General features: G+C 44.6%; 3 protein-coding genes, 1 long non-coding RNA gene and 1 pseudogene across 4 annotated transcripts in view; 3 read left to right on the top strand and 2 right to left on the bottom strand.

Moving 5' to 3' along the window:
• LOC139543113 (NLR family CARD domain-containing protein 3-like) overlaps window positions 1-10,632 on the top strand; it is a 14,850-nt gene extending 4,218 nt beyond the window's left edge. The window contains exons 2-11 of the mRNA XM_071349539.1: window positions 1,612-1,710; window positions 3,819-3,935; window positions 4,197-4,281; window positions 4,411-4,639; window positions 5,015-5,978; window positions 6,289-6,462; window positions 7,862-8,035; window positions 8,501-8,547; window positions 8,862-8,998; window positions 10,036-10,632. Coding sequence (XP_071205640.1) covers window positions 1,612-1,710; window positions 3,819-3,935; window positions 4,197-4,281; window positions 4,411-4,639; window positions 5,015-5,978; window positions 6,289-6,462; window positions 7,862-8,035; window positions 8,501-8,547; window positions 8,862-8,998; window positions 10,036-10,050 — 2,041 coding nt within the window. The 3' untranslated portion in view covers window positions 10,051-10,632. The remainder of the gene's footprint in view (window positions 1-1,611; window positions 1,711-3,818; window positions 3,936-4,196; window positions 4,282-4,410; window positions 4,640-5,014; window positions 5,979-6,288; window positions 6,463-7,861; window positions 8,036-8,500; window positions 8,548-8,861; window positions 8,999-10,035) is intronic.
• Window positions 10,633-39,642: 29,010 nt separating this feature from the next.
• Window positions 39,643-42,646, top strand: LOC139557707 (protein starmaker-like). The gene has a single exon (XM_071373245.1). The coding sequence runs from the start codon at window positions 40,997-40,999 to the stop codon at window positions 41,672-41,674; it is 678 nt and encodes a 225-aa protein (XP_071229346.1). The 5' UTR covers window positions 39,643-40,996; the 3' UTR covers window positions 41,675-42,646.
• LOC139536901 (piggyBac transposable element-derived protein 4-like) lies at window positions 41,685-46,723 on the top strand (annotated as a pseudogene).
• A 1,471-nt stretch (window positions 46,724-48,194) lies between these two features.
• On the bottom strand, window positions 48,195-49,600 carry LOC139570165 (uncharacterized). Its single transcript, XR_011674026.1, has 2 exons — window positions 48,620-49,600; window positions 48,195-48,400 (listed from the first exon to the last, which is right to left on the bottom strand). It is a non-coding gene; the product is annotated as an uncharacterized lncRNA (long non-coding RNA).
• A 13,725-nt stretch (window positions 49,601-63,325) lies between these two features.
• LOC139530042 (ribonuclease inhibitor-like) lies at window positions 63,326-71,380 on the bottom strand. The gene is made up of 6 exons (XM_071329846.1): window positions 71,361-71,380; window positions 70,672-70,866; window positions 69,473-69,646; window positions 65,647-65,820; window positions 65,119-65,165; window positions 63,326-64,637 (listed from the first exon to the last, which is right to left on the bottom strand). The coding sequence occupies exons 1-6, from the start codon at window positions 71,378-71,380 to the stop codon at window positions 64,111-64,113; spliced, it is 1,137 nt and encodes a 378-aa protein (XP_071185947.1). The 3' UTR covers window positions 63,326-64,110.
• Window positions 71,381-72,089: the final 709 nt, after the last annotated feature.

Below are 72,089 nucleotides of genomic sequence, written 5' to 3'. Positions count from 1 at the left end.
TGTTAACCACAACCAACATGCTGGATCTCTGTTTAGTTGTCACTGTGTTAACCACAACCAACATGTTGGATCTCTGTTAAGTTGTCACTGTGTTAACCACAACCAACATGCTGGATCTCTGTTTAGTTGTCACTGTGTTAACCACAACCAACATGCTGGATCTCTGTTTAGTTGTCACTGTGTTAACCACAACCAACATGCTGGATCTCTGTTTAGTTGTCACTGTGTTAACCACAACCAACATGTTGGATCTCTGTTTAGTTGTCACTGTGTTAACCATAACCAACATGTTGGATCTCTGTTTAGTTGTCACTGTGTTAACCACAACCAACATGTTGGATCTCTGTTTAGTTGTCACTGTGTTAACCACAACCAACATGTTGGATCTCTGTTTAGTTGTCACTGTGTTAACCACAACCAACATGTTGGATCTCTGTTTAGTTGTCACTGTGTTAACCACAACCAACATGTTGGATCTCTGTTTAGTTGTCACTGTGTTAACCACAACCAACATGCTGGATCTCTGTTTAGTTGTCACTGTGTTAACCACAACCAACATGTTGGATCTCTGTTTAGTTGTCACTGTGTTAACCACAACCAACATGTTGGATCTCTGTTTAGTTGTCACTGTGTTAACCACAACCAACATGTTGGATCTCTGTTTAGTTGTAACTGTGTTAACCACAACCAACATGTTGGATCTCTGTTTAGTTGTCACTGTGTTAACCACAACCAACATGCTGGATCTCTGTTTAGTTGTCACTGTGTTAACCACAGCCAACATGCTGGATCTCTGTTTAGTTGTCACTGTGTTAACCACAACCAACATGTTGGATCTCTGTTTAGTTGTCACTGTGTTAACCACAACCAACATGCTGGATCTCTGTTTAGTTGTCACTGTGTTAACCACAACCAACATGTTGGATCTCTGTTTAGTTGTCACTGTGTTAACCACAACCAACATGTTGGATCTCTGTTTAGTTGTCACTGTGTTAACCACAACCAACATGCTGGATCTCTGTTTAGTTGTCACTGTGTTAACCACAACCAACATGCTGGATCTCTGTTTAGTTGTCACTGTGTTAACCACAACCAACATGTTGGATCTCTGTTTAGTTGTCACTGTGTTAACCACAACCAACATGTTGGATCTCTGTTTAGTTGTCACTGTGTTAACCACAACCAACATGCTGGATCTCTGTTTAGTTGTCACTGTGTTAACCACAACCAACATGCTGGATCTCTGTTTAGTTGTCACTGTGTTAACCACAACCAACATGTTGGATCTCTGTTTAGTTGTCACTGTGTTAACCACAACCAACATGCTGGATCTCTGTTTAGTTGTCACTGTGTTAACCACAACCAACATGTTGGATCTCTGTTTAGTTGTCACTGTGTTAACCACAACCAACATGTTGGATCTCTGTTTAGTTGTCACTGTGTTAACCACAACCAACATGTTGGATCTCTGTTTAGTTGTCACTGTGTTAACCACAACCAACATGTTGGATCTCTGTTTAGTTGTCACTGTGTTAACCACAACCAACATGCTGGATCTCTGTTTAGTTGTCACTGTGTTAACCACAACCAACATGCTGGATCTCTGTTTAGGGGTCAGTGCTCTAAAATGAGTCTCTCTGGGGAGAGAGAGGAGGGGGGCCCTGCCTCTAAAATGCATCTCTCTGGGGGACATGACACCAAAGCTAAGAGGTAAGATGACAATTTTATGAAGATTTGATTAAGTTTATTTCCAAAATAATTAGTTTTTTTAAGATGAATGCACTTACTGTAAATCTCTCTGGATAAGAGCATCTGCTAAATCAGGGGTTCTCAATCCGGGGTCTGTGGAGGTACTGCAGGGGTTCTCAATCCGGGGTCTGTGGAGGTACTGCAGGGGTTCTCAATCCGGGGTCTGTGGAGGTACTGCAGGGGTTCTCAATCCGGGGTCAGTGGAGGTACTGCAGGGGTTCTCAATCCGGGGTCTGTGGAGGTACTGCAGGGGTTCTCAATCCGGGGTCTGTGGAGGTACTGCAGGGGTTCTCAATCCGGGGTCTGTGGAGGTACTGCAGGGGTTCTCAATCCGGGGTCTGTGGAGGTACTGCAGGGGTTCTCAGTCCGGGGTCTGTGGAGGTACTGCAGGGGTTCTCAGTCCGGGGTCTGTGGAGGTACTGCAGGGGTTCTCAATCCGGGGTCTGTGGAGGTACTGCAGGGGTTCTCAATCCGGGGTCTGTGGAGGTACTGCAGGGGTTCTCAATCCGGGGTCTGTGGAGGTACTGCAGGGGTTCTCAATCCGGGGTCTGTGGAGGTACTGCAGGGGTTCTCAATCCGGGGTCAGTGGAGGTACTGCAGGGGTTCCACGGCACCCTGACTACTCGTTGCAATGTAAGACAGTTGATAGAATTTTCACACGACACGACCACTTTGCCTACTCTTAATTATTGACTAATATAATGGAATGCATATTGTTTTAACCAATTCTGATCGTTGTTACAGCAGAATTTTACCGTTATATCAACACACTCTTCACACCCGTAACAACTCTAAATAGCTTTGGCATAGTAGCATCAAGTCCCTCGCCAATAATGTTGCCTACAACGTTGCAACAATGTTCATTTTCATCTAACACATATTACGCCCAGATGCATATTACACCCCAGATACCTTCAATTGCCCATTTTATAGCCACGCCCAATTTAGGATTGTTTTTTAACAATGTGATGTTGCGCTCCAAAGGGACAACTTGAAATAACATGATGTAGATAATTAAATCATCAAAAGAAAAACATGTTTATTATACACTCCTAGAAAAGAAGGTTCCTTATTGAACCAAAAAGGCTTCTATCACTTCCTTAATATATGGAACCACTAAAAGTTAAATATATATTTTTGGGTTCAGTGAAGAAGAACCTCTAGAGTTCTGATCAACGAAAGGTTCACGTTTTGAAAGGTGAATGTTTTGAGGATGTGAACCCAGCAGCCCTCCAGTGGTCAGATCAATTCCACCTGTTTTCCTCAACTGTAGTGTATGATATACCAGAGTCTATACTTTTATCATTTGACTGTATAAAACCTAGCAGTGCTTCTGATTTCTCTGAGAGTGAGGCAGGTATATATTATTACTGTATAAAACCTAGCAGTACTACTGATTTCTCTGAGAGTGAGGCAGATATATATTATTACTGTATAAAACCTAGCAGTACTACTGATTTCTCTGAGAGTGAGGCAGATATATATTATTACTGTGTAAAACCTAGCAGTACTACTGATTTCACTGAGAGTGAGGCAGATATATATTATTACTGTGTAAAACCTAGCAGTACTACTGATTTCTCTGAGAGTGAGGCAGATATATATTATTACTGTGTAAAACCTAGCAGTACTACTGATTTCTCTGAGAGTGAGGCAGATATAGATTATTTATGTGTAAAACCTAGCAGTACTACTGATTTCTCTGAGAGTGAGGCAGATATATATTATTTATGTGTAAAACCTAGCAGTACTACTGATTTCTATGAGAGTGAGGCAGATATGTAGCATTTTGCAAAAAAAACATGATTATTTGTCTCTCTGAAATGAAACCATCAAGTGATAGATTTTAAACAAATACATGTCTGTCATTGAACAACCCCATGCCATGATTAGATAGTGAAAAAACACACCAATCTCTTTCAGAAATGAAATGCTTTAAACATTAAAAGCTAATTTACTAACATTTCTATAAATGGATATAAAGCGTTTTGGATTTAACTCTTTTTATGTTTCCCCATCTGAGCTCAGAGTAGATGAGAGATGTAATGTCTGTCTCTGTTGTGTTGAAGCCCAATCAAGCAGGAGAGACCAGCCTCCCCTGTACCCAGCTGTGTGTCCATGAAGAGTGACCGGTCTATGCGTCTACCTATATACTTTGGAGAGGGAGACTTTTCTACTGATCAAAGGTAAGAAGAACTCATGGGTCATGGTCAGTGAGTTAAACAACACTGTCTCTAGTCATTTCTCCTCTCCCATTTTCACATTTATTTTGGTTGTTTTCATAATCCATAGGCTAATCCTTTTTCCCATTTTCATAGTCCTAAAACAATATTAAACAAACACAACGTTCCCTCCGTGTGTGTGTGTGTGTGTGTGTGTGTGTGTGTGTGTGTGTGTGTGTGTGTACTCCCTGGATGAGGAGATGTAATCTCATGTTTTGTCCACAGAAACCGACAGGAGAGATCAGAGTCAGAGATTCTCAGTGGTCAGTCTTCCCAGAGTCATCAAACAGACCTGGACTCCATATTCAGTGTATGTGGTCCTGTTATGTACATTTGTTTTTGTTTACCTCAAGTAAAGTTGATCTGTCAATCATTCATTAATGTGTTAATGAGAAAGCATTTCTTCTCTTGCTTAATTTATTTACTTGATTTATTTCAGTTGCTCGAAGAGAATATTTTGACATTTGTGAAGAACGAGCTGAAGATGTTCAAGAGGATTCTTAGTCCAGAACTCCCAGAAGGCTTTGAGAGTCAGAAGCAGGATAAGGAAGTGGTGGATGCTGAAGATGAGAAGCAGGAGAGCAGTGCCAGAGAGGGGGCTCTGAAGATCACACTGCACGTCCTGAGGAAAATGAACCAGAAGGAGCTTGCTGACACACTGGAGAAATGTAAGATCTGTCTGCCTCATGATGAATGCTGTTTTATAACATTTAAAAGCTGTAGCTAAAGTACAGCTAAAGTAGCTATGTAACTCAATCATATTGTAGCAGCCTTAACACAACACCTAGTGACCTCATCAAGTAGCAGCAGAGATGTGTTGTGGTGATTAATTTAGAGAGAGAGAGACAACATTAATGATACCATCAATAATACCAATAATAATATAATCAGTCACACCAGTCTGTAATGCATTATGAAAACATTACACATGTATACAGTCAGTTAATAGAATAAATAATTATAATGTAAAACGTTATAACCGTCTTACAATACTGTAGTCATTAAAACAGACGTAATATTAATATCCTCTGTGTTATTTCTAGATTCAGATGATCCTGCTGTGATTTGCCAACGTGAACTCAAATCTAATCTAAAGAAGAAGTTTCAATGTGTATTTGAGGGGATCGCTAAACAAGGAAACCCAACACTTCTCAATAAGATCTACACAGAGCTCTACATCATGCTGACAAAGGGAGTCGGGAAAGAAGAGACAGGTCCACACTGGAATAAAGAGAGCATTCTGTCACTGGGAAAACTGGCTTTTCAACAGCTTGTGAATGGCAATCTGATTTTCTATGAAGAAGACCTGAAAGAGGCTGGCATTGATGTCAATGAAGCCTCAGTGTACTCAGGATTGTGCACACAGATCTTTAAAGAGGAATGTGGGCTGTACCAGGACAAGGTGTACTGCTTTGTTCATCTGAGCATTCAGGAGTTTCTGGCTGCTGTATATGTGTTCCTCTCATTCATCAACAACAATGAGAATCTAATGGATGAACCGCAATCAACGTCCAGGAACTTTTCTGTGAGTTTTAGACAAAGGCGTAAAGTTACTGTCTACAAGAGTGCTGTGGATAAAGCCTTACAAAGTGAGACGGGAAACCTGGACCTTTTCCTCCGCTTCCTTCTGGGCCTCTCACTGGAGTCCAATCAGAAGCACTTACAAGGTCTACTGACAAAGACAAGAAGCAGCTCACAGAGCCATGAAGAAACAGTCAAGTACATCAAGGAGAAGATCAGGGAGAATCCCTCTCCAGAGAGGTGCATCAATCTGTTCCACTGTCTGAATGAACTGAATGACCATTCTCTAGTGGAGGAGATCCAAAGATACCTGAGATTAGGAAGTCTCTCAGAAGAAGAACTGTCACCTGCACAGTGGTCAGCTCTGGTCTTTGTGTTGCTGACTTCAGAAAAGGAGCTGGATGTGTTTGACCTGAAGAAATACTCCAGATCAGAGGAAGGTCTTCTGAGGCTGCTGCCAGTGGTCAAAGCCTCCAGAGTTGTTCTGTGAGTAAATAAAATGACATTTATGAACTAATCATCAGGGAGAAATATTTAGTTTAGATACAAATATGTATTATAATATATATATATATATAATATTATATTGAAAAACACGTTGAATTTTTAAACACATATTGAATCAGTGCATTGATTTTCACATTGGTATAACATTATGACCATACAATTCTAGGAGACGGAAGATGAATCTATATGTTGTTTATTAAGAGAATAAACTAAATGCATCTGCCATTGTCCTTCTACACTACTCGTTAAATTAACAGTGTGTTTGAAGTCATGATGATCTCTTTGTCAGGCTGTCAGGCTGTGGAGTCACAGAGGAAGGCTGTGCTTCTCTGGTCTCAGCTCTGAGGTCAAACCCCTCACACCTGAGAGAGCTGGATCTGAGTAACAATGACCTGAAGGATTCAGGAGTGAAGCTGCTCTCTGCTGGACTGGGGAATCCCCACTGTAAACTGGAGACTCTGAGGTCAGTATTCCTGTAATTGGTCAACATGTGATAACTGTTCACCAGATCCATATGTGTTTACCAGACACACATAGTCCACACCATATGTGTTTGGACAGTGAAGCTTACAGTTTTAAAGTTGGTGCTATGCTCCAGCATTTTGGATTTGAGATATAATGTTTCATATTAGGTGACAGTACAGAACGTCACCTTTTATTTGAGGGAATTCATACATATATATTACCGTTTAGATATGAATAGTGAATAATGATGAATAACAAAGTTATAGAGGCACAAATATCAGTATAAATGCTCATCAGATATGAAAGCACTGTCTTGTAGTTGTCATAAGTTTAGTATTTGGTCCCATATTCATGCCTGCAGTGATTATATCAATCTTGTGACTCTACAGACTTGTTGAATTCATTTGCAGTTTTGTCTTGGTTGTGTTTTGGATGTTTTTCCTAATAGAAACTGAATGGTGAATAATGTCCTGTCATTTTGGAGTCACTTCACTGGTATTGTCAGTAAGAATAGAAGATGTTTCTGAACAATTCTACATTCATGTGGATGCTACCAAGGTCATGAATAAACATGAATGAATCGAGAATGATGATGAATGAGAAAGTTAGAGAGGAACAAAGATCATACCCCCTCTGTTATTGGTAATGGTGAGAGGTTAGCATGTTTTGTTGTAGACTCTGTTATTGGTAATGGTGAGAGGTTAGCATGTTTTGTTGTAGCCTCTGTTATTGGTAATGGTGAGAGGTTAGTATGTTTTGTTGTAGTCTCTGTTATTGGTAATGGTGAGAGGTTAGCATGTTTTGTTGTAACCTCTGTTATTGGTAATGGTGAGAGGTTCTTTAACTTTTTCAAATACTAAACTTTTGACTACTTTAATACACTATGAGTGAATTGGTCAGAATACTTATGACTTCAAATAGGGGGACTAGATACATAAAGGGCTTTCATTTCTAAATGGTGAAACAGATATGTATTTAAATATCCTCAAATAAAAGGTGACATTATATACTGTCACCTCATATGAAACATTTGATCTGAAATCCAAAATGTTGGAGTATAGAGCCACTTTTAAAATGTTACCTTCACTGTCAAAATAGATATGGTGTGGACTGTATACTCAATACAATCTAAATCTGATACCTCACTGTCTGTCTTCTGACTGATACTGGTTTTTAAACTGGTCTGGTCAGTCTACTCAAATATTTGTACTATACATTTTTCTCTCTACCAGTAATATTATGATCATTTATAATAATGTTACATTCATTCATTTATGAATAGATATGGCAAGTTTCAGGACACTGATATATCTGAATATTAGAAAAAATATATACTGCCACTATTTTCACCACCAATGAATAGCAGTGTGATTTTAATATGATTTGACTCTTTGCAGGCTGTCACGCTGTCTAGTCACAGAGGAAGGCTGTGCTTCTCTGGTCTCAGCTCTGAGGTCAAACCCCTCACACCTGAGAGAGCTGGACCTGAGCTACAATCACCCAGGAGACTCAGGAGTCAGACTACTCTCTGCTGGACTGGAGGATCCACACTGCAGACTGGAGAAACTCAAGTATGTAGAGGGTTTATGTCAATGTTCATATCAGACATGTTTGACTTATCAGGCTAGTTAAGACAAACATTCTTACCACCACTTGGACAAAGATATATGCTGACTGTGTGTGTGTCCTGTGTGTGTGTGTGTCCTGTGTGTGTGTGTGTGTGTGTGTGTGTGTGTGTGTGTGTGTGTGTGTGTGTGTGTGTGTGTGTGTGTGTGTGTGTGTGTGTGTGTGTGTGTGTGTGTGTGTGTGTGTGTGTGTGTGTGTGTGTGTGTGTGTGTGTGTGTGTGTGTGTGTGTCTGTCCAGTATGTGTGTCTGTCAGACATGTTCGACTTATCAGGCTAGTTAAGACAAACATTCTCACCACCACCAGGACAAAGGTATATGCTGACTGTGTGTGTGTGTGTCCAGTATGTGTGTGTGAGAGAGTTCAGGTGTATCCCTCAATGACTGTCTGTTCTTCTGCTTCCCGCTACAGTGTGGAACATGGTGGAGAGCACACAATGAAACCTGGGCTAAGGAAATGTGAGTGTTGACTGCTGTGAAGAATATGACTAAGAATAAGTCTTAATTCAAGTTAAGTCAAAGTCAAATACCACCATCATTACTTACTTGGTCATATTAAATATCAGCTGTAGTTCTACAGAAGCAGAAATCTGAAAGTGTGTTTTATATTACCAGACAGTATAACATATGATCATTCAACAAGTCTCAAGTTACCTTAACTTCTCCTTTTGATACCTAGAAACATCTACTTTAAATGAATTAGTGAAAAGTGAGTTAACATTCTAATGTGAATGATGATGATTTCTAATATTGTGTCTGGTTTCATCCATCAGATGTCTGTGATCTCACACTGGACCTAAACACAGTAGACAGACTCCTCTCTCTGTCTGAGGAGAACAGAAAGGTGACATGTAGGACAGAGAAGCAGCCGTATCCTGATCACCCAGAGAGATTTGAGGACTGTGGACAGGTGCTGTGTAGAGAGGGTCTGACTGGGCGTTGTTATTGGGAGGTAGAGTGTAGTGGGAGAGGGGCTGATATAGGAGTGACATATAAAGGAATCAGCAGGAGAGGAAGAGGAGGGGTTAAGGACTGTTGTCTTGGATACAATGACAAGTCCTGGAGTCTGTTCTGCTATGACAACCGTTACATTGCCTGTCACAATTATAATCTCATTACCATAGACGTGCCCTCCTCCAGCTCCCACAGAGTAGGAGTGTATCTGGACTGGCCAGCCGGCACTCTGTCCTTCTATAGAGCCTCCTCTGACACACTGACCCACCTGATCACATTCACCTCCACATTCACTGAGCCCCTCTATCCAGGGTTTAGGGTTTGGGATGACGGCGACATAGTGTCCCTCTGTCAGTGATCACCAGTACCCACACACACACACACACACACTGGACACAAACACACACACATTGGGGACACACACACACACACACACACTGGACACAAACACACACACACATTGGACACACACATGTCATGACGTTGGGTTGGGGGTAGGTTTACGACAGTCATAAATACCTCTTTCCCCCTTTTTCTCTCTCCCCACTATAACTGATGTGACATAAGGAAACCCATGGGTTAACATAGAGATTCTGGGTAACATCAGAAGTTGGGGGGAAATGAACTATATTCTGGCAATCCAACCAACTGAACATATGCGGTGGCACTTAAGGTATATTATGTCAGTTCGGTTGCCCTCTGACACATTCTCATCAATGATAGAATGACAAACTCTACTGTGAAAAGTCTAAACGTCAGAGGTATCGGATTCACATGGAATTGTTGTTTAATTGAAATGTTTGAATATGACATTATTTGTGAAGAGGTGAAATGTAATTTTAACTTCCAAATGAGAGATCTGTGCTTTCATAAGTTTTCCTCTGCTCACAGTGGCCCGCCCCTGTGAAGAGGCATGGGTTATAAACTTTTCAGACACACCCCTCTACCTCCACTATATAAAGCCAGTGACAAAAATGTAACATCCTGTTCCAGGTACATTTTGGATGACGATCCGATGTCAAGATGGTTCAGACAATAACTACAGAACTAGGCCAACATCAGCATGGACTTTGATTGTGAATGGTATGAACTTTGAACTCGTGCTCACTACAGAAGTGATATCTCCTAGCCGTTGAGTTGGCAACAGCTGCTACAAACGCAGGTTAGGAAGGACAGTCCGAGTATCCCGTCTTCCACACACAACGTTACTACAAAGTATCCCGTGACTACCAGAGACCAGAGACATTCTCCAAAGGACAGAGGACTCGGGTTGGCGATACGGTCTTCCATCTACCACCAACCTACTGAAGCGCAGCTCAGAGTAAATATGTATTGTATTTTCTTTCTTAAATGGGCGGTAATTTAGAATGCACCACCTGATTTACGAGAGCACAGCTCGCCTATGTTCCCGTCTCCCGCTCTTTCACTAAGACTCAGCCCCTTTTCTTTGTGTAACAAGCTGTCATATCTATTCCGCCCGCTAGGGACGTTTTCTGTATGACGTAATTTGTGATCAAGTTATGATTTAATTGTATATGTGTGATTCTGTGTGATTAGTTAGGTATTTAGTAAATAAATAATTAAACCCAATTTTGTATTGCTGATTCAACTTGTTAGCTAGGATTCTTGCAGATAATCAAGGACTTACAGCTTTCAGATGAGACTGAATATAATGACGATTAATGTGACGGCTATTTAGTAAAATATTACAAAATCTTTAAGAGTTTATTCGAAAGATAACAGCTCTATAAATATTCTTTCGTGGTGTCCCTCTCTAGTTAATTAATATTTACATGATTAGTTCAATCAGGTAATATTAATACCGGAAAAATGATTTTATAGAATAGCATGTCATAGCAATCAATCTGGCATAGTCAAAGACACGACACACACACACACACACACACACACACATTGGAAACACACACATATTGGACACACAAACCCTGGACACACACACACACACATATTGGAAACACACACACACACACACACACATTGGACACACACACACACGTTGGACACACACACACATTGGACACACACACACACACACGTTGGACACACACACATTGGACACACACACACACACACACACATTGGACACACACATTGGACACACACACACAATTTGGACACACACATTGGATGGGGATTGGGGATGAATCAGAATGAGTTGGGTAACATAGATAAGATGTTTTATTTTCATCATATGCTTGATGAATATAGAGATGTGAGATACTTGTAAAAGTCTTTCTTTGTGAAGCAGTTCCTATCTGTGGTTTGTCATGTCGACTAGGGGGTGGATCTTTGCTATAAAAGATCTCAGTTGCCATTATGTTAGGCACTCTCAACTATTCATTAGAGATACTGAAATGTTGAAAGTCAAATGCTATTGCAAAATCTTAATTATTATTAAAGGTGAAGTTTAAGTATAACTCTGACTGGTGTGTGGTTTGCTCTCTCATCATTTGGTAATACAGGAAACTGCCACGACAACACACACACACTCGCACACACATTGGACACATAAACACACACATACACACATTGGACACACACTCAGACATGCACACACACACATTGGACACACACACACACACACAAACACATTGGACATATACACAAACACGCTGGACACTCACACATACACAGACACACACATTGGACACACACACAAACACACACATTGGACACGGGACACACACACACAAACCCTGACCATAGACACACACACACACACTGGATACACATACACATTGGACACTCTGGAAACAGACACTGGACACACACACACACACACACACACACACACAGACTCTGGAAACAGACACTGGACACACACACACACACACACACACACACACACACACACTGGACAAATACACACACTGGATTGGACACACACACACACATTGGACACACACACACACGTTGGACACACACACACACACACACACACAGACATTGGACACTCACACACACATATTGGATACACACACACACACACCCACTCGTACACACGTTGGACACATACACACACGCACACACACATTGGCCACACACACACACATTGGACATATACACAAACACGCTGGACACTTACACACACACAAAGACACACAAATACACACACCATGGATACTAGACACACACACACACACACACACACACTGGACACACACACAAACACACAGACATACACATTGGACACATAGATGATAATGGTGATGCCATGTATCACCCTCCATTACATATCACCAGTCCCCTTTAGTAACGGTAGCTTGTACAGTGTTCTCCATGCTGGCTTTACCTTGTCATCAACACCCTCCATTACATATCACCAGTCCCCTTTAGTAACGGTGGTTACCTTGTCATCATCACCCTCCATTACATATCACCAGTCCCCTTTAGTAACGGTGGTTACCTTGTCATCAACACCCCCCATTACATATCACCAGTCCCCTTTAGTAACGGTGGTTACCTTGTCATCAACACCCTCCATTACATATCACCAGTCCCCTTTAGTAACGGTGGTTACCTTGTCATCAACACCCTCCATTACATATCACCAGTCCCCTTTAGTAACGGTGGCTTGTACAGTGTTCTCCATGCTGGCTTTACCTTGTCATCAACACCCTCCATTACATATCACCAGTCCCCTTTAGTAACGGTGGTTACCTTGTCATCATCACCCTCCATTACATATCACCAGTCCCCTTTAGTAACGGTGGTTACATTGTCATCATCACCCTCCATTACATATCACCAGTCCCCTTTAGTAACGGTGGTTACCTTGTCATCATCACCCTCCATTACATATCACCAGTCCCCTTTAGTAACTCTGGCTTGTACAGTGCTCTCCATGCTGGCTTCACCTTGTCATCAAGGCCCAGTTTTACCCTCCAAGGAGGGTCTTTTCTATTTTTAAATGTATCTTTATTTAAAACCTTGACACACCCCTCTATATAACTCCTTCCCATTCACCTCATCCAAACCCACCTCTTCCAACCCTCTATATAACTCCTCCCATTCACCTCATCCAAACCCACCTCTTCTAACCCTCTATATCACTGCTCACATTCACCTCATCCAAACCCACCTCTTCCAACCCTCTATATTTATATAGAGGGTTGGAAGAGGTGGGTTTGGATGAGGTGAATGGGGAGGAGTTATATAGAGGGTTGGAAGAGGGTGGGTTTGGATGAGGTGAATGGAAGGAGTTATATAGAGGGTTGGAAGAGGTGGGTTTGGATGAGGTGAATGGCGAGGAGTTATATAGAGGGTTGGAAGAGGTGGGTCTGGATGAGGTGAATGGGGAGGAGTTAAATAGAGGGTTGGAAGAGGTGGGTTTGGATGAGGTGAATGGGAGGAGTTATATAGAGGGTTGGGAGTTATATAGAGGGTTGGAAGAGGTGGGTTTGGATGAGGTGAATGGGGAGGAGTTATATAGAGGGTTGGAAGAGGTGGGTTTGGATGAGGTGAATGGGAAGGAGTTATATAGAGGGTTGGAAGAGGTGGGTTTGGATGAGGTGAATGGGAAGGAGTTATATAGAGGGTTGGAAGAGGTGGGTTTGGATGAGGTGAATGGGAAGGAGTTATATAGAGGGTTGGAAGAGGTGGGTTTGGATGAGGTGAATGGGAAGGAGTTATATAGAGGGTTGGAAGAGGTGGGTTTGGATGAGGTGAATGGGAAGGAGTTACAGTGGGGAGAACAAGTATTTGATACACTGCCGATTTTGCAGGTTTTCCTACTTACAAAGCATGTAGAGGTCTGTAATTTTTATCATAGGTACACTTCAACTGTGAGAGACGGAATCTAAAACAAAAATCCAGAAAATCACATTGTATGATTTTTAAGTAATTCATTTGCATTTTATTGCATGACATAAGTATTTGATCACCTACCAACCAGTAAGAATTCCGGCTCTCACAGACCTGTTAGTTTTTCTTTAAGAAGCCCTCCTGTTCTCCACTCATTACCTGTATTAACTGCACCTGTTTGAACTCGTTACCTGTATAAAAGACACCTGTCCACACACTCAATCAAACAGACTCCAACCTCTCCACAATGGCCAAGACCAGAGAGCTGTGTAAGGACATCAGGGATAAAATTGTAGACCTGCACAAGGCTGGGATGGGCTACAGGACAATAGGCAAGCAGCTTGGTGAGAAGGCAACAACTGTTGGCGCAATTATTAGAAAATAGAAGAAAATAGAAGAAGTTCAAGATGATGGTCAATCACCCTCGGTCTGGGGCTCCATGCAAGATCTCACCTCGTGGGGCATCAATGATCATGAGGAAGGTGAGGGATCAGCCCAGAACTACACGGCAGGACCTGGTCAATGACCTGAAGAGAGCTGGGACCACAGTCTCAAAGAAAACCATTAGTAACACACTACGCCGTCATGGATTAAAATCCTGCAGCGCACACAAGGTCCCCCTGCTCAAGCAGGCGCATGTCCAGGCCCGTCTGAAGTTTGCCAATGACCATCTGGATGATCCAGAGGAGGAATGGGAGAAGGTCATGTGGTCTGATGATTCAAAAATAGAGCTTTTTGGTCTAAACTCCACTCGCCGTGTTTGGAGGAAGAAGAAGGATGAGTACAACCCCAAGAACACCATCCCAACCGTGAAGCATGGAGGTGGAAACATCATTCTTTGGGGATGCTTTTCTGCAAAGGGGACAGGACGACTGAACCGTATTGAGGGGAGGATGGATGGGGCCATGTATTGCGAGATCTTAGCCAACAACCTCCTTCCCTCAGTAAGAGCATTGATGATGGGTCGTGGCTGGGTCTTCCAGCATGACAACGACCCGAAACACATAGCCAGGGCAACTAAGGAGTGGCTCCGTAAGAAGTATCTCAAGGTCCTGGAGTGGCCTAGCCAGTCTCCAGACCTGAACCCAATAGAAAATCTTTGGAGGGAGCTGAAAGTCCGTATTGCCCAGCGACAGCCCCGAAACCTGAAGGATCTGGAGAAGGTCTGTATGGAGGAGTGGGCCAAAATCCCTGCTGCAGTGTGTGCAAACCTGGTCAAGAACTACAGGAAACGTATGATCTCTGTAATTGCAAACAAAGGATTTTGTACCAAATATTAAGTTCTGCTTTTCTGATGTATCAAATACTTATGTCATGCAATAAAATGCTAATTAATTACTTAAAAATCATACAATGTGATTTTCGGGATTTTTGTTTTAGATTCCGTCTCTCACAGTTGAAGTGTACCTATGATAAAAATTACAGACCTCTACATGCTTTGTAAGTAGGAAAATATGCAAAATCAGCAGTGTATCAAATACTTGTTCTCCCCACTGTATATAGAGGGTTGGAAGAGGTGGGTTTGGATGAGGTGAATGGGAAGGAGTTATATAGAGGGTTGGAAGAGGTGGGTTTGGATGAGGTGAATGGGAAGGAGATAACTCCTTCCCATTCACCTCATTCACCTCATGGGTGGGATGTTGGGTGGAATCCTTAGTCTGTCTGACTCTGGGATATTGGGTGGAATCCTTAGTCTGTCTGACTCTGGGATATTGGGTGGAATCCTTAGTCTGTCTGACTCTGGGATATTGGGTGGAATCCTTAGTCTGTCTGACTCTGGGATATTGGGTGGAATCCTTAGTCTGTCTGACTCTGGGATATTGGGTGGAATCCTTAGTCTGTCTGACTCTGGGATATTGGGTGGAATCCTTAGTCTGTTTGACTCTGGGATATTGGGTGGAATCCTTAGTCTGTCTGACTCTGGGATATTGGGTGGAATCCTTAGTCTGTCTGACTCTGGGATATTGGGTGGAATCCTTAGTCTGTCTGACTCTGGGATATTGGGTGGAATCCTTAGTCTGTTTGACTCTGGGATATTGGGTGGAATCCTTAGTCTGTCTGACTCTGGGATATTGGGTGGAATCCTTAGTCTGTCTGACTCTGGGATATTGGGTGGAATCCTTAGTCTGTCTGACTCTGGGATGTTGGGTGGAATCCTTAGTCTGTCTGACTCTGGGATGTTGGGTGGAATCCTTAGTCTGTTTGACTCTGGGATATTGGGTGGAATCCTTAGTCTGTCTGACTCTGGGATATTGGGTGGAATCCTTAGTCTGTTTGACTCTGGGATATTGGGTGGAATCCTTAGTCTGTCTGACTCTGGGATATTGGGTGGAATCCTTAGTCTGGGAAATGGAGCGTCTTCATCTTGTCTTTCTGTAGTAACTCTTGAGCAGAATCCCCTCTTCTGCTGACAGAGCCTTCCTGCAACGTCCCAGCAGTTGTCCAACAATCCTTTCTGACCTCAACCCCCAATGTTCAGCCACCCGTCCTCCATCCATTAACATAACCTTGTATTAGTGTGTTTCCTCCAGCCATTAACATAACCTTGTATTAGTGTGTTTAGTGAATGTATGTAAATCACCCATTAACATAACCTTGTATTAGTGTGTTTAGTGAATGTATGTAAATCAGCCATTAACATAACCTTGTATTAGTGTGTTTAGTGAATGTATGTAAATCAGCCATTAACATAACCTTGTATTAGTGTGTTTAGTGAATGTATGTAAATCCCCCATTAACATAACCTTGTATTAGTGTGTTTAGTGAATGTATGTAAATCCACCATTAACATAACCTTGTATTAGTGTGTTTAGTGAATGTATGTAGAGGAGAGAGAGGGCCTAGGAGATGTCTAGGAGAGAGAGGGCCCGGTATGCACAGTTCTAACCCTGCAGGAAGACTCTTTATAATCAAGCTGGGAGAGATGTCTAGGAGAGAGAGGGCCCGGTATGCACAGTTCTAAACCTGCAGGAAGACTCTTTATAATCAAGCTGGGAGAGATGTCTAGGAGAGAGAGGGCCCGGTATGCACAGTTCTAACCCTGCAGGAAGACTCTTTATAATCAAGCTGGGAGAGATGTCTAGGAGAGAGAGGGCCCGGTATGCACAGTTCTAAACCTGCAGGAAGACTCTTTATAATCAAGCTGTGAGTGATGTCTAGGAGAGAGAGGGCCCGGTATGCACAGTTCTAACCCTGCAGGAAGAGCCTTTTATTTTTTATATTTTTTTTTAATTATTTTTTTAATTATTTTTTATTTTTTATTTTTTGGGGGGGTGGATCAGCTTAATATTGCGGAAAGAATGTTGTTTCCAATGTAATTGTCTGCATCATTTCCAATCCCCCATATTTTTTGGGGTAAATATATATATCCATTCACGTATGCATACATATACACATATATACATACACATACCTACATAGACATACATACTTTTTTTTAAAGAGTATACCTTTATTATTATTCCCTGCAAACCCTACCACCGATCCCCCAATTGGAGTAAACTGATAAACATTTCTGTTTTTACCTTCAATTTATACATCTTATACACATTTACAGACACAGTCTACTTTATAATAGTTCTCTCTTGTTTGTTCTTAGTCCTTCCTCTATTTCTGTTGTCCATCCAGTTTGATTTCCACTTGTAACTGTGCTATTTTGTGTGTTTAGTGAATGTATGTAGAGGAGAGAGAGGGCCTAGGAGATGTCTAGGAGAGAGAGGGCCCGGTATGCACAGTTCTAACCCTGCAGGAAGACTCTTTATAATCAAGCTGGGAGAGATGTCTAGGAGAGAGAGGGCCCGGTATGCACAGTTCTAAACCTGCAGGAAGACTCTTTATAATCAAGCTGGGAGAGATGTCTAGGAGAGAGAGGGCACGGTATGCACAGTTCTAAACCTGCAGGAAGACTCTTTATAATCAAGCTGGGAGTGATGTCTAGGAGAGAGAGGGCCCGGTATGCACAGTTCTAAACCTGCAGGAAGACTCTTTATAATCAAGCTGGGAGAGATGTCTAGGAGAGAGAGGGCCCGGTATGCACAGTTCTAAACCTGCAGGAAGACTCTTTATAATCAAGCTGGGAGAGATGTCTAGGAGAGAGAGGGCATGGTATGCACAGTTCTAACCTTGCAGGAAGACTCTTTATAATCAAGCTGGGAGTGATGTCTAGGAGAGAGAGGGCACGGTATGCACAGTTCTAAACCTGCAGGAAGACTCTTTATAATCAAGCTGGGAGTGATGTCTAGGAGAGAGAGGGCACGGTATGCACAGTTCTAAACCTGCAGGAAGACTCTTTATAATCAAGCTGGGAGTGATGTCTAGGAGAGAGAGGGCACGGTATGCACAGTTCTAAACCTGCAGGAAGACTCTTTATAATCAAGCTGGGAGTGATGTCTAGGAGAGAGAGGGCACGGTATGCACAGTTCTAAACCTGCAGGAAGACTCTTTATAATCAAGCTGGGAGTGATGTCTAGGAGAGAGAGGGCAGGAAGACTCTTTATAATCAAGCTGTGAGTGATGTCTAGGAGAGAGAGGGCACGGTATGCACAGTTCTAACCCTGCAGGAAGACTCTTTATAATCAAGCTGGGAGAGATGTCTAGGAGAGAGAGGGCACGGTATGCACAGTTCTAAACCTGCAGGAAGACTCTTTATAATCAAGCTGGGAGAGATGTCTAGGAGAGAGAGGGCCCGGGATGCACAGTTCTAACCTTGCAGGAAGACTCTTTATAATCAAGCTGGGAGTGATGTCTAGGAGAGAGAGGGCACGGTATGCACAGTTCTAAACCTGCAGGAAGACTCTTTATAATCAAGCTGGGAGAGATGTCTAGGAGAGAGAGGGCACGGTATGCACAGTTCTAAACCTGCAGGAAGACTCTTTATAATCAAGCTGGGAGTGATGTCTAGGAGAGAGAGGGCAGGAAGACTCTTTATAATCAAGCTGTGAGTGATGTCTAGGAGAGAGAGGGCACGGTATGCACAGTTCTAAACCTGCAGGAAGACTCTTTACTATCAAGCTGGGAGAGATGTCTAGGAGAGAGGGGGCAGGAAGACTCTTTATAATCAAGCTGGGAGTGATGTCTAGGAGAGAGAGGGCAGGATGACTCTTTATAATCAAGCTGGGAGTGATGTCTAGGAGAGAGAGGGCAGGAAGACTCTTTATAATCAAGCTGGGAGTGATGTCTAGGAGAGAGAGGGCACGGTATGCACAGTTCTAACCCTGCAGGAAGACTCTTTATTATCAAGCTGGGAGTGATGTCTAGGATAGAGAGGGCACGGTATGCACAGTTCTAAACCTGCAGGAAGACTCTTTATAATCAAGCTGGGAGTGATGTCTAGGAGAGAGAGGGCACGGTATGCACAGTTCTAAACCTGCAGGAAGACTCTTTATAATCAAGCTGGGAGTGATGTCTAGGAGAGAGAGGGCCCGGTATGCACAGTTCTAAACCTGCAGGAAGACTCTTTATAATCAAGCTGGGAGTGATGTCTAGGAGAGAGAGGGCCCGGTATGCACAGTTCTATCCTTGCAGGAAGACTCTTTATAATGAAGCTGGGAGTGATGTCTAGGAGAGAGAGGGCCCGGTATGCACAGTTCTAAACCTGCAGGAAGACTCTTTATAATCAAACTGTGAGTGATGTCTAGGAGAGAGAGGGCCCGGTATGCACAGTTCTAAACCTGCAGGAAGACTCTTTATAATCAAGCTGTGAGTGATGTCTAGGAGAGAGAGGGCCCGGTATGCACAGTTCTAACCCTGCAGGAAGACTCTTTATAATCAAGCTGTAATCATGACTGTAATGTAATCTGATGTCACATGCCACACACTGCCATCATGCCCTGAAGCAAGGCCTTTGACCTGAGGTGCTGCGTACCAGTACATTCCCAGCTTCATGGTACAGCAGCTGTAAAACGGTGAGCACATAACTCATAACTTCTATTGAATGTCATTGACTATCGTTGTCTTGGATGGTTTCCACTGGATTTAGTTTAGAGTTTCAGAAAGGAAACACCACATAGAAATAAGTTTAATCATTCATTCAAGACTGAATAATGCAAGTGCTTGTGATATAGTCTCTGCTCCTTCAGGGTTTCTCACTGCCCAAGGAAAGCGTCATTATATAAAACTACCTACAAGCAGTGAGTGCAGTAAACTCTACCAATCCCCCCGGCAGGAGCACAGAACCCAACAGTTAGAGGCTGGGGTGGTGGTGGGAGCAAGAAACCAGCACATAGTAGCAGGAGCATCAATGTAGAGCAAGAAACCAGCACATAGTAGCAGGAACATCAATGCAGAGCAAGAAACCAGCACATAGTAGCAGGAGCATCAATGCAGAGCAAGAAACCAGCACATAGTAGCAGGAGCATCAATGTAGAGCAAGAAACCAGCACATAGTAGCAGGAGCATCAATGTAGAGCAGGAAACCAGCACATAGTAGCAGGAGCATCAATGCAGAGCAAGAAACCAGCACATAGTAGCAGGAGAATCAATGTAGAGCAAGAAACCAGCACATAGTAGCAGGATCATCAATGTAGAGCAAGAAACCAGCACATAGTAGCAGGAGCATCAATGTAGAGCAGGAAACAAGCACATAGTAGCAGGAGCATCAATGTAGAGCAAGAAACCAGCACATAGTAGCAGGAGCATCAATGTAGAGCAAGAAACCAGCACATAGTAGCAGGAGTATCAACGCAGAGCAAGAAACCAGTACATAGTAGCAGGAGCATCAATGTAGAGCAAGAAACCAGCACATAGTAGCAGGAGCATCAATGCAGAGCAAGAAACCAGTACATAGTAGCAGGAGCATCAATGTAGAGCAAGAAACCAGCACATAGTAGCAGGAGCATCAATGTAGAGCAAGAAACCAGCACATAGTAGCAGGAGCATCAATGTAGAGCAAGAAACCAGCACATAGTAGCAGGAGCATCAATGCAGAGCAAGAAACCAGCACATAGTAGCAGGAGCATCAATGCAGAGCAAGAAACCAGCACATAGTAGCAGGAGCATCAATGTAGAGCAAGAAACCAGCACATAGTAGCAGGAGCATCAATGTAGAGCAAGAAACCAGCACATAGTAGCAGGAGCATCAATGCAGAGCAAGAAACCAGCACATAGTAGCAGGAGCATCAATGCTGAGCTAGAAACCAGCACATAGTAGCAGGAGCATCAATGTAGAGCAAGAAACCAGCACATAGTAGCAGGAGCATCAATGCAGAGCAAGAAACCAGTACATAGTAGCAGGAGCATCAATGCAGAGCAAGAAACCAGCACATAGTAGCAGGAGCATCAATGCAGAGCAAGAAACCAGCACATAGTAGCAGGAGTATCAATGCAGAGGAAGAAACCAGCACATAGTAGCAGGAGCATCAATGTAGAGCAAGAAACCAGCACATAGTAGCAGGAGCATCAATGCAGAGCAAGAATCCAGCACATAGTAGCAGGAGCATCAATGCAGAGCAAGAAACCAGCACATAGTAGCAGGAGCATCAATGTAGAGCAAGAAACCAGCACATAGTAGCAGGAGCATCAATGTAGAGCAGGAAACCAGCACATAGTAGCAGGAACATCAATGCAGAGCAAGAAACCAGCACATAGTAGCAGGAGCATCAATGCAGAGCAAGAAACCAGCACATAGTAGCAGGAGCATCAATGTAGAGCAAGAAACCAGCACATAGTAGCAGGAGCATCAATGTAGAGCAGGAAACCAGCACATAGTAGCAGGAGCATCAATGCTGAGCAAGAAACCAGCACATAGTAGCAGGAGCATCAATGTAGAGCAAGAAACCAGCACTTAGTAGCAGGATCATCAATGTAGAGCAAGAAACCAGCACATAGTAGCAGGAGCATCAATGTAGAGCAGGAAACAAGCACATAGTAGCAGGAGCATCAATGTAGAGCAAGAAACCAGCACATAGTAGCAGGAGCATCAATGTAGAGCAAGAAACCAGCACATAGTAGCAGGAGTATCAACGCAGAGCAAGAAACCAGTACATAGTAGCAGGAGCATCAATGTAGAGCAAGAAACCAGCACATAGTAGCAGGAGCATCAATGCAGAGCAAGAAACCAGTACATAGTAGCAGGAGCATCAATGTAGAGCAAGAAACCAGCACATAGTAGCAGGAGCATCAATGCAGAGCAAGAAACCAGCACATAGTAGCAGGAGCATCAATGTAGAGCAAGAAACCAGCACATAGTAGCAGGAGCATCAATGTAGAGCAAGAAACCAGCACATAGTAGCAGGAGCATCAATGCAGAGCAAGAAACCAGCACATAGTAGCAGGAGCATCAATGTAGAGCAAGAAACCAGCACATAGTAGCAGGAGCATCAATGCAGAGCAAGAAACCAGCACATAGTAGCAGGAGCATCAATGCAGAGCAAGAAACCAGCACATAGTAGCAGGAGCATCAATGTAGAGCAAGAAACCAGCACATAGTAGCAGGAGCATCAATGTAGAGCAAGAAACCAGCACATAGTAGCAGGAGCATCAATGCAGAGCAAGAAACCAGCACATAGTAGCAGGAGCATCAATGCTGAGCTAGAAACCAGCACATAGTAGCAGGAGCATCAATGCTGAGCTAGAAACCAGCACATAGTAGCAGGAGCATCAATGTAGAGCAAGAAACCAGCACATAGTAGCAGGAGCATCAATGCAGAGCAAGAAACCAGTACATAGTAGCAGGAGCATCAATGCAGAGCAAGAAACCAGCACATAGTAGCAGGAGCATCAATGCAGAGCAAGAAACCAGCACATAGTAGCAGGAGCATCAATGCAGAGGAAGAAACCAGCACATAGTAGCAGGAGCATCAATGTAGAGCAAGAAACCAGCACATAGTAGCAGGAGCATCAATGCAGAGCAAGAATCCAGTACATAGTAGCAGGAGTATCAATGTAGAGCAAGAAACCAGCACATAGTAGCAGGAGCATCAATGCAGAGCAAGAAACCAGCACATAGTAGCAGGAGCATCAATGCAGAGCAAGAAACCAGCACATAGTAGCAGTGGCATCAAGCGGCAGCAGGATGAGTGAACAGACCCGGTCAGCTTAAATAGACCACCAAATAAGGTAGGAGTGATTGTGCTCGTATCTAATTGGTTCCATCTCAGCTGATGGGACTCCTTTCTGAACTGCCTTCACTTCATTGGTCACATGCACAGGGTCACAGATGTGATTGGAGGGCGCACGTGTGTTTATCTGTATGTGTGTATGTTTTCACCCCCTCTCTGTCCAGTGAAGAAGATGTCAATAACCATTGAAACAGGGTTACACCTCTCTGTCCAGTGAAGATGTCAATAACCATTGAAACAGGATTACACCCTCTCTGTCCAGTGAAGAAGATGTCAATAACCATTGAAACAGGGTTACACCTCTCTGTCCAGTGAAGAAGTGTCAATAACCATTGAAACAGGGTTACACCTCTCTGTCCAGTGAAGAAGTGTCAATAACCATTGAAACAGGGTTACACCTCTCTGTCCAGTGAAGAAGATGTCAATAACCATTGAAACAGGGTTACACCTCTCTGTCCAGTGAAGAAGATGTCAATAACCATTGAAACAGGATTACACCTCTCTGCCCAGTGAAGAAGATGTCAATAACCATTGAAACAGGGTTACACCTCTCTGTCCAGTGAAGAAGATGTCAATAACCATTGAAACAGGGTTACACCTCTCTGTCCAGTGAAGAAGTGTCAATAACCATTGAAACAGGGTTACACCTCTCTGTCCAGTGAAGATGTCAATAACCATTGAAACAGGGTTACACCTCTCTGCCCAGTGAAGAAGATGTCAATAACCATTGAAACAGGGTTACACCTCTCTGTCCAGTGAAGAAGATGTCAATAACCATTGAAACAGGATTACACCTCTCTGTCCAGTGAAGAAGATGTCAATAACCATTGAAACAGGGTTACACCTCTCTGTCCAGTGAAGAAGATGTCAATAACCATTGAAACAGGATTACACCTCTCTGTCCAGTGAAGAAGATGTCAATAACCATAGAAACAGGGTTACACCTCTCTGCCCAGTGAAGAAGATGTCAATAACCATTGAAACAGGGTTACACCTCTCTGTCCTGTGAAGAAGATGTCAATAACCATTGAAACAGGATTACACCTCTCTGTCCAGTGAAGAAGATGTCAATAACCATTGAAACAGGATTACACCTCTCTGTCCAGTGAAGAAGATGTCAATAACCATTGAAACAGGATTACACCTCTCTGCCCAGTGAAGAAGATGTCAATAACCATTGAAACAGGGTTACACCTCTCTGTCCAGTGAAGAAGATGTCAATAACCATTGAAACAGGGTTACACCTCTCTGCCCAGTGAAGAAGATGTCAATAACCATTGAAACAGGGTTACACCTCTCTGTCCAGTGAAGATGTCAATAACCATTGAAACAGGGTTACACCTCTCTGCCCAGTGAAGAAGATGTCAATAACCATTGAAACAGGGTTACACCTCTCTGCCCAGTGAAGAAGATGTCAATAACCATTGAAACAGGATTACACCTCTCTGTCCAGTGAAGAAGATGTCAATAACCATTGAAACAGGGTTACACCTCTCTGCCCAGTGAAGAAGATGTCAATAACCATTGAAACAGGGTTACACCTCTCTGCCCAGTGAAGAAGATGTCAATAACCATTGAAACAGGATTACACCTCTCTGTCCAGTGAAGAAGATGTCAATAACCATTGAAACAGGGTTACACCTCTCTGTCCAGTGAAGAAGATGTCAATAACCATTGAAACAAGATTACACCTCTCTGTCCAGTGAAGATGTCAATAACCATTGAAACAGGGTTACACCTCTCTGCCCAGTGAAGAAGATGTCAATAACCATTGAAACAGGGTTACACCTCTCTGCCCAGTGGAGAAGATGTCAATAACCATTGAAACAGGATTACACCTCTCTGTCCAGTGAAGAAGATGTCAATAACCATTGAAACAGGGTTACACCTCTCTGTCCAGTGAAGAAGATGTCAATAACCATTGAAACAGGGTTACACCTCTCTGCCCAGTGAAGAAGATGTCAATAACCATTGAAACAGGGTTACACCTCTCTGCCCAGTGAAGAAGATGTCAATAACCATTGAAACAGGATTACACCTCTCTGTCCAGTGAAGAAGATGTCAATAACCATTGAAACAGGATTACACCTCTCTGTCCAGTGAAGATGTCAATAACCATTGAAACAGGGTTACACCTCTCTGTCCAGTGAAGAAGATGTCAATAACCATTGAAACAGGGTTACACCTCTCTGTCCAGTGAAGAAGATGTCAATAACCATTGAAACAGGGTTACACCTCTCTGTCCAGTGAAGAAGATGTCAATAACCATTGAAACAGGGTTACACCTCTCTGTCCAGTGAAGAAGATGTCAATAACCATTGAAACAAGATTACACCTCTCTGTCCAGTGAAGATGTCAATAACCATTGAAACAGGGTTACACCTCTCTGCCCAGTGAAGAAGATGTCAATAACCATTGAAACAGGGTTACACCTCTCTGTCCAGTGAAGAAGATGTCAATAACCATTGAAACAGGGTTACACCTCTCTGCCCAGTGAAGAAGATGTCAATAACCATTGAAACAGGGTTACACCTCTCTGCCCAGTGAAGAAGATGTCAATAACCATTGAAACAGGGTTACACCTCTCTGTCCAGTGAAGAAGATGTCAATAACCATTGAAACAGGATTACACCTCTCTGTTCTGTGAAGAAGATGTCAATAACCATTGAAACAGGGTTACACCTCTCTGTCCAGTGAAGAAGATGTCAATAACCATTGAAACAGGGTTACACCTCTCTGTCCAGTGAAGAAGATGTCAATAACCATTGAAACAGGGTTACACCTCTCTGCCCAGTGAAGAATATGTCAATAACCATTGAAACAGGGTTACACCTCTCTGCCCAGTGAAGCAGATGTCAATAACCATTGAAACAGGGTTACACCTCTCTGTCCAGTGAAGAATATGTCAATAACCATTGAAACAGGGTTACACCTCTCTGTCCAGTGAAGAAGATGTCAATAACCATTGAAACAGGGTTACACCTCTCTGTCCAGTGAAGAAGATGTCAATAACCATTGAAACAGGGTTACACCTCTCTGTCCAGTGAAGAAGATGTCAATAACCATTGAAACAGGGTTACACCTCTCTGTCCTGTGAAGAAGATGTCAATAACCATTGAAACAGGGTTACACCTCTCTGTCCAGTGAAGAATATGTCAATAACCATTGAAACAGGGTTACACCTCTCTGTCCAGGGAAGAAGATGTCAATAACCATTGAAACAGGGTTACACCTCTCTGCCCAGTGAAGAAGATGTCAATAACCATTGAACCAGGGTTACACCTCTCTGTCCAGTGAAGAAGATGTCAATAAACATTTTAACTTGTCTGTTTTTCTGTTCAGGAAAAAATGGTCATGTCTGTAAAACAACAATCTAAAATAGTCAATGGGTGGTTAACATGTTTTATTTGACTTCGTTAAACATTAACATACGACACAAAGGAGGGTTTCATCATAACTGGACCAGTTTGCTCCATTCTATGTATTATTCACTATAGTATAATGAACAAAAGGTGGGAAACCAAAGTAAGACCAGTCTTCTGCTATGTAAATCATTACAGAGTTTAAGACTAAAGTATATGGAATGGAATGAAATGGGCAACTCATTAATGCATATATTTGTACACTGCATATTTTGCATTAGATATATTAGACATCAGCAAACAATAAGAAAGGTAAATACATGTTTATAATGTTTATAATGTAGCACAGTTTTGCCAGTTAATTTTGTTATCTAGCATTATCAGGGTTGTGTGATTGAGCCCGTTTATACACATCTCATTCTCAACTGACTAGAGAGAGTTTATCTGAGAACTAAGTCAGCACTAGCACTGTCCCTAGAACTGTCCCTAGAACTGTCCCTAGAACTGTCCCTAGAACTGTCCCTAGCACTGTCCCTAGAACTGTCCCTAGAACTGTCCCTAGAACTGTCCCTAGAACTGTCCCTATATAGCACTGTCCCTAGAACTGTCCCTATAAAGCACTGTCCCTAGAACTGTCCCTATATAGCACTGTCCCTAGAACTGTCCCTATATAGCACTGTCCCTAGAACTGTCCCTAGCACTGTCCCTAGAACTGTCCCTAGAACTGTCCCTATAAAGCACTGTCCCTAGAACTGTCCCTATATAGCACTGTCCCTAGAACTGTCCCTAGAACTGTCCCTAGAACTGTCCCTATATAGCACTGTCCCTAGAACTGTCCCTAGAACTGTCCCTATATAGCACTGTCCCTAGCACTGTCCCTAGCACTGTCCCTAGAACTGTCCCTATATAGCACTGTCCCTAGCACTGTCCCTAGAACTGTCCCTAGCACTGTCCCTAGAACTGTCCCTATATAGCACTGTCCCTAGAACTGTCCCTAGCACTGTCCCTAGAACTGTCCCTAGAACTGTCCCTAGAACTGTCCCTAGCACTGTCCCTAGAACTGTCCCTAGCACTGTCCCTAGAACTGTCCCTAGAACTGTCCCTAGCACTGTCCCTAGAACTCTCCCTATAAAGCACTGTCCCTAGAACTGTCCCTATATAGCACTGTCCCTAGAACTGTCCCTAGAACTGTCCCTAGAACTGTCCCTAGAACTGTCCCTAGCACTGTCCCTAGAACTGTCCCTATAAAGCACTGTCCCCAGCACTGTCCCTAGAACTGTCCCTAGCACTGTCCCTAGAACTGTCCCTAGAACTGTCCCTAGCACTGTCCCTAGAACTGTCCCTAGCACTGTCCCTAGAACTGTCCCTATAAAGCACTGTCCCTAGAACTGTCACTAGCACTCTCCCTATACAGCACTGTCCCCATATAGCACTGTCACTAGCACTGTCCCTATATAGCACTGTCACTAGCACTGTCCCCATAAAGCACTGTCACTAGCACTGTCCCCATAAAGCACTGTCACTAGCACTGTCCCCATATAGCACTGTCCCTAGCACTGTCCCTATATAGCATTCTTTATGGCATTGACTACTTCTTCTGCCTCCTCTAGTGTTAACTCCTCATCCTGGAGAAAAGGTCTGATACCCTCACATGCATGGAGTCTATCCTTTAATACTCCCTCTTCAACTACGAGGGTGCGGTCAACTGGCAGATGGAATGCCAGGGTCACATGGTCCCACATGAAATACTGACCACGTCCTAGTTCTTCTGTTTCAACTGTTCCACTCTCTCTGTTGATGATCAGCCTCTTTTTATGGGTTTCACATATTGCTTCTGCACGCCAGACAATTTGACCATCTTTATAAATGCATATTGCCTCATCATCCTCATCAGCAAGAAGTGGGTGGTCATCAACCTCTGTCACCTCTGGACCGTGGACAACCACAACGTACATCCTCTGGACCGTGGACAACCACAACGTACATCCTCTGGACCGTGGACAACCACAACGTACATCCTCTGGACCGTGGACAACCACAACGTACATCCTCTGGACCGTGGACAACCACAACGTACATCCTCTGGACCGTGGACAACCACAACGTACATCCTCTGGACCGTGGACAACCACAACGTACATCCTCTGGACCGTGGACAACCACAACGTACATCCTCTGGACCGTGGACAACCACAACGTACATCCTCTGGACCGTGGACAACCACAACGTACATCCTCTGGACCGTGGACAACCACAACGTACATCCTCTGGACCGTGGACAACCACAACGTACATCCTCTGGACCGTGGACAACCACAACGTACATCCTCTGGACCATGGACAACCACAACGTACATCCTCTGGACCATGGACAACCACAACGTACATCCTCTGGACCGTGGACAACCACAACGTACATCCTCTGGACCGTGGACAACCACAACGTACATGATCTCCTGCCGGTGAAACACGGTTTCATTGACTCTCAGGACAGGCTTCTCTCCCTCACAGATCTGCTCTGTGTGCATCTGCATGAGATCCTCCAAGGGGAAGGTAACGTTCCCATACCGAGATCCCTTTAGGAAGACAGGGGAGGTGGTGAATTCCCTCAGGAAGGTAACATTCCCATACCGAGATCCCTTTTGGAAGACAGGGGAGGTGGTGAATTCCCTCAGGAAGGGATTGTGTTTTTTTTCTTCACCGTTTTTGGGTCAAAGGAAAGCTGTTCCTTTTCAAGGAAGCGATTCTCTGCTGCCTCAATTTCATCTTCTGTAATGTGAAGAGCCCACCATGTGAAACCCCCTCTCTGCCCTGCTGTAAATCCACTCAGATCCATGACTTTTACATGACAGACTTTGTCCATGTGAAATTCCGCTTTGTCAGCTTTGGGGTACAGTGGAATGTCTTTTGAGATAAGACGTCTACAACTTAGTGGGGTCACCATTTTCAAGGTTTCTATACTCTTATGCTCCCCACGGAAATAGGTCTCAGTTTTTTTTCTTTTGTTTTGTCGCTGCATTTTCTTTCCCTGAAAAGATGAAAGTTGACAATTAGATGAATCGTGTGTCTCTTTATTTAACTAGACTGTTTGCACAACGTCATTATGAGGTGATGACAAATGTTCTAATATAAAGGTTTAGATGGAACTGGATGCAACGATATGAACGTCCTGAAGATCCACATGATAGTTGTAATATAATGTCACGTCTGCTCCCGCTCTTCCCCTCCCCCTGGCGCTTGAGGGCGCCAGAATGCCTTGCATCACTCACTCCTGCCATCCATCACGTACACCTGCCTTTCCTCGTCACGCACATCAGCGTTATTGGACTCACCTGGACTCTCTTATCACCTGTTCATTTCCTCCCCTATATGTGTCAGTTAACCAGCTCTGTTCCCCGCTTCTGCATTGATTGTTTTTTTTTGTTTGCTAACGCTGTTTATGTCTCGTTCCATGTCCGTTATTTATTAAATGTTACTCCCCGTACCTGCTTCGTCTCTCCAGCGTCACCCTTGTGATAGATCGTGACAGAATGCAGAAGCCATCACACGAAGCATCGGGGAGTACTGGCGTTCTGGTTGGTATAGTGGCATCGGCTCTGGGTCACCACCGATGGAACCGGGGGTGCCTAGCCTGCTCGTCGGGCTTCCACGCCCTAGCAGGCTCGAGAGGTTTCCTTGCCCCGGTTGGCTCGGTTGGCGCCCATCCCACGTCGGGCCTCAGCTGGATCGTCAGTTCTTGTCTGCCCAGCCTGTCCAGGAGTTTTTTGTTTGTTTGTTTTTTGTTTTGTCGGTGACGTCGGGGGTCGATTCTGCCGCCGATGGAACCGGGGGTGCCTAAGCCAGCCCGTCGAGCTTTCATGCTCTGGCTGGCTCGAGAGGTTTCATTGCCTCGGTTGGCTCGGTGGCTTCCCATCCCACGTCACAATCCACCGTATCATCGGGTTTCCTCAGCGGGATCGACAGGCGTCTGGACTCAGCCGGATCGTCAGGCTCCCATGCCTCAGCCGGCTCGCCAGGCTCTCACGCTCCAGCCGGTTCGTCGGGCTTCCACGCCTCAACCGGCTTGCCCAGCGCCCATGTCTCGGCCGGTTTGCCCAGGTGGGACGCCGGGTGGCGCCCCTAGTGGGGGGGTACTGTCACGTCTGCTCCCGCTCTTCCCCTCCCCCTGGCGCTTGAGGGCGCCAGAATGCCTTGCATCACTCACTCCTGCCATCCATCACGTACACCTGCCTTTCCTCGTCACGCGCATCAGCGTTATTGGACTCACCTGGACTCTCTTATCACCTGTTCATTTCCTCCCCTATATGTGTCAGTTCCCCAGCTCTGTTCCCCGCTTCTGCATTGATTGTTTTTTTTTGTTTGCTAACGCTGTTTATGTCTCGTTCCATGTCCGTTATTTATTAAATGTTACTCCCCGTACCTGCTTCGTCTCTCCAGCGTCACCCTTGTGATAGATCGTGACATATAAAGGTTTAGATGGAGCTGGATGCAACGATGTGAACGTCCTGAAGATCCACATGATAGTTGTAATATAAAGGTTTAGATGGAGCTGGATGCAACGATATGAACGTCCTGAAGATCCACATGATAGTTGTAAACATTTTGAAGCTGTGTCGCTTATTTACAAAGACAAAAGACAACACAAACTTACACTGGAATAATAGCAGATGTAATTGTGTGTTACAACAGGGTGAGACAGTATAAGTTCACAAGGTTTATGTCTATTTGATATTATTCTAGAATCAATACAGGATATCAAACAAAACATGAAAATGAAATTATAACAAAATAAGATAACTTTCAAAAAGAGATCCCATTGTAATGAGTTGTATCATTTGAGTATTTGTAATGTGTTTTAGACAAAGATACAATATCTATTGAACACAACTCCTGGAAGTAATCAGCTCTACAACTACATATATTTATAATCAAAAGACATCTGTATAATGTGCTCCTTTTATACGGTACATAAATAATACTAAATTAGGAACGTTTTCAGTCAAACCATTAGCTAAACAAATGTACTTGTCACGTTCCTGACCTGTTTTCCTTTGTCATGTATTTGTTTTAGTTGGTCAGGGCGTGAGTTGGGTGGGTTGGTCTAGGTTTGATTTTCTATGTTGGGATTTTGTGTTCGGCCTGGTATGGCCTGAACGACTACGACAGCCGTTACAGTACTAAAATGTATAATTCTAAAACACAAACTAAACAAGCATTTCTATAGCAGCGTTTTGATTCCTTCATTGTGTGCAGTAGGGTCCTTAACGTGAGAGTATGTTTCAGGAAGTAAGACCTAGCAAATACTAACTGTATCTCTTGTCTTCACTTAACCAATAAGGCACGAGGGGGTGTGGTATATGGCCAATATACCACGGCTAAGCGCTGTTCTAAGACAATGCGGAGTGCCTGGATAGATCCCTTAGTCGTGGTATATTGGTCATATACCACAGAGGGGGTAAACAGAGGTGGTAAACTGGTTACCAACGTAATTAGAACAGCCCTTAGCCGTGGTATATTGGTCATATACCACAGAGGGGGTAAACAGAGGTGGTAAACTGGTTACCAACGTAATTAGAACAGCCCTTAGCCGTGGTATATTGGTCATATACCACAGAGGTGGTAAACAGAGGTGGTAAACTGGTTACCAACGTAATTAGAACAGCCCTTAGCCGTGGTATATTGGTCATATACCACAGAGGTGGTAAACAGAGGTGGTAAACTGGTTACCAACGTAATTAGAACAGCCCTTAGCCGTGGTATATTGGTCATATACCACAGAGGTGGTAAACAGAGGTGGTAAACTGGTTACCAACGTAATTAGAACAGCCCTTAGCCGTGGTATATTGGTCATATACCACAGCTGTCAACCAATCAGCATTCAGGGCTGGAACCACCCAGTTCACAATTAAATGTCTAATACGTTTGCTTGGTTAAGTATTTATTCCCTGTCACTAAAACAGTCACACCCTGTCATCGTTGCACTCTGCATACTGTACTGTAGGTTGTATAGACTATATGACCAAAAGTGCTTGTCGAACATCTCATTCCAAAATCATGGGCATTAATATGGAGCTGGTCCACTCTTCTGGGAAGGCTTTCCACTAGATGTTGGAACATTGCTGGAGGGACTTGCTTCCATTCAGCCACAAGAGCATTAGTGAGGTCGGGCACTGATGTTGGGCGATTAGGCCTGGCTCGCAGTCGGCGTTCCAATTCATACCAAAGTTGTTTGATACATTTGAGGTCAGGGCTCTGTGCAGGCCAGTCAAGTTCTTCCATTCAGGCAGGTAGCGTTCTCCTGGCATCCACCAAACCCAGATTCGTCTGTCGGACTGCCAGATGGTTAAGCGTGATTCATCACTCCAGAGAACGTGTTTCCACTACTCCAGAGTCCAATGGCAGCGAGCTTTACACCACTCCAGCCGATACTTGGCATTCCACGGTGATCTTAGGCTTGTGTGCGGCTGCTTGGCCATGGAAACCCACTTCATGAAGCTCCAGACGAACAGTTATTGTGCTGACGTTGCTTACAGAGACAGTTTGGAACTCAGTAGTGAGTGTTGCAAACGAGGAAAGACGATTTTTAAAGCGCATCAGCACTCGGCGGTCCCGTTCTGTGACCTTGTGTGGCCTACCACTTCGCGGGTGAGCCGTTGTTGCTTCTAGACGTTTCCACTTCACAATAACAGCACTTAGGGTTGACCTGGGCAGCTCTAGCAGGGCAGACATTTGTTGAACTGACTTGACTTTTCAAAGCTGTTTAAAGGCACAGTCAACTTAGTATATTTAAACTTCTGACCCACTGGAATTGTGATACAGTGAATTATAATTGAAATAATCTGTCTGTCAACAATTGTTGGAAAAATGACTTGTGTCATGCACAAAGTAGATGTCCTAACCGACTTACCAAAACTATAGTTTGTTAAGAAGAAATTTGTGGAGTGGTTGAAAAACGAGTTTAATGACTCCAACCTAAGTGTATGTAAACTTCCGACTTCAACTGTATGTTGTTTTATATTATACTGTCAAACCTCCATAGGGAACCTATTGAAATGATAGAAACATAGATAATAGAATAGACACGACCATTTAAATTGACATTCAACGGTGGATGGACCGGCTGTCATCTTTGTGGTAGTAATTACAAGTTAACATTTCAATTTAAAGGTCAATGTTGTACCATTGGGGACCGAGTGGTTCAGCAGTCTAAGGGACTGCATCTCAGTGCAAGAGGCATCTCTATAGTACCTGGTTCAGAGGTCTAAGGGACTGCATCTCAGTGCAAGAGGCATCTCTATAGTACCTGGTTCAGCAGTCTAAGGGACTGCATCTCAGTGCAAGAGGCATCTCTATAGTCCCTGGTTCAGCAGTCTAAGGGACTGCATCTCAGTGCAAGAGGCATCTCTATAGTCCCTGGTTCAGCAGTCTAAGGGACTGCATCTCAGTGCAAGAGGCATCTCTATAGTACCTGGTTCAGAGGTCTAAGGGACTGCATCTCAGTGCAAGAGGCATCTCTATAGTCCCTGGTTCAGAGGTCTAAGGGACTGCATCTCAGTGCAAGAGGCATCTCTATAGTCCCTGGTTCAGCAGTCTAAGGGACTGCATCTCAGTGCAAGAGGCATCTCTATAGTACCTGGTTCAGAGGTCTAAGGGACTGCATCTCAGTGCAAGAGGCATCTCTATAGTACCTGGTTCAGAGGTCTAAGGGACTGCATCTCAGTGCAAGAGGCATCTCTATAGTACCTGGTTCAGCAGTCTAAGGGACTGCATCTCAGTGCAAGAGGCATCTCTATAGTCCCTGGTTCAGAGGTCTAAGGGACTGCATCTCAGTGCAAGAGGCATCTCTATAGTCCCTGGTTCAGCAGTCTAAGGGACTGCATCTCAGTGCAAGAGGCATCTCTATAGTCCCTGGTTCAGCAGTCTAAGGGACTGCATCTCAGTGCAAGAGGCATCTCTATAGTCCCTGGTTCAGAGGTCTAAGGGACTGCATCTCAGTGCTAGAGGCATCTCTATAGTCCCTGGTTCAGAGGTCTAAGGGACTGCATCTCAGTGCTAGAGGCATCTCTATAGTCCCTGGTTCAGAGGTCTAAGGGACTGCATCTCAGTGTAAGAGGCATCTCTATAGTCCCTGGTTCAGAGGTCTAAGGGACTGCATCTCAGTGCTAGAGGCATCTCTATAGTCCCTGGTTCAGAGGTCTAAGGGACTGCATCTCAGTGCAAGAGGCATCTCTATAGTCCCTGGTTCAGAGGTCTAAGGGACTGCATCTCAGTGCTAGAGGCATCTCTATAGTCCCTGGTTCAGAGGTCTAAGGGACTGCATCTCAGTGCAAGAGGCATCTCTATAGTACCTGGTTCAGAGGTCTAAGGGACTGCATCTCAGTGCAAGAGGCATCTCTATAGTACCTGGTTCAGCAGTCTAAGGGACTGCATCTCAGTGCAAGAGGCATCTCTATAGTACCTGGTTCAGAGGTCTAAGGGACTGCATCTCAGTGCAAGAGGCATCTCTATAGTCCCTGGTTTGAATCCAGGCTGTAGCACATCTGGCTGTGATTGGGAGTCCCATAGCGCGGCGCACAATTGTCCCAGTGTGGTCCGGGTTAGGGGAGGGTTTGGCCGGGGTAGGCTGTCATTGTAAATTAGCATTTGTTCTTAACTGTCTTGCCTGGTTAAATGAACATGAAGCCAGATAATTGTCCCAGTGTGGTCCGGGTTAGGGGAGGGTTTGGCCGGGGTAGGCTGTCATTGTAAATTAGCATTTGTTCTTAACTGTCTTGCCTGGTTAAATGAACATGAAGCCAGATAATTGGCCCAGTGTGGTCCGGGTTAGGGGAGGGGTTGGCCGGGGGAGGCTGTCATTGTAAATGAGCATTTGTTCTTAACTGTCTTGCCTGGTTAAATGAACATGAAGACAGATAATAGGCCCAGTGTGGTCCGGGTTAGGGGAGGGGTTGGCCGGGGTAGGCTGTCATTGTAAATGAGCATTTGTTCTTAACTGTCTTGCCTGGTTAAATGAACATGAAGCCAGATAATTGGCCCAGTGTGGTCCGGGTTAGGGGAGGGTTTGGCCGGGGTAGGCTGTCATTGTAAATGAGCATTAGTTCTTAACTGTCTTGCCTGGTTAAATGAACATGAAGCCAGATAATTGTCCCAGTGTGGTCCGGGTTAGGGGAGGGGTTGGCCGGGGTAGGCTGTCATTGTAAATGAGCATTTGTTCTTAACTGTCTTGCCTGGTTAAATGAACATGAAGCCAGATAATTGTCCCAGTGTGGTCCGGGTTAGGGGAGGGTTTGGCCGGGGTAGGCTGTCATTGTAAATGAGCATTTGTTCTTAACTGTCTTGCCTGGTTAAATGAACATGAAGCCAGATAATTGTCCCAGTGTGGTCCGGGTTAGGGGAGGGGTTGGCCGGGGTAGGCTGTCATTGTAAATGAGCATTTGTTCTTAACTGTCTTGCCTGGTTAAATGAACATGAAGACAGATAATAGGCCCAGTGTGGTCCGGGTTAGGGGAGGGTTTGGCCGGGGTAGGCTGTCATTGTAAATGAGCATTTGTTCTTAACTGTCTTGCCTGGTTAAATGAACATGAAGCCAGATAATTGTCCCAGTGTGGTCCGGGTTAGGGGAGGGTTTGGCCGGGGTAGGCTGTCATTGTAAATGATCATTAGTTCTTAACTGTCTTGCCTGGTTAAATGAACATGAAGCCAGATAATTGTCCCAGTGTGGTCCGGGTTAGGGGAGGGTTTGGCCGGGGTAGGCTGTCATTGTAAATGAGCATTAGTTCTTAACTGTCTTGCCTGGTTAAATGAACATGAAGCCAGATAATTGTCCCAGTGTGGTCCGGGTTAGGGGAGGGTTTGGCCGGGGTAGGCTGTCATTGTAAATGAGCATTTGTTCTTAACTGTCTTGCCTGGTTAAATGAACATGAAGCCAGATAATTGTCCCAGTGTGGTCCGGGTTAGGGGAGGGTTTGGCCGGGGGAGGCTGTCATTGTAAATGAGCATTTGTTCTTAACTGTCTTGCCTGGTTAAATGAACATGAAGCCAGATAATTGTCCCAGTGTGGTCCGGGTTAGGGGAGGGTTTGGCCGGGGTAGGCTGTCATTGTAAATGAGCATTTGTTCTTAACTGTCTTGCCTGGTTAAATGAACATGAAGCCAGATAATTGGCCCAGTGTGGTCCGGGTTAGGGGAGGGTTTGGCCGGGGTAGGCTGTCATTGTAAATGAGCATTTGTTCTTAACTGTCTTGCCTGGTTAAATGAACATGAAGCCAGATAAAACTGGTCTAAAGGGTCCATTCTATTTCTATGATTGTCATGACAACCACCTGTAGTCAAGAACATGTTGTGTCTCAACTGATAGCTGGCACAACATTAAAACCTCAGATGGTATGAAATAGGGTCTAAGCTATGTTATGAGAATATATAAAAAATCATATTTTACACGTTTTATACGAATGACAGTAAAGGTTTTAAAATGTCAATATTTTTTTCAAAAACATTTAAATAAAGTATAAAATAATTGGACAACACTGTTTGTGAGCTTGTAGCCCTTTCCTGCAGTTAAACCACCTAGTGGCCTCAAGAGTGAAATGTTAGTAATATTTTTCATAATTTCATAAATAATCAACAGTCATTGATGTTAATGCCGAAAACCTGGTGTTTCTATCACAAACAGATTTGTTATATTTCAGTCTTCTGTGATGTACAGTACCGTTCAAAGGTTTGGACACACCTACTCATTCCAGGGTTTTCATTATGTTTACTATTTTCTAGACTGTAGAATAAAAACAAAAAAACTATGAAATAACACATATGGAATCACGTAGTAAGCAAAAAAGTGTTAAACTAATTAAAGTATATTTTAATCTGTCCTTTGGTCTGATGAGTCCAAAATGTGAGATATTTGGTTCCAACTGCCATGTCTTTGTGAGAAGCAGTGTCACGTTCTGACCATAGTTCTTGTGTGTTTTACTTGTTTTAGTGTTGGTCAGGACGTGAGCTGGGTGGGCATTCTATGTTGTGTGTCTTGTTTGTCCGTTTCTATGTTTGACCTAATATGGTTCTCAATCAGAGGCAGATGTTTTGTGTTGTCTCTGATTGGGAATCATATATAGGTGGCTTGTTTTGTGTTGGGATTTTTCCAACCTTACCATTATTCAACCTTGAAGCATGGAGGAGGAGGTGTGATGTTGTGGGGGGTGCTTTGCTGGTGACTGTCTGTGATTTATTTAGAATTCAAGGCACACTTAACCAGCATGGCTACCACAGCATTCTGCAGCGATATGCCATCCCATCTGGTTTGCGATTAGTGGGAATATAATTTGTTTTCATCAGGACAATGACCCAACACAACTCCAGGCTGTGTAAGGGCTATTTGACCAAGAATGAGAGTGATGGTGCTGCATCAGATGACCTGGCCTCCACAATCACCCGGCCTCAACCCAATTGAGATGATTTGGGAGGAGTTGGAACGCAGAGTGAAGGAAAAGCTACAAGTGCTCAGCATATGTGAGAACTCCTTCAAGACTGTTGGAAAACATTCCAGGTGAAGCTGGTTGAGAGAATGCCAAGAGTGTGCAAAGCTGTCATCAAGGCAAAGGGTGGCAAGCAAAGATCTCAAGTATAATATATATTTTGATTTGTTTAACACTTTTTTGGTCACTACATGGCTCCATATGTGTTATTTCATAGTTTCATGTAGAAAATAGTCAAAATTAAGAAAAACCCTTGAATGAGTAGGTGTGTCCAAATGTTGTACTGTTAATGTATTTAAAGTGTGATATTGGGATGCAAACTCATTATTGAATACATTTAAACACTACATGTATATCTGACATAGTACAGGTGTCTTATTTTTTAAAGCCCATAACCATGTGTGTGAGGTGTATAATTTTGTTTCTCTTTTAAAGTGATGAAGACATGGATATCTCATGGTTTGGTGGGGGATGCAGTGGGTTTGAGCACCTTTATCTCCTGAATGTTTTGGCATTAAGGTCCAAAATGTCACTTTCTGACCACTTCTTCCATCGGCAAACATTTATGGAAAGTTGTGTTTCAATCAAAAGGGATGCTGTCAAAAAGTGGTTGAATTCAAATGGATTTACCCCCTTTTGAGACCGCACCTAAGCAGACTTGACTGTCGTCGATTCAGTTGTCTGTCTCCCTCATGTTGTCTGTGCCGTGACAAGCCTTAATGCATATGCATGGTTTTTAAATGCTCAATATGCCAGGTTAATAGAATATGTGTATATTTAAACCCACTTGACTGACTGGACCTGAATTGTTCTACCACTAACTTGAAAATATGATTTTTCCTGTTCTCCTTCATCTAAGATCGTTGCATCGATGTACATACAGATGTACATAGTTTTGTTGTTGTGAATACTGTCATTATTACTGGTAGTAAATTGTGTACTCTATGTTGATTGTCGTGTTATTCATGTAACAGTTACATTGCAACTTATTAATGGACAATACTTAAGCTGTTTTTAATAATGATCTGTTACATTAAAGGGGTAATCTGGGATTCACAAAGGCGTCACCCTGCCATTCTTTGGGGGTAAACAGCCGAGGGATGGGGTAAGTTATATTCTTCAAGAATCAATGGCTACTATATATATCATTCATTTAAAAGTCCACAAATGCATCATGTACCAATCCCAGATTTCTGCTTTAAATGCCTGGATACATTATGACATTACAATCCCTCAAAGAAGAACCAATGTCATTAATCACTAAGTCAAAATACATTGTAGATAATGGTGTCAGAAGTAACATATTTATTTGATTTTAGTTACATATAATCTTTATCAACGATGATGCCTATATATCTCTATTTAATACATTCAACTCATTGGTTATTTGTCATCCAATCAAACCATTGCCATTTGAATGCACATTAAAAGACACTTGATTCAATCATATTACTGTATTTACCTGTTTTCAGTGGGCCGCAGGTTGCTTGACTGGTGAATACAGTATGTAACACCTGTTGATCCTTTCATGCAGCTGTCTTCAAATGTATTTGGGTGAGTATTTATGTCCTGTTAATACAACCACACCCTATCAATGATCAACTCTGAAACCAATATAACAGGTTATACTATAACGTCACCGTGGATGACTATCACCTGCTCTGCCCTACATAATGGTACATTATAATGAGATTAGTGGCACCCCACGCTACGGGCTGGAAATCAATAGATCTAATCATATGATTCAATGGAATTTCATCTTTGAGGACTGCCCATCTAATTAAAAATATGTTATGGTTATTTTGCTCACTGCCAATTGCTCAGGCATAATGTCACCCTATGTAAATAAAACATTTTTGCTTACAAATGTGTGTGAAGAGTCTGGCTGTTTCTGGCTGGATGGATGGCTGTGACTGAAAAGTATGAAGTATAGTTGTGTTGGAGAAATGGAGGATCTACAAGGGGATGTCAACTTGTGATGGGTGACAGTTACGTGTCTGTTAGTGATGAGAGTCCCTCTCTGGTCCTCCTCCCCCAGCCATGTTGTCTCCCAGCAGTCCCTCTCTGGTCCTCCTCCCCCAGCCATGTTTTCTCCCATCAGTCCCTCTCTGGTCCTCTAACCCAGCCATGTTTTCTCCCATCAGTCCCTCTCTGGTCCTCATCTCCTGGTCATGTTTTCTCCCATCAGTCCCTCTCTGGTCCTCCTCCCCCAGCCATGTTTTCTCCCAGCAGTCCCTCTCTGGTCCTCCACCCCCAGCCATGTTTTCTCCCAGCAGTCCCTCTCTGGTCCTCTAACCCAGCCATGTTTTCTCCCATCAGTCCCTCTCTGGTCCTCTAACCCAGCCATGTTTTCTCCCAGCAGTCCGTCTCTGGCCCTCCTCCCCCAGCCACGTTGTGACTTCTGAAGGTATTTGGTTGCACCAGATCTTATTTAGGGGCTTCAAAGCAAAGGGGGTGAAAACATATGCACCCACCACTTTTCAGTTTTAAATTTGTTTTAATTTTGTGAAACAAGATATATATTTTTTCACTTCACCAATTTGGACTATTTTGTGTATGTCCATTACATGAAATCCAAATAAAAATATATTTAACCCTCCCGTTGTCCTGGGGTCCCGTTGACCTGGCCCTGATCACAGGGTCCCCGCTGTCCTGGGGTCAAAGTGACCCGGGCCCCACTACCAAAAGATGAATGATATTTCTTTATTTTGCTGTGTAGCATCTGTGAGAGGGAGACAGCGAGAGCTTGTGCAAACATCTCCCCGCTGTCCTGGTGGCCAGGTTGAACCGGTTCCGCCACATCCACTGTGCTACTATTGTCATGGGTATAAGTGCTTGCGTACATGTCGGGACTTGTGGGGCCAATGACCAGGGTGATATTATTGAATGTGTGAAAGGCTGAGCCGTCCTACACTGAGCCCCGTGGTACAAGGGCGGAGTAGACGTACAGTCATTCCCATAAGACATGTGGCTCAGTGAACACAATAGCCTCTGTCGCTCAGTGAAGCCAATGTCATCCTCCACAGTGTAATTATTGAACATGTGAAAGGACGAGCCGTCCTACACTGAGCCCAGTGGTACAAGGGCGGAGTACACTTAAAGCCATTCCCATAAGACATGTGGCTCAGTGAACACAATAGCCTCTGTCGCTCAGTGAAGCCAAAGTCATCCTCCAAGGTGTTATCGAACCTGTGATTGGGCGACCTGTCCTACACTGAGCCCAGTCCAGTCCAGTCCCTACATGTCCAGAACCGTGGTCTTCCACAAAGGGGCTGAAGCCATTACTGAGAGGTTCACTGCAGAGCAGGTCCTAGAACAGCTTTCTTCAAATGTCCAGCAAGACTACTCGGATCCCAAAGAAGAAGAAGAAGAAGAAGATGTGTCAGAAGACGAAGACGGGGAGGAATACGACCCCGAGCGGGACTCGTCCTCTTCAGAGGAAGACGAAGACGGGGAGGAATACGACCCCGAGCGGGACTCGTCCTCTTCAGAGGAAGACGAAGACGGGGAGGAATACGACCCCGAGCGGGACTCGTCCTCTTCAGAGGAAGACGAAGACGGGGAGGAATACGACCCCGAGCGGGACTCGTCCTCTTCAGAGGAAGACGAAGACGGGGAGGAATACGACCCCGAGCGGGACTCGTCCTCTTCAGAGGAAAACGAAGACGGGGAGGAATACGACCCCGAGCGGGACTCGTCCTCTTCAGAGGAAGACGAAGACGGGGAGGAATACGACCCCGAGCGGGACTCGTCCTCTTCAGAGGAAGACGAAGACGGGGAGGAATACGACCCCGAGCGGGACTCGTCCTCTTCAGAGGAAGACGAAGACGACCGAAAGAGAGACGTTGCTGTAAAAAAACGGCAGCATCAAATGGTCCTCTGTGGCCAATCACAACCAGGCCAGGATGGCAGAGCTTAGGGGCCCGGGCATGACCCGGGGACCCACAACCTACGCCGTGTCCCATGCCCGTGACATGGCGTCGACGTTCTCCCTGTTCATCACACCGGCAATACCAAGAATCATCTTGGACATGACAAATCTGGAGGGGGTTCGAAAAAACGGAGACGGCTGGCAAGCCATGGACGGCACCGACCTGCACGCCTACATAGGACTGCTAATCTTAGCCGGTGTATACAGGTCCCGAGGTGAGGCCGCAGCCAGTAGATGGGATGCCGAGAGCAGAAGGGCCATATTCCGTGCCACCATGCCGCTCAAGCTCTTTCACAACTACTCGAGACTGCTACGATTCGATGACCGTGAGTCGAGACCCGCAAGACGCGCCACGGACAAACTGGCAGCCAGAAGAGAGGTCTGGGACAGGTGGGTGGAGCGGCTGACAGTCCTCTACAACCCAGGGCCTGACGTGACAGTGGACGAGCAACGGGTTCCATTCAGAGGTCGTGTGTGTGTGTATATAATAAAGGTCATTTTCCACTACTGACTTGTGTGGCTGTTTCTGTGACACCGATACTAATCGCTACCCATCATCATCATCATCATCATCGTGCTAATCTCTTGTTTCGAAAGGTCGCTGTCCTTTCCGGCAGCCCAGCAAGCCAGCGAAATACGGGATCAAATCATGGGTGGCCTGCGACGCCAAATCCAGCTACGCTTGGAATATGCAAGTCTACACAGGGAAAGCGACCAACAGAGGCCCAGAGAAGAACCAGCGGTTGTTGGTTGTCCTGGATCTGACACAGGGACTGAGGCGTCACAATGTCACATGTGACAATTTCTTTACGTCTTATGAACTCGGATGGCAGCTCCTCCAGAGGAACATCACCATGGTTGGCACGGTTCGAAAGAATAAGCCTGAGCTCCCCCCTGCACTGCTTGGGTCAAGGGACAGAGGGGTCCTCTCGTCAAAGTTTACCTTCACGCCCACCACCACTCTAGTTTCCTACCTGGGGACCCACCACTCTAGTTTCCTATCTGGGACACCACCACTCTAGTTTCCTACACACCACCACTCTAGTTTCCTATCTGGGGACACCACCACTCTAGTTTCCTACCTGGGGACACCACCACTCTAGTTTCCTATCTGGGGACACCACCACTCTAGTTTCCTACCTGGGGACACCACCACTCTAGTTTCCTATCTGGGGACACCACCACTCTAGTTTCCTATCTGGGGACACCACCACTCTAGTTTCCTATCTGGGGACACCACCACTCTAGTTTCCTATCTGGGGACACCACCACTCTAGTTTCCTATCTGGGGACACCACCACTCTAGTTTCCTATCTGGGGACACCACCACTCTAGTTTCCTACCTGGGGACACCACCACTCTAGTTTCCTACCTGGGGACACCACCACTCTAGTTTCCTATCTGGGGACACCACCACTCTAGTTTCCTATCTGGGGACACCACCACTCTAGTTTCCTACCTGGGGACACCACCACTCTAGTTTCCTACCTGGGGACACCACCACTCTAGTTTCCTATCTGGGGACACCACCACTCTAGTTTCCTATCTGGGGACACCACCACTCTAGTTTCCTATCTGGGGACACCACCACTCTAGTTTCCTATCTGGGGACACCTCCACTCTAGTTTCCTATCTGGGGACACCACCACTCTAGTTTCCTATCTGGGGACACCACCACTCTAGTTTCCTATCTGGGGACACCACCACTCTAGTTTCCTATCTGGGGACACCACCACTCTAGTTTCCTATCTGGGGACACCACCACTCTAGTTTCCTATCTGGGGACACCACCACTCTAGTTTCCTACCTGGGGACACCACCACTCTAGTTTCCTATCTGGGGACACCACCACTCTAGTTTCCTATCTGGGGACACCACCACTCTAGTTTCCTATCTGGGGACACCACCACTCTAGTTTCCTATCTGGGGACACCTCCACTCTAGTTTCCTATCTGGGGACACCACCACTCTAGTTTCCTATCTGGGGACACCACCACTCTAGTTTCCTATCTGGGGACACCACCACTCTAGTTTCCTATCTGGGGACACCACCACTCTAGTTTCCTATCTGGGGACACCACCACTCTAGTTTCCTACCTGGGGACACCACCACTCTAGTTTCCTATCTGGGGACACCACCACTCTAGTTTCCTATCTGGGGACACCACCACTCTAGTTTCCTATCTGGGGACACCACCACTCTAGTTTCCTACCTGGGGACACCACCACTCTAGTTTCCTATCTGGGGACACCACCACTCTAGTTTCCTATCTGGGGACACCACCACTCTAGTTTCCTACCTGGGGACACCACCACTAGTTTCCTATCTGGGGACACCACCACTCTAGTTTCCTATCTGGGGACACCACCACTCTAGTTTCCTACCTGGGGACACCACCACTCTAGTTTCCTACCTGGGGACACCACCACTCTAGTTTCCTACCTGGGGACACCACCACTCTAGTTTCCTACCTGGGGACACCACCACTCTAGTTTCCTATCTGGGGACACCACCACTCTAGTTTCCTATCTGGGGACACCACCACTCTAGTTTCCTATCTGGGGACACCACCACTCTAGTTTCCTATCTGGGGACACCACCACTCTAGTTTCCTATCTGGGGACACCACCACTCTAGTTTCCTATCTGGGGACACCACCACTCTAGTTTCCTATCTGGGGACACCACCACTCTAGTTTCCTACCTGGGGACACCACCACTCTAGTTTCCTACCTGGGGACACCACCACTCTAGTTTCCTACCTGGGGACACCACCACTCTAGTTTCCTATCTGGGGACACCACCACTCTAGTTTCCTATCTGGGGACACCACCACTCTAGTTTCCTATCTGGGGACACCACCACTCTAGTTTCCTATCTGGGGACACCACCACTCTAGTTTCCTATCTGGGGACACCACCACTCTAGTTTCCTATCTGGGGACACCACCACTCTAGTTTCCTATCTGGGGACACCACCACTCTAGTTTCCTATCTGGGGACACCACCACTCTAGTTTCCTATCTGGGGACACCACCACTCTAGTTTCCTATCTGGGGACACCACCACTCTAGTTTCCTATCTGGGGACACCACCACTCTAGTTTCCTATCTGGGGACACCACCACTCTAGTTTCCTATCTGGGGACACCACCACTCTAGTTTCCTACCTGGGGACACCACCACTCTAGTTTCCTACCTGGGGACACCACCACTCTAGTTTCCTACCTGGGGACACCACCACTCTAGTTTCCTATCTGGGGACACCACCACTCTAGTTTCCTATCTGGGGACACCACCACTCTAGTTTCCTATCTGGGGACACCACCACTCTAGTTTCCTATCTGGGGACACCACCACTCTAGTTTCCTATCTGGGGACACCACCACTCTAGTTTCCTATCTGGGGACACCACCACTCTAGTTTCCTACCTGGGGACACCACCACTCTAGTTTCCTACCTGGGGACACCACCACTCTAGTTTCCTACCTGGGGACACCACCACTCTAGTTTCCTATCTGGGGACACCACCACTCTAGTTTCCTATCTGGGGACACCACCACTCTAGTTTCCTATCTGGGGACACCACCACTCTAGTTTCCTATCTGGGGACACCACCACTCTAGTTTCCTATCTGGGGACACCACCACTCTAGTTTCCTATCTGGGGACACCACCACTCTAGTTTCCTATCTGGGGACACCACCACTCTAGTTTCCTATCTGGGGACACCACCACTCTAGTTTCCTATCTGGGGACACCACCACTCTAGTTTCCTATCTGGGGACACCACCACTCTAGTTTCCTATCTGGGGACACCACCACTCTAGTTTCCTATCTGGGGACACCACCACTCTAGTTTCCTATCTGGGGACACCACCACTCTAGTTTCCTACCTGGGGACACCACCACTCTAGTTTCCTACCTGGGGACACCACCACTCTAGTTTCCTACCTGGGGACACCACCACTCTAGTTTCCTATCTGGGGACACCACCACTCTAGTTTCCTATCTGGGGACACCACCACTCTAGTTTCCTATCTGGGGACACCACCACTCTAGTTTCCTATCTGGGGACACCACCACTCTAGTTTCCTATCTGGGGACACCACCACTCTAGTTTCCTATCTGGGGACACCACCACTCTAGTTTCCTACCTGGGGACACCACCACTCTAGTTTCCTACCTGGGGACACCACCACTCTAGTTTCCTACCTGGGGACACCACCACTCTAGTTTCCTACCTGGGGACACCACCACTCTAGTTTCCTACCTGGGGACACCACCACTCTAGTTTCCTACCTGGGGACACCACCACTCTAGTTTCCTACCTGGGGACACCACCACTCTAGTTTCCTACCTGGGGACACCACCACTCTAGTTTCCTACCTGGGGACACCACCACTCTAGTTTCCTACCTGGGGACACCACCACTCTAGTTTCCTACCTGGGGACACCACCACTCTAGTTTCCTATCTGGGGACACCACCACTCTAGTTTCCTATCTGCCAAAGAAAAACAAGAACGTGCTGCTTCTGAGCTGCACACAGAGGCCCAAGTCAGCGATCGCCGAGACAGGAAGCCGGCCCTCATCCTAGACTACAACTGCAACAAGGGCGGCGTGGACAACCTAGACAAGGTGGTCGGCACCTACAGCTGCAGACGGATGACTGCCCGCTGGCCCCTGGTCGTCTTCCACAACATCCTCGACGTGTCCTCCTACAACGCCTTTGTCATATGGCGAGAGATCAAGCCTGACTGGATGCCTCGCAAGCGGAACAAGAGGAGGGTGTTCCTGGAGCAGCTGGGAAAGGCACTTGTCAAGCCGCTGATCCAAAAAGGCAGCATCTCCCCCGCACCGAAGAGGCGTCAGCGTTTGTCAAAGTCCTACAGAGTGCTACGGCGGCTCGTGATCAACAAGAGGGAGAGGTGTCAGCTCTGCCCACCGGGGCAAGTAAGAGGGAGAGGTGTCAGCTCTGCCCACCGAAGAAGGACTCCAAGACACACACGGTGTGCTGCAGGTGTAATAAAAGCATCTGAAAAGGCTGTTCACACGCATACTGTCACACTTGCGCCCATTGGGCCTTTAGCCAATACGGGACAGGGTGATCCGGAGGACGCAGGGTCTAGACACAATACGAGGACGACGGGAGGGATAACAATCATACCCAACGGCACAATGTCCACAACACAGGGAAGGTAGTGTAGGAGGGGGGCATTTTTTAAATCGATACCCAAACTCACACGGGGCCCAAGGGCACACGGGGGGCAGACTGCGCGAACGCACACAGTGGCCCGTGGGTGGAATGCGAAAGCTGTGACAATACATCCATTTATCAGTAGTGTAGCCAACCACGTCTCCATTATCAAACAGTTGCTATTGTATCCAACGTACTACTACAGGGAAGTACCTAAACTACAGGTTGGGTTGTTACAACAGTTTACATGTCTCAAGACTGGGGAAGAGGTATCAGCTATATTCAGCATGGCTGTTACGGGTCATCTGTTCATCTTTGTTGCAGCAATGCGTTTGTATCTATGTGTGCATCTGTACGGACAGCACTGTGGCATCAGTGACGGACCTGTGTTTGATGGAGAATACCCGGGTATGGATGGGGGACCTGACCTTGATGGAGAATACCAGGTTATGGATGGGGAACCTGTGTTTGATGGAGAATACCCGGGTATGGATGGGGGACCTGACCTTGACGGAGAATACCAGGTTATGGATGGGGAACCTGAGTTTGATGGAGTACACGGGTTTGTGAATGGAGGACCTGAGTTTGACAGACCCGGGTTACAAGGGAGATCTAGAGTGTCCCGCTCTATCCAAGGTGGTTCGAGTGACCACTCTATGCCTGACCTCATTGGGGTAGACTAAGGTTATTGCTACGGGGACATTTGTAGGGAATATGACACCTGGAACGTTACTTACCGGGTGACATTGATGAAACCGTACCATGTGTATAAACTTGATGGGAGACTATCAAGTTTATATCACTCTAGTTTGCTACTACGGTAAAGGCCTGACGTCTCTGTGTTTTCTGTGGTGTTTAACTGGAAGACAACATCTACTCAGTCTCTAATAGCCAGTGGATCACAATACAAGGCAGGTCTACGGATCTTGTTGACCTGTGCATCTGGCCGATACATGGATGGGCCCGGACCAGCCGTGGTAGATCGGTCTTACTACGCAGCAAGGTGGCGTTTGATAACTTGGGGTTTACGATTGGGACAGGTGCACGCTTCTCAGAGATCATAAGTGTACTGTCCCACATCAGCAGCCTTGAAAAGGTAATATTTGCAACCCGACCCATGAACCAGATGGTTGGGGGTGAAGCTCTGGAACATCAACCAGGTGTCAGATACACACTGTGGAGATTAGTAAAGATATAGGTGGAGAGCATATGGAATCACTGTCATATCACTTGGTACATGTGCCATTACAAAGTGCTTGTGGTGTATTCAATGTCCATATCCATATGTGAATAAAGACAATATTGTTCAGAGATGGAATAACCAGTCACATTTACTGAAATAGTACATTACAAAACATTACATGTCAATACATCCATTCCCACAGCAGGACATCGTGACAGCATCCATTTTCAAAGAACACAACCTCTATTGCGCACAGAAAGGAATAAAAGGGGTTGGTATAGTTAGGCCTCCATAGATTGCCACCTAGTCATCTCTCTCCTCGTCATCGGCCATATACTTGAGAGAAAGAGAAATAATCATATTACCAACAGGAAATAGACACAAGCAAAGTGTAATCACAGTATACACTACCATATCAGTATACATTACCATATCAGTATACACTACCATATCAGTATACACTACCATATCAGTATACACTACCATATCAGTATACACTACCATATCAGTACACACTACCATATCAGTATACACTACCATATCAGTATACATTACCATGGCATCGTCTGCATTGTTCAGAGGAGGTAATGCCGGGTGAGGTTGAGGCTGCTCAGGCTGTGCATGGTTGAGGACCTCTGGGTGCACCAGTGGACGCTCTTGTTCCAAGACAGGGTTCCTAGGTCCCTCGTCGTCAGAAGATAGTGTGTAATCGCTCTCCTGAATGTTTATTACGAATGGGATATATATCACATACACATGGTATACTTTACAACAGTGAATGAAAGGATATCAAACATAGTCAGTCTGAATCAAGCCGAGTACCTACAGAACGGTTCAGGGTGATGGTAGATGCCTGTGGAGTGGAGATGAGGGTCAGAATCAGCACAAGTTAAATGACTATGGTTAGCAAGGTCTATGAACAAGTTGTGTATAGCGATATAATCATGTGTGTATGTTGCCGGGCTCAGCTCGCTGTTGTCAGTTTCTACACCACTGTCTTCTGACATCATTACAATTCTGAAATGCACAATGGCTGGAGTTGAGGACATAGAGGTCCATAATTGGCTGGTAAACGTGACAGTTGCAGTAGGTGTCACGGTCAAACGACATTCCATGGTGGGTTACGGTTAGGCACAGGGGGTGCGACTGTGAAAGGTGTTCATCATCAGCATCATCCTGAGGAGATACTAGCAACAACAGTTAGAAACATGAGGCACTTTCCCTGTGGTTATTGACCGTGTGCTGTTTGGGGTTATGCTTCCAATTCCCTAGTACTTACAATTGCTGTATCAAAAGAACTATGATACCAATTACACACATATATCAAAATAGCTACGGGGTTGGACGATGGCCTATGTAAACGGAAGACAATTCGATTCACTCCGTGTCTCTTACCGAAATGAATATGGCAACTGGCCCCTATTGGACAGATAGTGGCTTCCACTGTTAGAATGGCTGGGTGAGAAGTGGTGGGGTTCTGTCTCCTATTGGACAGATAGTGGCTTCCACTGTTAGAATGGCCGGGTGAGAAGTGGTGGGGTTCTGTCTCCTATTGGACAGATAGTGGCTTCCACTGTTAGAATGGCTGGGTGAGAAGTGGTGGGGTTCTGTCTCCTATTGGACAGATAGTGGCTTCCGCTGTTAGAATGGCTGGGTGAGAAGTGGTGGGGTTCTGTCTCCTATTGGACAGATAGTGGCTTCCACTGTTAGAATGGCTGGGTGAGAAGTGGTGGGGTTCTGTCTCCTATTGGACAGATAGTGGCTTCCACTGTTAGAATGGCTGGGTGAGAAGTGGTGGGGTTCTGTCTCCTATTGGACAGATAGTGGCTTCCACTGTTAGAATGGCTGGGTGAGAAGTGGTGGGGTTCTGTCTCCTATTGGACAGATAGTGGCTTCCGCTGTTAGAATGGCTGGGTGAGAAGTGGTGGGGTTCTGTCTCCTATTGGACAGATAGTGGCTTCCGCTGTTAGAATGGCTGGGTGAGAAGTGGTGGGGTTCTGTCTCCTATTGGACAGATAGTGGCTTCCGCTGTTAGAATGGCTGGGTGAGAAGTGGTGGGGTTCTGTCTCCTATTGGACAGATAGTGGCTTCCACTGTTAGAATGGCTGGGTGAGAAGTGGTGGGGTTCTGTCTCCTATTGGACAGATAGTGGCTTCCACTGTTAGAATGGCTGGGTGAGAAGTGGTGGGGCTCTGTCTCCTATTGGACAGATAGTGGCTTCCGCTGTTAGAATGGCTGGGTGAGAAGTGGTGGGGTTCTGTCTCCTATTGGACAGATAGTGGCTTCCACTGTTAGAATGGCTGGGTGAGAAGTGGTGGGGTTCTGTCTCCTATTGGACAGATAGTGGCTTCCACTGTTAGAATGGCTGGGTGAGAAGTGGTGGGGTTCTGTCTCCTATTGGACAGATAGTGGCTTCCACTGTTAGAATGGCTGGGTGAGAAGTGGTGGGGTTCTGTCTCCTATTGGACAGATAGTGGCTTCCTCTGTTAGAATGGCTGGGTGAGAAGTGGTGGGGTTCTGTCTCCTATTGGACAGATAGTGGCTTCCACTGTTAGAATGGCTGGGTGAGAAGTGGTGGGGTTCTGTCTCCTATTGGACAGATAGTGGCTTCCTCTGTTAGAATGGCCGGGTGAGAAGTGGTGGGGTTCTGTCTCCTATTGGACAGATAGTGGCTTCCACTGTTAGAATGGCCGGGTGAGAAGTGGTGGGGTTCTGTCTCCTATTGGACAGATAGTGGCTTCCGCTGTTAGAATGGCTGGGTGAGAAGTGGTGGGGTTCTGTCTCCTATTGGACAGATAGTGGCTTCCGCTGTTAGAACGGCTGGGTGAGAAGTGGTGGGGTTCTGACTCCTATTGGACAGATAGTGGCTTCCGCTGTTAGAATGGCTGGGTGAGAAGTGGTGGGGTTCTGTCTCCTATTGGACAGATAGTGGCTTCCACTGTTAGAATGGCTGGGTGAGAAGTGGTGGGGTTCTGTCTCCTATTGGACAGATAGTGGCTTCCGCTGTTAGAACGGCTGGGTGAGAAGTGGTGGGGTTCTGACTCCTATTGGACAGATAGTGGCTTCCGCTGTTAGAATGGCTGGGTGAGAAGTGGTGGGGTTCTGTCTCCTATTGGACAGATAGTGGCTTCCGCTGTTAGAATGGCTGGGTGAGAAGTGGTGGGGTTCTGACTCCTATTGGACAGATAGTGGCTTCCGCTGTTAGAATGGCTGGGTGAGAAGTGGTGGGGTTCTGTCTCCTATTGGACAGATAGTGGCTTCCACTGTTAGAATGGCTGGGTGAGAAGTGGTGGGGTTCTGTCTCTGAAGAGCAGCTAATATCATCCCTAAATAGACCCGAAGTTACTGTAGCAGCTATTGCTATCGCGGCCTACTTTGCTACGGGGCGGCAGGGTAGCCTAGTGGTTAGAGCGTTGGACTAATAACCGAAAGGAAAGGTTGCAAGTTCATATCCCCGAGCTGACAAGGTACAAATCTGTCGTTCTGCCCCTGAACAGGCAGTTAACCCACTGAAAATCATTGAAAATAAGAATTTGTTCTTAACTGACTTGCCTAGTTAAATAAAGGTAAAATAAAATACAAAATACTTTGGTGACATGCCCGGAGGTGTGTGTTCAGGTATGGTGAAGAGCCCTGATAATAGCCTCATCCCATTTGCTATATACAGTACGTCAACTGAGGCTATTACAAATGCACGGACTTCGTAGACTGGGACAGAGGTGAACCTGTTGCGATGATAGAGGATGTGATTGAAGCAGTCCCAGAAGGTTACTTGATGGCTAGGCCGAGAGAAATACCCGATAAGGTAACCTTTGATAAATGCGGGTTTGTGCTTGTAAAAGATGTAGTAGTCAACAGCGTGATTGACACAGCTATACACTTCAATACCATGGCACGGGCTATATGAGCAAGGTTAAAAAGGTGACCTTTGTACCAAGACCCCTTCCTACGCTGCAAGAGATCTGCAGGAGCAGGATGGTGAAAGACGTAGCAGGACCGATCAGGAGAAAATGGGAGATGGAAACTCCACCCCATCTCAACCACTTCATACAGGCCGGTCAATATGCAAAGAGATAGAGGACATGAACATTGAACTCCTGCACATCTAAATGAATATATCAGGCAGTGTATCCTTGGTTTGACATGACAGCAATAAAGTGAATCACCAGTCATTTCAGGGCCTTGTTCTTTTTTATTCACATAGATTACAAAGAGCAGTAACATTGCCACCACACATGTTCCACCCAGAGATTATGGCTGGGCTTTCCACCCAGTACCGCTTCATCCAAGCGTGTCTGGGTTATCCAACAAGAGTCCATTCAGTGGTTTCTAGCCTTTACAGTTGCATCCAAGCGTGTCTCTATATCCAGCTATTAACAATACATCCCACACAGGTTGTTTAGCAACCCGTTTACCACTTATCACACTGTGGCTGTTGTATCCACACAGGCTTACTGTCTCCACCCGTCAGGTTTATCTACCCTTCGCCCAGTCTTCCAACTCTGGTTGTTTTCCAGCCCTGGGGCAGTCATCCAAGCGTGGCTGTTTCTACAACTCAGGGTGTTTACCCAACCGAGTATTACAGGGAAGCAGGTAAATAGCAAGGTCTTTTCTTCGGATCTTACAACAGTTGGCCTGTCTCAGCACTGGGGAAGAAGAATCAAGTCTATTCGAATATAGGCAACTGGCCTATATTGGAGAGAACATGGCGTTCATTTGTAAAGTCGCTGGGTGAGCACTGGTGCTGGTGGGGCTCCGTTTCGGAGGAAGGAATGATGTATTCCCTGAATAGACCGGAGGTAAAGGTTGCAGCTTTTGCTATAGTGGCATAATACCTGGGGGAGTGTGTTCATGTATTTGGAAGACAGAGGAATGTGGCATTATCTCATTTGCTATATACGTCTCCGGAGGCAGGTACAGATGCACCAAGTTCCTAGACTGTGAATGCAGTCACCCTACGCAAGTGATAGAAAACATGATTGGAAGATTCCCAGGAGGGTACCCGATGGCTAGCCCGAGAGCCATACCTGGTGGTCAGAGGGAGTTCCCTTTCGTAAATGTAGTGGAAGAGATGCATACCATGATACAGTTACTAAAGTGTGGATGGTGGGGACTGTCTCTTGGTCTGTCCCGAAATATTGGGACCCGAAAGTCATCTGAGCATAGTCATCGGTTAGCATATCATCCGGAACTCTCTCGGTACCCCTGTAACACAAGGCGGAAACAAGTCACCCCTCTACCCAAAGGCAATAGATTACTATTCAGTAATAACACAATGTGTGTGATAGTTACACTTACGTGACACATGTCATGCTATCCAGGGCAGCAGCAACCTCCTCTGATGTATCACACCCAGACATGGCTGTGATGCTATCCAGGACAGCAGTAACCTCCTCTGATGTATCACACCCAGACATGGCTGTGATGCTATCCAGGACAGCAGTAACCTCCTCTGATGTATCACACCCAGACATGGCTGTGATGCTATCCACGGCAGCAGTAACCTCCTCTGATGTATCACACTCAGACATGGCTGTGATGCTATCCACGGCAGTCTGAAGCTCCTTTGAGGTAGCACATCCGGCCCTGTTTACGTGCTCTGTCGCAGAGACAACTTCATCAGCCCTATCTTGATACCCAGGCACATCTAATACAATTGCATGGTCAACTCTACATTCAGGCACATTGTGAGACATTTCACATGTTTCACCAATAGGTTGTTGGAACGATGGTTCAGTTGTAGACTGGGGCTTGGGTACAGCAGACACTACCTCCTTGGTCTGAGTCTCATCAGAGTCTGGCTCCTTGGTCTGAGTCTCATCAGTCTGGCTCCTTGGTCTGCGTCTCAGCAGAGGTAGCCCCGGCTGGGGCCGACTCAGGCTCTGTGTCATCTGTGGTGGGGGAATTAGGCACAGTGCATACTGTCCCAGAACAGGCAGCATCCTCTGTATACTGATACTCTGGCTCAGCAGATACACATGGTTCTTTAGGTACTTTAGCCCTGATTCCACTGCTGGAGTCATCGCTTTCATCTCCGCTATCATCTGTACCAGGTTCTGTAGGTACTTTAGCCCTGATTCCACTGCTGGAGTCATCGCTTTCATCTCCGCTATCATCTGTACCAGGTTCTGTAGGTAGGTTAGCCTCCTCATTGGTATCCGTGACATGGTGTAGAACCGCTGATGTGCTATTGTCTACTTCTTCACTGTTGTTTGGTCTCCTGTTGAACATCCAGGCCCTCTTTCTGCAACCACTTTTAACGCTCGACTGAGAACCAGGCTGATTGTAGGACATGTCGACCGATCTCTTCTTAATATTGTCCACAGTCACAGGTTTCTGATGTGGGCCAGTGGACGGTCTATGTGATCTAGGCATGCTGCGGCTTTGTGAAGCAAACCTGTTTTCATGTCTGCCAATCTTTGCTGATGTGACGCTGCTACCAAGACCACCATTGCGGCCGCTGCTACAGGAGACTTCGGGACACAACCTTTGAGCATTAAGGCCTGTATTGGGTTCTTTGCTTCGCCTACGGTTGACAGAACTATGGGTCATGTCTCTGCTGCCGCTGGTGGTGTGAGCTCGGCTGTGGTCCCTGGGAGACTGGGCCCCGACGCTGTCCCTTGGGGGGTGGGACCGACGGCTGCCCCTGGTGGGCTGGGGCCGGCTGCTGACATTGTCTCTCACCAGTCTTGCGTTTTGTTTTGCCAGGTTGTCCTTCACAGGGATCCATTCCAGAGGTATACGGCGTTTCACCTTTGCTGTGGTAGGAGCATGACAAAAGTTTTGTGGCCGTTTGTTGTACCGAGTTGGCAGTCCATTGTAACCCTTGGTCTTCGGTGACAGTCCTATGTCATGACTAACTTGTTGTAACCTGTTTTTGTCAGACCTACGTCTTAAGTCAAAGGGTTGGGGGTGTCTAGGGTACACAGGTACATTGTGTGGAACCAGAAGGTCGTGTTGATATGTGTTGTGGTCCTCTGTGTCATACAGCCTGTCATTAGAGGCTCTTTCATGCCACCTTCTCTGCTGTATGTTGCACAAGGGAGAGGGTGTAGATTCCCTCAACTGTGTATATTCCTCAACTCTTAGGCCCATATTGGGATGCTGGTAGTACCATTCGCCTCTGTTATTGTATGTTGAATAAACGTCATGTGACATTCTATCTTTTGTTTCTAATTCTTGTTGTTTTGTAAAGTACTTCACACTAGCACTGGACCATGTTCATGGTTCAGCTGCAAATATACACTGAATTTTCTACTGTCTGTGTAACTAATCTTATATATGTAGCTGAGGCTCCTCCTAAAAGCTTCAAGGCCGTTTGAAGTAATCACCACAATGTGTCATCAGGTAGACTATATGTATCTTTCCTGTTTCACTGCTTAGGTGTCAACCTGAGGTGACCTAGTTTCAATGTCTCACTGTGGGTTGTGTATCCATCCAACCACTGCTGTTTCTACGGGCTTCCGATACGTCCAACCACTGCTGTTTCTACGGGCTTCCGATACGTCCAACCAGCTGAATTGTCCATTCCGATGTTATGCACATAACCTCGAATCGTCCAATAACTCCTGAGTCGCCCAACCGCTGTTCATCTAACATTGCTCATACAATCCAAACAGAGCTGACACCTCCGGCCGCAGCTGGGTCTTCCCAACCGCTGTTATGCAGATGAAACTCACACTTTCCAAGTACAGATGACTCACCCAACTAATGTTATCTCCATGGGGCTCCAACACCCAGAGCAAGGTAGATCGTCCAACCACTGTTATGTATATGGGGCTCCAACACCCAGAGCAAGGTAGATCGTCCAACCACTGTTATGTATATGGGGCTCCAACACCCAGGTAGATCGTCCAACCACTGTTATGTATATGGGGCTCCAACACCCAGGTAGATCGTCCAACCACTGTTATGTATATGGGGCTCCAACACCCAGAGCAAGGTAGATCGTCCAACCACTGTTATGTATATGGGGCTCGGAACATCCAACACCGGGGGGGTTTCAGCTGTTATGTCAATGAAGCTCAGACTGTCCAAGTGTGAATGATTCACCCAGCTACTGCTATCTCCATGGTGAGCAAACATCCACACCAGATAGGTCATTCTATTAGCTATGTCAACTACAGAATAACAAGCTTTTCTGTTTGGGAGTCTAAGGTCCGAGCTGTTAGTAGCTGATTGACTTTGGACCTGTTGCCGTGCCACCCAAACACGATCTGGTGTAAACAAGGTAACCTTATCTATAAGGCATGTTTGTTCATCCAGCACATTTTCGGTGTGAACAGACACAATAAAGGCGACCTGCATGGGAACATTAGTAAGTGTCTACCGGTTACACATTTAAATGATGCTGAGTGATAATGATGACTCTACAAATAAATGGTCACAGGTCTATTAAAACAGTATCAAGATATCAGGTAAGTGCAGTAATTACCCCATAATCCATGCCACTGAGTAACTGGAACAAGCAGGAATAACATCATTTATTTGTTGGCAGGTAAAATATTTGGATGTTGTTACTGGTACAAAGTGTAATTACAAAAAGGCTGTACTTCATTATAATGAAAGTTGTACTCTACTCAGCCCGTTTGTGTGTGTAGAGACATGCACAGTGTGTGTGTGTGTGTGTGTGTGTGTGTGTGTGTGTGTGTGTGTGTGTGTGTGTGTGTGTGTGTGTGTGTGTGTGTAGAGACATGCACAGTATACATTGTTGTCACTCGGGTTTATTGACCAGTTTATCACAAAACAAAGCAGTGGTACATATCACCAAGCTATAGCTCAATAGAGACATTTTGCAATGGCACATTTATAGAACTAACACTGTTCAGTGTAGTAAAAACAGTTTATCATTGGCTACATATCCTAGGGACATTTATAGACCTAATACTGTTCAGTGTAGTAAACACAGTTCATCATTGACTACATATCCTAGGGACATTTATAGACCTAACACTGTTCAGTGTAGTAAACACAGTTCATCATTGACTACATATCCTAGGGACATTTATAGACCTAATACTGTTCAGTGTAGTAAACACAGTTCATCATTGACTACATATCCTAGGGACATTTATAGACCTAATACTGTTCAGTGTAGTAAACACAGTTCATCATTGACTACATATCCTAGGGACATTTATAGACCTGATACTGTTCAGTGTAGTAAACACAGTTCATCATTGACTACATATCCTAGGGACATTTATAGACCTAATACTGTTCAGTGTAGTAAACACAGTTCATCATTGACTACATATCCTAGGGACATTTATAGACCTGATACTGTTCAGTGTAGTAAACACAGTTCATCATTGACTACATATCCTAGGGACATTTATAGACCTAATACTGTTCAGTGTAGTAAACACAGTTCATCATTGACTACATATCCTAGGGACATTTATAGACCTAATACTGTTCAGTGTAGTAAACACAGTTCATCATTGACTACATATCCTAGGGACATTTATAGACCTAATACTGTTCAGTGTAGTAAACACAGTTCATCATTGACTACATATCCTAGGGACATTTATAGACCTAACACTGTTCAGTGTAGTAAACACAGTTCATCATTGACTACATATCCTAGGGACTGAAGCCGGCTATGTACGTTTTCAACTGGTCTGCCAGGCTGTTTTGGTTCATTTCCCTCAGTGTTTTGTAAATGGTATCCAGGTAACTGGTCATGTCATGTTGAACATGTTCCTTCAGCACTTTTTGCAAGGTCAGTTGCGTTTCTGATAAGCTCCGCCGTGCTGCTTGGTAGTTTCAATGTCCATATGAATCTTTTCAACTGTCCTCTGTCAAGGTCGCAAAGTATATTCAACACCTTCTCTGTCACCTTGATGTTTATTGATAACCTTGCCGCGTGTAGCGAAGGCCACAGGTTGTAGCTGACTTGAGGTGTGAGTACAGTCACTGTCTTTGACTCGCTTCACCAGGTCATTGCGACCGATTTTCTTGAGCAGGGTGTTCAACCCTGCCCGTGCTGCAGCTCCGTAATGCAATGCCATAACATCTGCCAACCCGGTTCTATCTGTCACATATTGCAGGTCCACTGATGCGGTGTCGATGCGTGATCTCTATCTCGCTCATAACAAACTTCATCTTCTCAATATCATCACGGGTTATATTGTCCCAAAAAATGTAGACTATTTCCTTAGGTGACATAACATTACCATTACCTACTGAGGATGATCCAGGGTAATTTTCCCATGTTGCCATCAAGCTATTACTAGTAATACCTCCCTTACTTCTGGCAGTGTCAATCAGGGCCCGGGCCTTGTCATGAGTACCTCCTATAGACTGGATACTGTCCAACTCTCCATTGTTTAGCATCCTTTGTGCAAAGAGAACATCTGCAATATGGTCCAACATCTTCATCTTGGCAGCATCTATGTAGCTGAGTCTTTTCTTGTAAAGGACATTCATGGTATCGGCTATTCGGTGACACAGGAACAGCTTGTTGAAATATACAACTGCACGTTGGCTCTGCTAGACCTCTGCTTATGACCAACTTTAGTGTTCTGTGTTTTAGAGAAACATCATGACCAACTTTAGTGTTTACTGTTTTAGAGAAACATCATGACCAACTTTAGTCTTTACTGTTTTAGAGAAACATCATGACCAACTTTAGTGTTCTGTGTTTCAGAGAAACATCATGACCAACTTTAGTGTTCTGTGTTTCAGAGAAACATCATGACCAACTTTAGTGTTCTGTGTTTTAGAGAAACATCATGACCAACTTTAGTGTTCTGTGTTTTAGAGAAACATCATGACCAACTTTAGTCTTTACTGTTTTAGAGAAACATCATGACCAACTTTAGTCTTTACTGTTTTAGAGAAACATCATGACCAACTTTAGTCTTTACTGTTTCAGAGAAACATCATGACCAACTTTAGTGTTCTGTGTTTTAGAGAAACATCATGACCAACTTTAGTGTTCTGTGTTTCAGAGAAACATCATGACCAACTTTAGTGTTCTGTGTTTTAGAGAAACATCATGACCAACTTTAGTGTTCTGTGTTTCAGAGAAACATCATGACCAACTTTAGTCTTTACTGTTTTAGAGAAACATCATGACCAACTTTAGTGTTCTGTGTTTTAGAGAAACATCATGACCAACTTTAGTCTTTACTGTTTCAGAGAAACATCATGACCAACTTTAGTCTACTGTTTTAAAAAAACATCATGACCAACTTTACTGTTCTGTGTTTTAGAGAAACATCATTACCAACTTTAATGTTCTGTGTTTCAGAGAAACATCATGACCAACTTTAGTGTTCTGTGTTTCAGAGAAACGTCATGATCAACTTTAGTGTTCTGTGTTTTAGAGAAACATCATGACCAACTTTAGTGTTCTGTGTTTCAGAGAAACATCATGACCAACTTTAGTGTTCTGTGTTTTAGAGAAACATCATGACCAACTTTAGTGTTCTGTGTTTTAGAGAAACATCATGACCAACTTTAGTGTTCTGTGTTTCAGAGAAACATCATGACCAACTTTAGTCTTTACTGTTTCAGAGAAACATCATGACCAACTTTAGTCTACTGTTTTAAAAAAACATCATGACCAACTTTACTGTTCTGTGTTTTAGAGAAACATCATGACCAACTTTAATGTTCTGTGTTTCAGAGACACATCATGACCAACTTTAGTCTTTACTGTTTTAGAGAAACATCATGACCAACTTTAGTGTTCTGTGTTTCAGAGAAACATCATGACCAACTTTAGTGTTCTGTGTTTAGAGAAACATCATGACCAACTTTAGTCTTTACTGTTTTAGAGAAACATCATGACCAACTTTAGTGTTCTGTGTTTTAGAGAAACATCATGACCAACTTTAGTCTTCTGTGTTTTAGAGAAACATCATGACCAACTTTAGTCTTTACTGTTTTAGAGAAACATCATGACCAACTTTAGTGTTCTGTGTTTAGAGAAACATCATGACCAACTTTAGTCTTTACTGTTTCAGAGAAGCATCATGACCAACTTTAGTGTTCTGTGTTTCAAAGAAACATCATGACCAACTTTAGTGTTCTGTGTTTTAGAGAAACATCATGACCAACTTTAGTGTTCTGTGTTTTAGAGAAACATCATGACCAACTTTAGTCTTCTGTGTTTTAGAGAAACATCATGACCAACTTTAGTCTTTACTGTTTTAGAGAAACATCATGACCAACTTTAGTGTTCTGTGTTTTAGAGAAACATCATGACCAACTTTAGTGTTCTGTGTTTTAGAGAAACATCATGACCAACTTTAGTCTTCTGTGTTTCAGAGAAACATCATGACCAACTTTAGTCTTTACTGTTTTAGAGAAACATCATGACCAACTTTAGTGTTCTGTGTTTCAGAGAAACATCATGACCAACTTTAGTCTTTACTGTTTTAGAGAAACATCATGACCAACTTTAGTGTTCTGTGTTTTAGAGAAACATCATGACCAACTTTAGTCTTTACTGTTTTAGAGAAACATCATGACCAACTTTAGTGTTCTGTGTTTCAGAGAAACATCATGACCAACTTTAGTCTTTACTGTTTTAGAGAAACATCATGACCAACTTTAGTCTTTACTGTTTCAGAGAAACATCATGACCAACTTTAGTGTTCTGTGTTTTAGAGAAACATCATGACCAACTTTAGTGTTCTGTGTTTTAGAGAAACATCATGACCAACTTTAGTGTTCTGTGTTTTAGAGAAACATCATGACCAACTTTAGTCTTTACTGTTTCAGAGAAACATCATGACCAACTTTAGTGTTCTGTGTTTTAGAGAAACATCATGACCAACTTTAGTCTTTACTGTTTTAGAGAAACATCATGACCAACTTTAGTGTTCTGTGTTTCAGAGAAACATCATGACCAACTTTAGTGTTCTGTGTTTCAGAGAAACATCATGACCAACTTTAGTGTTCTGTGTTTCAGAGAAACATCATGACCAACTTCTGACCTTGAAGCAGTTCAGAACGGACTGCTTCCTTTCCTTCTTTCTCTCTTTCTGTCGTTTTCCAACAGCAGTAATGGTTCATGAATCACATGTCTCTATTCCACTAAGACCTCATTGAAACACAAAGCAGAAAATGGAATCAGGGCTGTGTGTGTCATTCTTATCGAAAGTCCCGTTAACTCTCTCACAAAAACACACACGTAAAAACGCTTGCACGCACACACACACACACACACACACACACACACACACACACACACACACACACACACCTCTAGCTCAATCTAGCCATCTCTGGTCACTGTCAGCAGCTAGTTAATGAGAAGGGGACTAAAATCAATGCACACACCATGGGAGGAATTCCTGATTACCTACCCCTCGTGTGTGTGTGTGTGTGTGTGTCCTTTATCTTCCTCAGTGGGGAAAGAGAGAAATAAAGTACATTTAAAGACGAACGTCGTCCTGAATAATTACTGCTGACAAACCTCTCCCTCTCTTCTCTTCACCTCTCCCTCCCTCTCTCTCTCTCTCTCCCTCCACAGAAGCTCATATCTCTCAGAGAGTCACTGATGTCACCCAGCTCATCAGGGCTCAAAGGCCCCCAATTACCAAATATAAAGCAACTTCCACACATCCTCTCTCTCCCCTCCCCCTCTCTCTCTTTCCCTCTGTTCTGACTCTCTACCCTCCCTCTCTCTCTTTCCCTCTGTTCTGACTCTCTCCCCTCCCTCTCTCTCTCTTTCCCTCTGTTCTGACTCTCTACCCTCCCACTCTCTCTCTTTCCCTCTGTTCTGACTCTCTCCCCTCCCTCTCTCTATCTTTCCCTCTGTTCTGACTCTCTACCATCCCCCTCTCTCTCTTTCCCTCTGTTCTGACTCTCTACCCTCCCTCTCTCTCTTTCCCTCTGTTCTGACTCTCTACCCTCCCTCTCTCTCTTTCCCTCTGTTCTGACTCTCTACCCTCCCTCTCTCTCTTTCCCTCTGTTCTGACTCTCTACCCTCCCTCTCTCTCTTTCCCTCTGTTCTGACTCTCTACCCTCCCTCTCTCTCTCTTTCCCTCTGTTCTGACTCTCTACCCTCCCTCTCTCTCTTTCCCTCTGTTCTGACTCTCTACCCTCCCTCTCTCTCTTCCCTCTGTTTAGACTCTCTACCCTCCCTCTCTCTCTCTTTCCCTCTGTTCTGACTCTCTACCCTCCCTCTCTCTCTTTCCCTCTGTTCTGACTCTCTACCCTCCCACTCTCTCTTTCCCTCTGTTCTGACTCTCTACCCTCCCTCTCTCTCTCTTTCCCTCTGTTCTGACTCTCTACCCTCCCTCTCTCTCTCTTTCCCTCTGTTCTGACTCTCTACCCTCCCACTCTCTCTCTTTCCCTCTGTTCTGACTCTCTCCCCTCCCTCTCTCTCTCTTTCCCTCTGTTCTGACTCTCTACCATCCCCCTCTCTCTCTTTCCCTCTGTTCTGACTCTCTACCATCCCCCTCTCTCTCTTTCCCTCTGTTCTGACTCTCTACCCTCCCTCCCTCTATCTTTCCCTCTGTTCTGACTCTCTACCCTCCCTCTCCATAAAATAAACAGTTTTTCCTTTGTAATTCTGAGTTATTGTGAGTAGATAGAGAGAAGGAGAGAGAGCAGAAAGAGAAAGAGAGTAGAGAGAGAGAGGGAGAGAGCAGAGAGAGAGCAGAGAGAGAGCAGAGAGATAATAGAGAGAGAGCAGAAAGCAGGCTGAGAGAGCAGAGAGAGAGAGAGCAGAGAGCAGAGAGAGCAGATATAATGGAGAGCTGAAAGCAGGCTGAGAAAGCAGAGAGAGAGAGAGCAGAGAGAGCAGAGAGATATTAGAGAGAGAGCAGAGAGTAGGCTGAGAGTGCAGAGAGAGAGCAGAGAGTTGAGAGCAGAGAGAGAGAGAGCAGAGAGTAGGCTGAGAGGGCAGAGCAGAGAGAGCAGAGAGAGAGAGAGCAGAGAGAGAGCAGAGAGAGAGAGCAGAGGGAGAGAGATAGCAGAGAGAGAGCGAGCAGAGAGCAGGCTGAGAAAGCAAAGAGAGAGTGAGAGCAGAGAGTGAGAGAGCAGCGAGAGAGCAGAGAGCAAAGAGTGAGAGCAGAGAGAGCAGAGAGAGAGAGAGCAGAGAGTAGAGAGAGAGAGCAGAGAGAGCAGAGAGAGAGCAGAGAGAGAGAGAGAGCTGAGAGAGAGCAGAGAAAAGAGAGAGCAGCAGAGCAGAGAGAGAGAGAGCAGCGAACAGAGAGAGAGCAGAGAGCAGGCTGAGAGAGCAAGCTGAGAGAGCAGAGAGAGAAGAGCGAGAGAGCAAAGTTTTCACAATTAACATGCTTTTCTTGTTTCAACTATGTTTTATTATGAAAAGTACAATATATCCTTGTATACTTGTACAACTATGGAGCGTATGTCCATATATAATTATACAATTTGTTATTCAACATAAAGACAACAAATTGATCACATTGGTATTTTAACGGTGTTATTGTCACAATTATAGGAAGACACGCATGTGTGTGTGTGTGTGTGTGTGTGTGTCCAGTGTGTGTGTGTGTTTGTCCAGTATGTGTGTGTGTCCAGTGTGTGTGTGTGTGTCCTGTGTGTGTGTCCAGTGTGTGTGTGTGTGTGTGTGTGTGTGTGTGTGTGTGTGTGTCCAGTGTGTGTGTGTGTGTGTGTGTCCAGCGTGTGTGTGTGTGTCCAGTGTGTGTGTGTGTGTGTCCAGTGTGTGTGTGTGTGTGTGTGTGTGTGTGTGTGTGTGTGTGTGTCCAGTGTGTGTGTGTGTGTGTGTGTGTACAGTGTGTGTGTGTGTGTGTGTGTGTGTGTGTCTGTGTCCAGTGTGTGTGTGTCCAGTGTGTGTGTGTCCAGCGTGTGTGTGTGTCCAGTGTGTGTGTGTGTCCAGTGTGTGTGTGTGTGTGTCCATGTGTGTGTGTGTGTGTGTGTGTCCAGTGTGTGTGTGTGTGTGTGTGTGTACAGTGTGTGTGTGTGTGTGTGTGTGTGTGTGTCTGTGTCCAGTGTGTGTGTGTCCAGTGTGTGTGTGTCCAGTGTGTGTGTGTGTCCAGTGTGTGTGTGTGTCCAGTGTGTGTGTGTGTCCAGTGTGTGTGTGTGTCCAGCGTGTATCACACGGACACTGAGTCGCCATCATACCAAATATGAAACCCTGGATAGAGGGGCTCAGTGAATGTGGAGGTGAATGTGATCAGGTGGGTCAGTGTGTCAGAGGAGGCTCTATAGAAGGACAGCGTGCCGGCTGGCCAGTCCAGATACACTCCTACTCTGTGGGAGCTGGAGGGGAGGACGTCTATGGTAGTTGGATTATTATTGTGCCAGGCAGTGTAACTGTTGTCAGAGCAGTTCAGACTCCAGGACTTGTCATTGTATCCAATCCAACAGTCATTAACCCCTCCTCTCCTGTTGATTCCGTTATATGTCACTCCTATATCAACCCATCTCCCACTCCACTCTACCTCCCAGTAACAGCGCCCAGTCAGACCTTCTCTACACAGCACCTGTTCACAGGCCTCAAATCTCTCTGGGTGATCAGGATACGGCTGCTCCTCTGTCCTACATGTCACCTTTCTGTTCTCCTCAGACAGAGAGAGGAGTCTGTTTACTGTGTTTAGGTCCAGTGTGAGATCACAGACATCTGATGGATGAAACCAGACACAATATTAGAAATCATCATCATTCACATTAGAATGTTAACTCACTTTTCACTAATTCATTTAATGTAGATGTTTCTAGGTATCAAAAGGAGAAGTTAAGGTAACTTGAGACTTGTTGAATGATCATATGTTATACTGTATGGTAATATAAAACACACTTATTCCCATTAATTACACACACACACACACACACACACACACACACACACACACACACACACACACACACACACACACACACACACACACACACACACACACACACACACACACACACACACACACACACACACATTGTCAAAGCAACTCTTTGTAAACGTTGGTGTCCCTGATTTCTGCTTCTGTAGAACTACAGCAGATATTTAATATGACCAAGTAAGTAATGATGGTGGTCTTTGACTTTGTCTTAACTTGAATTAAGACTTATTCTTAGTCATTTTCTTCAAAGCAGTCAACACTCACATTTTCTAAGTCCAGGTTTCATTGTGTTCTCTCCACCATGTTCCACACTGTAGCGGTAAGCAGAAGAACAGACAGTCATTGAGGGATACACCTGAACTCACACACACACACTACACACACACACACACACACACACACACACTGGACACACACACTGGACACACACACAGGACACACACACAGGACACACACACACACCCTCTACCCAGGGTTTGGGGTTTGGGATGATGGCGACTCAGTGTCCCTTTGTCAGTGATACACACACTCGACTCGACTGTCCAGTGTGTGTGTGTGCGTGTGTGTCTGTGTTTGTGTGTGCATCCAGTTGTGTGTGTGTGTCCAGTGTGTGTGTGTGTGTCCATTGTGTGTGCGCGGTGTGTTTCCACACACACACAATGGACACACACACACACACACACACACAGTCAGCATATAACTTTGTCCAAGTGGTGGTCAGAATGTTTGTCTTAACCAGCCTGATAAGTCAAACATGTCTGATATGAACATGGACATAAACCCTCTACATACTTGAGTTTCTCCAGTCTGCAGTGTGGATCCTCCAGTCCAGCAGAGAGCAGTCTGACTCCTGAGTCTCCTGGGTGATTGTAGCTCAGGTCCAGCTCTCTCAGGTGTGAGGGGTTTGACCTCAGAGCTGAGACCAGAGAAGCACAGCCTTCCTCTGTGACTAGACAGCCTGACAGCCTGCAAAGAGTCAAATCATATTAAAATCACACTGCTATTCTTTGGTGGTGAAAATAGTGGCAGTATATTTTTCTCCATATTCATGTCACACCCTGATCTGTTTCACCTGTCTTGTGATTGTCTCCACCCCCTCCAGGTGTCGCTTATTTCCCTGGTGTATATATCCCTGTTTTTCCCTGGTGTATATATCCCTGTGTTTCCCTGGTGTATATATCCCTGTGTTTCCCTGGTGTATATATCCCTGTGTATCCCTGGTGTATATATCCCTGTGTTTCCCTGGTGTATATATCCCTGTGATTCCCTGGTGTATATATCCCTGTGGTTCCCTGGTGTATATATCCCTGTGTTTCTCTGGTGTATATATCCCTGTGTTTCCCTGGTGTATATATCCCTGTGTTTCCCTGGTGTATATATCCCTGTGTTTCCCTGGTGTATATATCCCTGTGTTTCCCTGGTGTATATATCCCCGTGTTTCCCTGGTGTATATATCCCTGTGTTTCCCTGGTGTATATATCCCCGTGTTTCCCTGGTGTATATATCCCTGTGTTTCCCTGGTGTATATATCCCTGTGTTTCCCTGGTGTATATATCCCTGTGTTTCCCTGGTGTATATATCCCTGGTGTATATATCCCTGTGTTTCCCTGGTGTATATATCCCTGTGTTTCCCTGGTGTATATATCCCTGTGTTTCCCTGGTGTATATATCCCTGTGTTTCCCTGGTGTATATATCCCTGTGTTTCCCTGGTGTATATAACCCTGTGTTTCCCTGGTGTATATATCCCTGTGTTTCCCTGGTGTATATATCCCTGGTGTATATATCCCTGTGTTTCCCTGGTGTATATATCCCTGTGTTTCCCTGGTGTATATATCCCTGGTGTATATATCCCTGTGTTTCCCTGGTGTATATATCCCTGTGTTTCCCTGGTGTATATATCCCTGTGTTTCCCTGGTGTATATATCCCTGTGTTTCCCTGGTGTATATATCCCTGTGTTTCCCTGGTGTATATATCCCTGTGTTTCCCTGGTGTATATATCCCTGTGTTTCCCTGGTGTATATATCCCTGTGTTTCCCTGGTGTATATATCCCTGTGTTTCCCTGGTGTATATATCCCTGTGTTTCCCTGGTGTATATATCCCTGTGTTTTCCTGGTGTATATATCCATGTGTTTCCCTGGTGTATATATCCCCGTGTTTCCCTGGTGTATATATCCCTGTGTTTCCCTGGTGTATATATCCCTGTGTTTCCCTGGTGTATATATCCCTGTGTTTCCCTGGTGTATATATCCCTGTGTTTCCCTGGTGTATATATCCCTGTGTTTCCCTGGTGTACATATCCCTGTCCTGTCCTGACCTCTAGCCTACCTGACCATTCTGCCTGTCCTGACCTCTAGCCTGCCTGACCATTCTGCCTGTCCTGACCTCTAGCCTGCCTGACCATTCTGCCTGTCCTGACCTCTAGCCTGCCTGACCATTCTGCCTGTCCTGACCTCTAGCCTGCCTGACCATTCTGCCTGTCCTGACCTCTAGCCTGCCTGCCACACTGTACCTCCTGGACTCTGATCTGGTTATGACCTTTGGCCTGTCCACGACCATTCTCTTGCCTTCCCCTTTTAGTATATTAATAAATATCAAAGACTCTAACCATCTGCCTCCCGTGTCATCTGGGTCTCGCCTTGTGCCTTAAACCACACTGCTATTCTTTGAGGGTATCACCTTTTATTTGAGGGTATTTTAATACATGTCTGTTTCACCATTTAGAAAAATAAAGCACTTAATGTATCTCATCACCCTATTTGAAGAAGTCCTAAGTATTCTGACCAAATCACTTATAGTGTATTAAAGTAGTCAAAAGTTTAGTATTTGGTCCCATATCATTGAACACAATGACTGCATCAAGCATGTGACTGCAATGATTGAGAAAGATCATGAATGAATCATGAATAATAATGAGTGAGACCCCATTACCAATAACAGAGACAACAACAAAACATGCTAACCTCTCACCATTACCAATAACAGAGAATACAACAAAACATGCTAACCTCTCACCTTTACCAATAACAGAGGCTACAACAAAACATACTAACCTCTCACCATTACCAATAACAGAGGCTACAACAAAACATGCTAACCTCTCACCATTACCAATAACAGAGGCTACAACAAAACATGCTAACCTCTCACCATTACCAATAACAGAGGCTACAACAAAACATGCTAACCTCTCACCATTACCAACAACAGAGGCTACAACACAACATGCTAACCTCTCACCATTACCAATAACAGAGGCTACAACAAAACATGCTAACCTCTCACCATTACCAATAACAGAGGCTACAACAAAACATGCTAACCTCTTACCATTACCAATAACAGAGACTACAACAAAACCTGCTAACCTCTCACCATTACCAATAACAGAGGCTACAACAAAACATGCTAACCTCTCACCATTACCAATAACAGAGACTACAACAAAACATGCTAACCTCTCACCATTACCAATAACAGAGGCTACAACAAAACATACTAACCTCTCACCATTACCAATAACAGAGGCTACAACAAAACATGCTAACCTCTCACAATTACCAATAACAGAGGCTACAACAAAACATGCTAACCTCTCACCATTACCAATAACAGAGGCTACAACAAAACATGCTAACCTCTCACCATTACCAATAACAGAGACTACAACAAAACATGCTAACATCTCACCATTACCAATAACAGAGGCTACAACAAAACATACTAACCTCTCACCATTACCAATAACAGAGGCTACAACAAAACATGCTAACCTCTCACAATTACCAATAACAGAGACTACAACAAAACATGCTAACCTCTCACCATTACCAATAACAGAGGCTACAACAAAACATGCTAACCTCTCACCATTACCAATAACAGAGACTACAACAAAACATGTTAACCTCTCACCATTACCAATAACAGAGACTACAACAAAACATGCTAACCTCTCACCATTACCAATAACAGAGGCTACAACAAAACATGCTAACCTCTCACCTTTACCAATAACAGAGGCTACAACAAAACATGCTAACCTCTCACCATTACCAATAACAGAGACTACAACAAAACATGCTAACCTCTCACCATTACCAATAACAGAGACTACAACAAAACATGCTAACCTCTCACCTTTACCAATAACAGAGGCTACAACAAAACATGCTAACCTCTCACCATTACCAATAACAGAGACTACAACAAAACATGCCAACCTCTCACCATTACCAATAACAGAGGCTACAACAAAACATGCTAACCTCTCACCATTACCAATAACAGAGACTACAACAAAACATGCTAACCTCTCACCATTACCAATAACAGAGGCTACAACAAAACATGCTAACCTCTCACCATTACCAATAACAGAGACTACAACAAAACATGCTAACATCTCACCATTAACCTCAAATAAAAGGTGACATTCTGTACTGTCTCCTAATAAGATACATTTTATCTCAAATCCAAAATGCTGGAGCATAGCACCAAATGTAAAACTGTAAGCTTCACTGTCCAAACACATATGGTGTGGACTATGTGTGTCTGGTAAACACATGTGGATCTGGTGAACAGTTATCACTTGTTGACCAACTACAGGAATACTGACCTCAGAGTCTCCAGTTTACAGTGGGGATTCCCCAGTACAGCAGAGAGCAGCCTCACTCCTGAATCCTTCAGGTCATTGTTACTCAGATCCAGCTCTCTCAGGTGTGAGGGGTTTGACCTCAGAGCTGAGACCAGAGAAGCACAGCCTTCCTCTGTGACTAGACAGCCTGACAGCCTGACAAAGAGTCAAATCATATTAAAATCACACTGTTATTCTTTGGTGGTGAAAATAGTGGAAGCATAACGTTTTAACATATTCAGATACATCAGTGTCCTGAAACCTGCCATATCTATTCATAAATTGATGTTTCATTTTTAGAAATTACAATTATCAAAGTATTACTTGTAGAGAGAAACATGTATAGTACAAATATTTGAGTAGACTGACCAGACCAGTTTAAAAAGCAGTATCAGTCAAAAGACAGACAGTGAGGTATCAGATTTAGATTGTATTGAGTATACAGTCCACACCATATCTATTTTGACAGTGAAGCTAACATTTTAAATGTGGCTCAATACTTTAACATTTTGGATTTCAGATCAAATGTTTCATATGAGGTGACAGTATATAATGTCACCTTTTATTTGAGGGTATTTTAATACATATCTGTTTCACCATTTAGAAATGAAAGCACTTTATGTATCTAGTCCCCCTATTTGAATATATACATATCTATTTTGACAGTGAAGCTAAGTGAGAGAGACAAACATGCTAACCTCTCACCATTACCAATAACAGAGGCTACAACAAAACATGCTAATCTCTCACCATTACCAATAACAGAGGCTACAACAAAACATGCTAACCTCTCACCATTACCAATAACAGACTACAACAAAACATGCTAACCTCTCACCATTACCAATAACAGAGGCTACAACAAAACATGCTAACCTCTCACCATTACCAATAACAGAGGCTACAACAAAACATGCTAACCTCTCACCATTACCAATAACAGAGGATACAACAAAACATACTAACCTCTCACCATTAACCTCAAATAAAAGGTGACATTCTGTACTGTCACCTAATATGAAACATTATATCTCAAATCCAAAATGCTGGAGCATAACACCACATTTAAAACTGTAAGCTTCACTGTCCAAACACATATGGTGTGGACTATGTGTGCCTGGTAAACACATGTGGATCTGGTGAACAGTTATCACTTGTTGACCAACTACAGGAATACTGACCTCAGAGTCTCCAGTTTACAGTGGGGATTCCCCAGTCCAGCAGAGAGCAGCTTCACTCCTGAATCCTTCAGGTCATTGTTACTCAGATCCAGCTCTCTCAGGTGTGAGGGGTTTGACCTCAGAGCTGAGACCAGAGAAGCACAGCCTTCCTCTGTGACTAGACAGCCTGACAGCCTGACAAAGAGATAATCATGACTTCAAACACACTGTTAATTTAACACCAGTTGTGTAGAAGGACAATGGCAGATGCATTTGGTTTATTCTCTCAAACAACATATAGATTCATATTCCCTCTCCAAGAATTGAATGGTCATAATGTTATACTAATGTGAAAATCAATGCATTTATTCAATATTTTATTCAATATAATGATTAATGAACCCTTTTGTAAGTGTGATTGATATGTGATAATGAACATAGAATATCGAGTTCATTAACTATGACAACCCTAGCTTCCTGTGGTGAAACTACTGCTCTGCAAGGTATTGGGCAACAGCTTTTGTCCTGTGTGTGTGTGTCCGTCCAGTGTGTGTGTGTTTGTATGTCCAGCGTGTGTGTGTGTCTATTGTGTGTGTCCAGTCTGTGTTTGAGAGGTGTGACCAACACTGGACACACTGGACACACACATACAGGACACACACAGTAACATATAACTTTGTCCAAGTGTTGGTCAGAATGTTTGTCTTAACTAGCCTGATAAGTCAAACATGTCTGATATGAACATTGACATAAACCCTCTACATACTTGAGTTTCTCCAGTCTGCAGTGTGGATCCTCCAGTCCAGCAGAGAGCAGTCTGACTCCTGAGTCTCCTGGGTGATTGTAGCTCAGGTCCAGCTCTCTCAGGTGTGAGGGGTTTGACCTCAGAGCTGAGACCAGAGAAGCACAGCCTTCCTCTGTGACTAGACAGCCTGACAGCCTGCAAAGAGTCAAATCATATTAAAATCACACTGATATTCTTTGGTGGTGAAAATAGTGGCAGTATATTTTTTCAACATATTCAGATATATCAGTGTCCTGAAACCTGCCATATCTATTCATAAATTAATGTATCATTATTAGAAATGACAAATTATCAAAGTATTGACTGCAGAGAGAAAAATGTATAGTACAAATATTTGAGTAGACTGACCAGACCAGTTTAAAAAGCAGTATCAGTCAAAAGACAGACAGTGAGGTATCAGATTTAGATTGTATTGAGTATACAGTCCACACCATATCTATTTTGACAGTGAAGCTAACATTTTAAATGTGGCTCTATACTCCAACATTTTGGATTTCAGATCAAATGTTTCATATGAGGTGACAGTATATAATGTCACCTTTTATTTGAGGGTATTTTAATACATATCTGTTTCACCATTTAGAAATGAAAGCACTTTATGTATCTAGTCCCCCCATACTTTGATAATTTGAAG

Source organism: Salvelinus alpinus, chromosome 1 (genome assembly GCF_045679555.1).
Source record: "Salvelinus alpinus chromosome 1, SLU_Salpinus.1, whole genome shotgun sequence".
NCBI lineage: Eukaryota > Metazoa > Chordata > Actinopteri > Salmoniformes > Salmonidae > Salvelinus > Salvelinus alpinus.
The sequence above is the reverse complement of the archived record's forward strand: the minus strand, read 5'-3'. Positions and strand labels throughout refer to the sequence as shown.

Excerpts from the sequence above, each read along its gene's own strand:
- LOC139557707 (XM_071373245.1), top strand. The coding sequence starts at position 40,997 with ATGTCCAGAACCGTGGTCTTCCACAAAGGGGCTGAAGCCATTACTGAG.
- LOC139530042 (XM_071329846.1), bottom strand. The coding sequence starts at position 71,380 with ATGTTTGACTTATCAGGCTA. Across the intron at positions 69,647-70,671 it reads TGTAAACTGGAGACTCTGAG|GCTGTCAGGCTGTCTAGTCA; the intron begins GTCAGTATTCCT and ends ACTCTTTGTCAG. Across the intron at positions 64,638-65,118 it reads GAAACCTGGACTTAGAAAAT|ATGTCTGTGATCTCACACTG; the intron begins GTGAGTGTTGAC and ends TTCATCCATCAG.